Below are 71,513 nucleotides of genomic sequence, written 5' to 3'. Positions count from 1 at the left end.
TACAGGGACACAGTCCAGGTGTTGTCAGGGCTGGCTCCTTCCAGACGCTCTGGGGAGAATCCATTTCTTTGCCTCTTCCAGCTTCTTGGGCCTCCCGTTCTGTGGCCGGCAGCCCCTTCCCTCAACTGTAAAGTGCGTCCCTCCTCCTGCACTCCATCGTCACAGCTCCTTTTTCTGGTTTTGTCCTTTTTGCCTCCCTTGGAGGGACCCTGTGATGACATTGAGCCCACCTGGATCAGCCGGGATGGCCTCCCCATCGAGATCCTCAGCTTGGTCCCATCCACAAAGGCCCTTTTGCCATGAAAGGTCACATTCACAGGTTTCCAGGATTAGAACGGGGACTTCTCTGGGGAACTCTTATTCTGCCGACCACAGGCGGTCATGTGGCTACCCTGGCCTCGTGAAATCAGAGTTAGATGTCAGATTTCCTGACTTTTTCTGGGGTTCCATACTTATATACCTCTTCTGGAAAATACATAAAATCAGTGCATCTATCCAGATAGGCCAGGGTATCTGCAGTCACAAAGAACCCAAAACCATCAGTGACATGACCCTACTGAAGTTCATTGCTCACTCATGCCAGGTCAGCTGTGCTCCACCAGGGCCACTGTCCTCTCAACTGGCTGAGCAATGCGGTGCCACCCAGATCAACACATCCTCCAAGATCCCCACAGTGGGGAAAGGAGGGCGGGAGCTTTGAGAGCCAGCACTTAAACACTTCACATTTTGGCCAGGCGTGGTGGCTCACACCTGTAATCCCAGCACTTTGGGAGGCTGAGGCGGGTGGATCACGAGGTCAGGAGTTCAAGGCCAGCCTGGCCAAGATGGTGAAACCCCATCTCTACTAAAAATACAAAACTTAGCCAGGCATGGTGGCGGGCACCTGTAATCCCAGCTGCTAGGGAGGCTGAGGCAGAGAATTGCTTGAATTTAGGAGATGGAGGTTGCAGTGAACTGAGATCGCACCACTGTACTCCAGCCTGGGTAACAGAACAAGTCTCCATCTCAAAAGAAAAAAAATAAAACACTTCACATTTCATTGCCAAAGCAAGTCACGCGGCCAATTCTAAATTAAACAGGCCCAGAAGTGAACTCTCGCCTGTGAGCAGAAGTGGGAGACATGCAGGTGGAAGACATTTTGGCGAATGATACAAATGCCTCACAGGCTTAGTGCTGACAGCCTGACTTGGACAATGGGCTCAGATCACAGGTCAGGCACCGCGCAGGCAACAGCAACAACAAAGAACTTGGGAAGTCAAATCAAAGCTCATAATGGAAATAAAATGGAAGCTTGAGTTTCTTTTGCTAGCAGATGTGACTGCTTTAAAAAAATCAAACCAAAGCTCATAATGGAAATAAAATGGAAGCTTGAGTTTCTTTCGCTAGCAAATGTGGCTACTATAAAAAGTCAGCAGCCTGTTTGTGTTCTGTTATCTCCCAAATGAGCAAATACACAGGCGCCCTTGGGCGTAGTTCACAAGGCACCTGGACTTACCCTGTTCTCGGTGACATCTGAGAGCTGGATGGGCCCAATTCCTCCTGGAAATGGCTAAAAACTGGAGGTCAAGGCCAGCCACCAGCCCTGGAGCTCCTTGGGGAGAGCTGCCTGTGTCCCTTCCAGGTATTTTTAGAATTATTTGATTTTTTAATGAGGCAGGGAGATTCAGAGGTAGGAGCCTGAACCTTTCAACCAGCCAGGAGCTTCTCATTCTTTATTCTCTTCCATTGAGTCCCGGTATTGAAAGATAATCCACCAAAAAATCGCATGTATTTAAAAGATTAGCACATTGCCCCATGTTCTCCTCATCAAAGGGACATGATGGGTAAGCAGTGCCTTTAATCAGTGTAGGGTCACAGGGCTGTCTTCCTGCATCCATGTGGCCACTTTGAAGTTCTGTGAAGCCACTGGAACGGTAACTTTCCAGTCCCAGAACTCCAGATTGCAGAACGGGTAACAGCGACCTTACGTAGCATCACTAAGGAAGATGCACATCCGTTTACTCTTTTAATTCTCAAGACAACTCTCTGGGGTGGGCACCATGACTGTCTCCATTTCACAGAGGATGAAATCGAGGCCAGGAAAGGTTCCCTTACCCCAAATGACTGTCATGGTAGAACTGTCCCTCCAAAAAAGATATGTTGAAGTCCCAACTCCCAGTGCCTGAGAATGAGACCGCATTTGAAAATAGGGTCATTGCAGGTGTAATTAGTAAAGAGATGAGGTCATCCTGGAGTAGGTGGGCCCTACCTGCACTGTGACGGGCGTCCGTTTAAGAAGACAGCCATGGGAAGACAGACACACACAAGGGAGACGCCAAGGGACGATGATGAGGATGGAGATGGGAGTGACGGAGCTGTGAGCCCAGGAAGGACACACTCTCCCGGCAAAGCACCGGAGCTGGGGAGGCAGGAAGGATCCCCCTTGAAAATAAATCCTTGAATTTTTCTACTCTAAAGCTCAGGCCTGTATCCCCTCACTCCTCCCATCTTCTAATGTTGACATGTTTCCTTATGAAGAATAAAATCATTTCAGGGTTTTTATCAAAAGAATATCGAATTGACTTAGGGTTCTAGGGAAACCAAAGTCTCACCTTATTGACTGATCCCTACTAAAAAGGGGGCAGAGCCCTGCCAACACCTTGATTTTAGACATCTGGCCTCCAGAACTGTGACAGAATGAATTCCTGTTGCTCTAAGGCACCTAGATTGTGGTCATTTGTTATGAAAGTTCCAAGAGATTGACGACCTGCCAGTAAAGGGCAGAGTCCGGGTTGGACCCAGCCCCCACCAATGCACTGTCCGTCCAACAGAAGACCTGCCTAGAGAGAAAGCGAGCTGGCCACAGTCAGGACCTAGGCTGGGACAGAGCCAAGACTCCAGCCTGGGTGTGCAGCTATCCCTCCGGCTCTTGCCACCATGCTGTGACCTCCAGAGCAATCTTCATCCCTCCCCAAGAGCTGCTCCCACAAACAGTAAAGGAGATAAGGTCTGTAAATGAGACAGATGTAAAACAGAGAATTATCAATTATTCCTGGACCTGACATCGATGGTACTGCACTTAGAGTCACGTCACCATACCTTGCTTATTTTATGTAGAATAAAACCCAGTGATTGTTCCTAAGCCCTCTGTTCTTTTTTTGGTACAGAGTCTCGCTCTGTCGCCCAGGCTGGAGTGCAGTGGCTCGATCTCGGCTCACTGCAACCTCCGCCTCCCGGGTTCAAGCAATTATCCTGCCTCACCTCCCAAGTAGCTGGGATTACAGGCACCTACCACCACGCCCAGCTAATTTTTGTATTTTTAGTAGAGACAGGGTTTCACCATATTGGCCAGGCTGGTCTCAAACTCCTGACCTTGTGATCCACCCACCTCAGGCTCCCAAAGTGCTGGGATTATAGGCCTGAGCCAGTGCGCCCAGCCGCCCTCAGTTCTTAACTGCTCTGAAGGTCACAGGCCATCTTGGGGAAGAGGCTCATACCTACACAGGAAGGCACGATCCACCCTGCCTCCCACCGGAGCCCGTTGGCTGGAGATATCCTTCACAAATGAACCAAGACAGAAGCAGCCCCCGGAGCTCCTGCGTGAGAGAGGAGGACAGAGAGGGGAGGTGAAGCTCCAAGAAAATATTCATCCTGAGCTCTCAGCGCAAAGGATGCTCTGTGCCCCGGGCTGGTGTTATGGAAAACGAGGCTTCTGTGTCTCTTGCAGCCGCCCTGCAAACCTAACCTACGGTTTTCTAGAATCCAGAGTATCTCGCAGTCTCATGGGAGGAACCAGATTCTCAGGGAGACAAAACACCTGGAAAAATGAGGCTGCAAACCTCAGCCCTGCCACCTCTTCCCCAGGAACACAGCCGATCCCCAAGCTGCTGTAGAAATGGAGATCCAAACGCTTTCTGTGCACGGTTTCATGAAAAAGCAAATGGGAAAATGGATCTGGAAGCATAGGGCAGGCATGGGACTCTCAGACCACAAACTGGAATTCAGTGGCTAGAGCAGAGCTGAGCCAAGGAGCCCCAGAAAGCTGAGAGGAGGGGGAAGGACGGGAAGGAGAAAATTAAGTCATCGGGCCTGGGGAACCGGTGCTCTATGGTGGGCGGAATCATCAAGGACCACCATGTAATGAGCACCCAGCCCGCCTCTCGTTCTTTCTCAGCTTGGCCAAGCCCAGAGGTGACAGACCACCTCTAGACTGGCCCATCCAGAGCAGGGCTGCGTCCCGTGGGCTCAGGGAGGGTGGCGCCACAGGTGGGCAGATGGCGCTGGTGTTGCTCTGCTTGCGGGGTGACCGCACGCTCAGTGTTTTCCCTCCATTCTTTTCCTGAGCTTTCACTACAGGCTTGAGAGGCTCTCTATGGATTGTATTGTGTCCCCCCAAACAATAAAAAAAAGACTGTGCTTTATTCGGAAATAGGGTCTTTGCAAATGCAGGCCAGTTGATATTATGAGGGTGGGCCTTAATCCAACAGGACTGGTGTCCTTGTCAGAAGAGAATGTAGAGACAAAGGGAAGACAGCCACGTGGAGACAGAGGCCGATACTGGAGCGATGCAGCCATGAGCCAAGGACTGCCAGGAAGTGCCAGCAGACGGCAGACGCTGGAGAGAGGCGTGAAATGGCCACTCCCTCACAGTCTGCAGGGGGAACCACCCTGCAAATGACACCTTGATCTTGGGCATCCAGGCTCCCTGACTGTGAGACGGTCAGTTGCTGTTGGAGCCACCCAGCCTGCAGTGCTGTTACGGTGACCCAGGCTGACCAGTGCAGGTGTCCATCATCATCCACCATCCATCATCATCTGCCCTGCAGCCACAGGCGGAACCAGGAGAGGGGGATTGCAGCACACAAAGGTTAATACGCTCCAACATGCATGGCTCTCGGCGGCAGAGCCAGTGAACCCCAAGCCTTAACTGCTCCGCCCGCCCTCCCTCACTCTTGGTCTGCAGGAAACATCCTGGATTCATTTCCTGTCATGACATCCCCACAAACCGTTTGGCTTAAACCACAGAAATTTATTCTGTGGGAGCTCTGCAGACCAGAAGTGTGTGGGCAAGGTGTGGGCAAAGCTGTGCTCTCTCCGGAGGCTCTAGGGGAGGATGCTTGCTGCCTCTTCCGGCTTCTGGTGGCTCCTGGGATACCCTGGCTTATGGCCACATCACCTCAATCTCTGCTTCCGTCTTCCTTGGCCGGCTTCTCCATGTTCTGTGATCTCATGAGGACACTTGAGCCACTTTCTTAGGGCTGCAGTGACAATGTGCCAAAAAGCAGAGTGACTTAAAACAAGTTACTCTCCCATAGTCTAGAGACCAGAAGTCTGAGATTGAGGAGTGGGCAGGGCTGGTTCCTTCTGGGGCTGTGAGTGTCTGGGCCTCTCTCACAGCCCCTGGCAGCCTCACGTGATCTCTGGCTTGAAGATGCCATCTTCTTCCTGCACCCCACGTCATCTTCCCTCTGTGTATGTCTCTATATCCAAAATTCCCCTTTGTGTAAGGACATCGGTCCTATTGGATTAGGGCCCACCAAACAATCTTGTTTTAACTTGATTACCTCTGTAAAGATCTCACTTACAAGATCTCACTTACACATAAGCTTCCATTGTGAGGTGCTGGGGGTTAGTACTGCAACACATCTTTTTTGGAGAATGGAGGTTCTACCCATAACACTCGTGATTGGATTTAAGATCCCTGCTGATAATCTAGAATTATTATGTAGATAAGAATTTCATCTCAACATTCTTAATTACATCTGCAAAGACGCTGTTTCCAAATCAGTTCTCATTCACACGTTCTAGGGGTTAGGAGGGAGACATATCTTTCTGGGGGTCACCATTCATCCCCTTCAGGTCCCTGGGGACAGGGCTTTATTCTCCAGGGCACCTTCTCTCCAACAGCCCCTCCCTACCCCAGGCCTTTTGCAGATGACACCTTCCTGCCAGCTGGAGGGTATTGGACAATCTCCTTGTGTCTGTCTGTGGCTTTGGGGTTTGCAGCCATAATTCTCAGTCTCAGATGCTCACTGGAATTACCGGGGGTTCTTTCAAACAATGCTGCAGGCAGATTCGGGTTTAATGGGTCTGGGCGTGGCCTGAGCATGGGGACATTCCAAAACCCCTGGGCGATTCTAATGTCCATCCACATGGTTTACGGGATCACTGGGGGATCCACCATGATACCTGAGGGTTTGCAGAGCAACCCTGAGAGGCTGGACAAAGAAGGTCACAGGAACCTGTTCCCCAAGTAAGGAAACTAAGGCTCAGGATGAAGGTTCCCTAGAACCACATGCTGGCAAGTGGCAGACACAGAATTAGGACCCTAGCCTCCTGAGTCTCCCCACTGGGAAAGAGCCAGCACTATCCCACCACCCATCACCTCCTCTTCTCCAAGCCCCAGGTCCCCAGCCCTCTACACTCATGCAAAACTGGGTGGGAAGCATGAAAGACTTTCACTGTGAAAAGGAGAGATGAGAGAAGGGGAGGTGGGGGTCAAGGGAGGCCCAAGCAGGGGGAGGTGAGGTGGAAGTGAAGAGGCAGGTGGAGGTGGAAAGGCAGGTGGAGGTGGAGAGGCAGGTAGAGGTGGAGAGGCAGGTAGAGGTGGAGAGGCAGGTGGAGAAGGAGAAAGAGGTAGAGGTGGAAAGGCATGTGGAGGTGAAGAGGCAGGTCGAGATAGAGAGGCAGGTGGAGGTGGAGAGAGAGGCAGGGGGAGGTGCAAAGAGAGGAGGGTAGAGGTGGAGAGAGGCAGATGGAGGTGGAGAGGCAGGTGGAGGTGTGGAGAGGCAGGTGGAGGTGGAGAGGCAGATGGAGGTGGAGAGGCAGGTAGAGGTAGAGAGGCAATGGGAGGTGGAGAGAGAGGCAGGGGGTGGTGGAGAGGCAGGTCGAGATAGAGAGGCAGGTGGAGGTAGAGAGGCAGGTGGAGGTGGAGAGAGAGGTGGAGGTAGAGAGGCAGGGGGAGGTGGAGAGAGAGGCAGGGGGAGGTGGTGAGGCAGGTGAAGGTGAGGCAGGCGATGGATGAGAGCAAGGTCCAAACAGATCAGAGCCCTGCATCTGGTTGGAGGTGTCACCAGCATCATGTTCTGGGAAGTTGGACACTTCTTCTGGGCCAGGTGTCGGGTATGAAGGAGCATGTGAGCCCTGGGTCCATCTCCAGCCCAAAACCAGCTAGTGGGCAGGGGCTGCCTCGCTCCAGCGAGATCACCTTCACGGGGGTCATTGCATCCAGGTCCCTTGTGAACACAATGTGTCTTTCACAACACACGATGACAACAGCTCCCACCATATCTCACACTCGCAGGTGAGCTGTTGCTGCCTCTCCTGTTTGCATCAGGAGGGGAGGTGTTTCTGGATCCGTGGTTAAGACATTAGGCGGCGGCTGCACAGGAGGTCTGTTCATTCTAGCACCGCCACTGTGTTCTCAAACAAACTTCCCTCTGACAGCCATGTGCTGGAGGCGTTAAGTGGTGGTGTGGGTTAAGTCGTGTTCCCCGAAAAGAGCTATGGAAGTTCCAACCCCAGCCCCTGAGAATGTGACCTTATATGGAAGGAGGGTTTTGCAGATGTAATCTCATTAAAATGAGGTCATACTAGATTAGGATGGGCTCTGGATCCACTGACCGGTGAAAACACAGACACACACAGGGAGGAGACGGTCACATCACAACCGAGGCAGAGATGGGAGCGATGCCGCTGGAAGCCAAGGAACAAGAACTGCTGGAAGCCACCAGCCACTGAAAGAGGCCAGGAAGAATTCTTCCCCGGAGCCACGAGCGAGAACATCATCCTGCCAACGCCGTGATTTCAGACTCGTATCCACCAGAGCTGTGAGAAAGTAAGTTTCTGCTGTTTGAAGCCACCCAGTCCATGGCAATTTTTGACAGCCGCCGCAGGAGACAGACACAGACCCAGAAGCAAATCCATATGTCATCACTTTGAAGCTGTGTGACCTTGGATGAGCTCCTCCCTCCTTGGCCTCCCAAAGTGCTGAGATTTCAGGCATGAGCCAGCACACCTGGCTCCAACTGCTATTTTTTCTGACTCTTGATTCTTCAAAGGCTGATTTTCCAGTGTCAATCATCTGTGTCTTGAGATTCTCCTTCCCCTCATTTAAAAAAGTAAAACTAGTTTTCCATGGGAGTGAAGCCACCAAGTGAACTATCTGTGGTTGCCTCGGGGTCCAGAGGCCCAGGAGCCTTGGCGTGTCTGGGTAGCCTTGACTCCTTCCCAGTCATGCTTGTCCACCTACTCATCAGTCTGACTGTCTCCAAGACTGACTTGGAGAAAAAAATTGGAACTTGCAAGATATCCAAACCTAACGTGGTAGCTCATACTGTAATGCCAGCACTTTGGGAGGCCAAAGTGGGGGGGGATCGATCACTTGAGCCCAGGAGTTCAAGACCAGCCTAGGCAACATAGTGAGACCTTGTCTCAACAAAAAAAGAATCAAAACTTAGGTGGGAGTGGTGGTGCATGCCTGTAGTCCCAGCTACTCAGGAGGCTGAGGTGGGAAGATTGCTTGAGCCCAGGAGGTTGAGGCTGCAGTGAGCTGTTATGGCACTGCTGCACTCCAGCCTGGGGGAGTGAGTCTGAGCGATCATGGAGGAGGAGGAGGAGGAGGAGGAGGAGGAGGAGGAGGAGGAGGAAGGAGGAGGAGGAAGGGAAGGAGGGAAGGAAGGGAGGGAAGGAGGGAAGGGAGGGAGGGAAGTAGGTAAGGGAGGGAGGGAGGGAGGGAAGGAAGGAAGGAAGAAAGGAAGGAAGGAAGGATGGAAGGAAGGAAGGTGAAGGGGAAGGAAGGAAAGGAAGAAAGAAGAAAGAAATCCAAAGATCACCTTCCCTAAGCGGCACAGAAAGGACAACCTTAACACAAAATAGCCCCTGGTGGTCATCAGGTCATCACGGAAGGAAACCATCAAGTGCAGTTTAACCAGATCCGGAGAAATGTCCCACATGGATGCAAATGGAAGGAATGTGCGATGCGAGGGGCAGGGCCAGGGCTGCATGTCTTGATAAATGGCAGGACACTCCCACCCTAGGGTCCAGGAGGTCTGCTCGGCATTTCTGAGCTCCATTCACTGGAGTTGATCAGAGCACAAAGTCGTTTCCGTGGACACTGAATTCCATCCCCAACCCCCGGCCCGAAGTGTCTCCTCTCCAATTTCAATTTCAAGTTAGCACAGAGTGACAAAAACAGGCATGAACTTTAAGTGGCATTCATCAGCAACTGGGCGTTCCGAATTACATTATCACAGCCGAGAAGAATGCAAATGCTGCTATTTCCACTGCTGAGCCTTCTCATTATGCCTTCTGAGCCCCGCTAGCCCAGCGATGAGGGGAGGAAATTCTCCCTAACGCAGCTTTCTGTAAACACGCTGGCTAGTAATTAGCATGAGATGCAGCCCCCTCTGCGTGTACCTTGCCTTTGATTTGGCATTTCCGAACAATCACTGGGAGAAAAACATCCAGCAACTGGCTGAGAAGATCAAACTGCTCGCCTCTGAGGAATAAACCAGCCAAGCATGAGGTGTGGACCAAACCAGGACAGCTTCAGGGGGTTGTGAGGCCTGGTCTCCAACCAGCCAGGGCTGCCTCACCCCACTCCAGGTCACACATCAGGGGAACATCTCCCGCTGAGAGGATAGCCATCAAAGACAACACCATGAAAGACATGAATTACGGTACAATCAGAACAGTCAACAAAATTGCACAGCCACATGAGAAGCCCACTAGAAGCAGAGACACCACAGCGGAAACTGCCTGGTGATCAACACGGAGATGCTTCTGGATCAATGTGTTGTGTCACTTTGCTAAGCCTGTCATAACAAACCAGGGGCTTAACCAATGTGACTTTATAGTCTCGTGGTCCTGAAGTGCAGAAGTCTGAGATCAAGCCCTGGGCAGGGCCATGCTCCCTGATATGCTGTCGCTGTGTCCCCACCCAAATCTCATCTTGAATTGTAGCTCTCATAATTCCCCCATGTTGTGGGAGGGACCTGGTGGGGAATGATTGAATCATGGGGGGGGTTTCCCCCATACTGTTCCCCTGGTGGTGAATAAGTCTCACGAGATCTGGTGGTTTTAAAAGAGGAAACCCCTTTCACTCGGTTCTCATTCTCTCTCTGGTCTGCCACCATGTAAGATGTGCCTTTTGGCTGGGCACAGTGGCTCACGCCTGTAATCCCAGCACTTTGGGAGGCCGAGGTGGGTGGATCATCTGAGGTCACGAGTTCAAGACCAGCCTGACCTACACGGAGAAACCCCATCTCTACTAAAAATACAAAATTAGCCAGGCATGGTGGTGCATGCCTATAATCCCAGCTACTCAGGAGGATGAGGCAGGAGAATTGCTTGAACCCAGGAGGCAGAGGTTTTGGTGAGCCAAGATCACACCATTGCACTCCAGCCTGGGCAACAGGAGTAAAACTCCGTTTCAAAAAAAAAAAAGATGAGCCTTTCACCTTCTGCCAAGATTGTGAGGCCTCCCAGCCACGAGGAACTGTGAGTCCATTAAACCTCTTTTTCTTTATAAATCACACAGTCTCAGGTAGGTCTTTATCATCAGTATGAAAACAGACAAATACACTCCCTCGATTTCTGAAAGCTTCTTGGCCTGTGGCAGCATCACTCTGATCTTTGCATGCTGTTCTCCCTGTGTGTGCAACTGTCCAAATTTCCTCTTTTTTATCAGAACACCAGTCCTTAGGGATGAAGGCTTCCTTTCTCCAGCAGGACCTCATCCTAACTGATGACACCTGCAGCAGCTCTACTTCCAGATAAGGTCATGTCTGAGGCTCTGAGGCTTAGAACTTCAGCACAGGAATCTGAGGCAAGGAGGCCCAATTCAACCCGAACATAGGTAGAGGAATTGTTATGTTTTTTTTTAATTTCACCCCACAATCTACACAATGCCCTAGGAGAAAGGCCCTTCTCTCTACCCACTCCCAGTAATTTGCACATCCCAAGGGTCAATGGTTGGTCTATGCAAAACCAGACTAGATTGAATTAACCAGTCAATCAAACTCCCATGAATCCCTTCCAAAACTCAGACTGAGGAGGAACAGGACAGGGGCAAGGGAGGTGAGGAGGCTCCTCACTTTTAAGGAGGCTCCAGTCTCAGAGGAGTGCAGGGTCACTGATCGCTCAGCCCCAAGAGTGAGCGCCTCCTTAAATTTAGCACCGAGGAGCCACCTGCTTCACCTTAGTACTTGATCTGATGCAAGCAGCTAAGGGACTGGAAGCAGCCCAGCCTCTTCCTAAGGTCCGCACTGAACTCAAACCTGAATCTCAGTCAAAAGTAAACAAACCAAACCCGGGGTTCATTTCTGGAAGATGGCTCCCACAGCCCTGCACTATGAGAAATCAAGTAACATAATTGCTAATGCGTAAGGCCAAATAAAGCCGTTTGAATATTACGGGAATATTCCATTTCTTTTTTTTTTTTTTTTTTTTTTTTTTTTGAGACGGAGTCTCGCTCTGTCGCCCAGGTGGGACTGCGGACTGCAGTGGCGCAATCTCGGCTCACTGCAAGCTCCGCTTCCCGGGTTCACGCCATTCTCCTGCCTCAGCCTCCCGAGTAGCTGGGACTACAGGCGCCCGCCACCGCGCCCGGCTAATTTTTTTTGTATTTTTAGTAGAGATGGGGTTTCACCTTGTTAGCCAGGATGGTCTCGATCTCCTGACCTCGTGATCCACCCGCCTCGGCCTCCATTTCTTTCTAATTTGTTGTAAGCCACCCTCAGCAAAGAGATCATGAAGCTTTTCTTCTCTCCTGTACAGGCTTTGATTTAAACCAGCCCTAAAAAGACCCGAGGCAAAGAGGAAAACTATGGAGTGAGCAAAAGTTACTCTCCAGGTATAATTGGAGAAAATTGAATGGGTCTTGTTTGTTGGGTGCTTTTATTAAACAGTTTTCTCCAGAAACTTCTGGCAAACAAGTGTCAATGAGAGTTGGCTTCTAAGTGCTAGAATGCCTGTGTCCCTGGAGGTCAGCTTAACTTGGCAAATAAAAATGTTTGCAAGACTGTTATTTTTTTCTCCTTTATTTTATATAAAGCAACAGCATTGATTTAGGGAAAGAACAATAAAGCTTCCTTTAGTTTCCAGCAACTCTTCTTTTCAGTCATAGGAAAAACAAGAAGGAAAACCCTGCATTACCCATAACAGAGAGTAATCAATAGAATATTTGTGGTTTAGATGCTTTATCTGCAGCCAGACCTAATGGCAACTTAACTGTGTTTACAAGGCAGCTCCAGGACAATTACTACCCAGCCGGGGTGCTCATGGAAAGCCACCTCCGCCAAAAAGGCAGGCTGAAATCGGGGGCAAGCCGGAAAACATCAAGCTCAGCAAGCTCCACATCATGCCAGTTCCTAGATGCAAATGCTCCCATCCTAGCCCTGGCAGGATCTTGTCGTAAAAACAGTCAAAGTGACACAAAAACCCATATAAAGGGTCATGCAGCAACTGAATAAGGGCCCAAAACACCTTCCTGCAGCAGGGACAGAGTCTCAAAATCACAAAGCTGGGAGGGGTCCAGAAACTTCTGAGTCTACACCAGTTGCTTGACAAGCAGAGAAAAGAGAGTGAGGCTCACAGGGCAGGCCCCCAGGTGGGCACTGGCTCAGCCATCCTGCCTGGCACAAGGCTGCAGGTTGTTGGGACCTAAGGAAGTATAAGGCCTTGTCCCACCTTGTGATGGTTAATACTGAGTGTCAACTTGATTGGATTGAAGGATGCAAAGTATTGTTCCTGGGTGTGAGGGCCTTGTCAAAGGAGATTAACATTTGAGTCAGTGGACTGGGAGAGGCAGACCCACCGAGAGTGAGGGTGCCTAATCTAATCAGCGCCAGCACAGCTAGAATAAAGCAGGCAGAAGAATGTGGAAGGACTTGACTTGCTGAGTCTTCCGGCCTCCATCTTTCTCCCGTGCTGGATGCTTCCTGCCCTCAAACATCGGACCCCAGATTCTTTAGCTTTTGGACTCACTTACACCAGTGGTTTGCCAGGGCTCTTGGACCTTCAGCCACAGACTGAAGGCTGCACTGCTGGCTTCCCTACTTTTGAGGTTTTGGGACTCTGACTGGCTTCCTTGCTCCTCAGCTTGCAGATGGTCTATTGTGGGACTTCACCTTGTGATCGTGTGATCAATTCTCCTAATAAACTCTGCTTCATGTATACATCTATCCTATTTGTTTTGTTCCTTTAGGAAACCCTGGCTAATACGCTACCCATGAGGAAGTTGGAGTTCAGTAAGGAGAAATCATGTACACAATTACGTACTATGAAAGACAGTACAGTGGCATTTGCAAATGCCCAGTGAAAACAAGGTTGGCAGAAGGATTTTGTGGTGGGCTTCAGAAGAGAGTGAGATGTTCAAATGGTTCTCCAGGCAGAAAGGAAGAGAAGGCAGAGAAGTCTGGGGCAGCACAGCCAAGGTTTGCAGAAGACAGAGCATTTGTTCACTCAGTTAGAATTTGTTGAGCAACTACTACAGCAAGGAGAGAAAAACATGCCCCAGTCAGTCCCTGACTTCCAGCACCTCATGGCCTATCCACTGGAGGAGAGTGTCAAATAAACAGTCAGCCACAACACTCTGTGGTCCCAGCATCTAAGACAAGACTTGACACCCCGTGGGTCTCTGTATTTATGCAGTAACAGACAATCCAGTCATGAGGCCTCTGATTCAGAGGCTCTGTCTCAAGGAGTAGGTGAAATTTCGTTAACCATGAATTCTGTGGCGAGAAGGGCAATGGACAATGTGAATTCAAGGGAGAAGGGCTTAGCGTACAGTTGGTGGGTCACCAGGAGCTCGGTGAACGGTGGAAGCAGGAGAGGGGGAGATGGATTAGAGGGGTTCACAGGAGCAGGGGTCTGAAACTGGAAAAACTGTAATGAGTTTAGGACCATGAATAGCCCCATCAGGTGAGGCCAGGGACTCACGCAACTGACATGGTGGATGAAGTGGCGAAGGTGATGGTGCAGAGGCTCCTGGGAGCCACCATAAAGAAGTTTTACATCATCCTCATGGAAGCAGCAAGCCCCCAAAAGCATCCTATGGGTATGACCACCTAGCTGCAAGTGCTGACTCCAGAATATGGTCAACCTGGACCACTGGTTCTCAACCAAATCATATTTGGCCCCCACCTCTCCTGGAGACATTTTTTGTTGTCATAATGGGGGGTGGGTACTCGAATCTTGGGGGAAGGGGCTGGAGATGCTGCTAACCTCCCTACAGTGATAAACCCCCTGTAGTGTGAAGCCTGAAAGTTCATGTACATCCTCAGCAGCTTTGCACCTCAGGGGCCTAACTGAATTCCCAGCTCTTACCAGCTGTGCCCTGACCCCCGCAGGAAAGGCCCCCACCTGGCCAGTTCCTTTATCAGCGAGACCAGCAGCCTCCCACCTGATCCTCAAGCTACGCCTCCCTGTCAGCCCACAAAATTACTCAAACAAGACCTGGTGCAGTGGCTCACACCTGTAATCCCAATACTTTGGGATGCCAAGGCGGGAGGATTGCTTGAGCCCAGGAGTTCAAGACCAGCCTAGGCAACATAGCATGACTCCATCTCTACAAAAAATTTAAAAAGTAGCCAGGGGTGTTGGTGCATGCCTGTAGTCCCAGCTAGTCAGGAGGTAGAGATGGGAGGATCTCTTGAGCCCAGGAGTTCAAAGCTGAAGGGAACCGTGATCACACCACTGCTCTCCAGCCTAGGTGATAGAGTGAGACTCTGTCTCAAAAAATGAAAACAAAAAACAAATTATTCAAACAAGCCAATCCCATCCTCCCAAGGGACCAGAAGCCACCCACCAGCCTCTTGTCCCTGCAAAGCTTGCCCCTCCCATAGCCCCCGCCAGCTCCCTCTGCTCCCGAGTACATGGTCCCTGCACGGCCCTGGGTGATGAGTACATGTGGCTAATAAATGCTGTGGATCCGTGAAGCTTCATAAAAGAGATGAGCCCCTGATCACCTCTCAGTGACAGGGATTGAAGGTCCAACCACCTGGCACAACTTAGGGTGGGGGATACCTCCTGCACCAACAGGGTAAGTAGGGTGAACAGAGCGTGCTCCCTCCAACACAGACTGTCCATAGCCAGTATGGACAATGTGAGCCAGGTACAGGATGAGCTGTCAGAGGGCTCCTTGGCTTAATATCTCCCTACCAGCCATGTTCTCTGGATCTGGCACCTCTTCACCAAACACTCACTTATTACGGTTGTTCTTCTTTTGGCCTCTTGAAAAATATTTAAATTTCCAGGATGTATAAAATGTTAAGCAGAAACCTGTCTCCCAAGAGGAGGGACTGTGGCACTGAGGACCCTGGACACATGCTAGTGTTGAGGAAATGTGTCAGAAATCCAAAGGCATGGGTGGCATAGAAGCCTGGGGGTCCTGACTACTGACTACAAAAAAGACAGCTCATTTGCTGAAAGACTTGCATAATCATGTCAACTGCTTGGCGGCAGATCAGCCTCTCCTGCTGCTGCTGAGGCTGAATGACACAACTGGAAGGGGCAAGAGAGACAGGAAAGGATGTGTTCCAAAGCCCCCCAACACAGAGCGGGTCATGTGCCACCTGCTGAGAGGAGCCTCGCCTATCACTCCACTGGAGGCTCTGCCCCTGCCTGTCGATCTGTACCACATCACTCTGCTTATTTCCTTCACACATCATCTCTAGCTGAAATGATCTCTATGTATTGATCTAGTTGTTTATCATATGTCTCCTCCAGGAGCATGCCAGCTTCCTGGGGACCTGGACTGCCAATGGTCTGGTTTCAGTGCCTACAGGAGATGCTTGGCTGATTTCAACCCCAAAAATGTCCATGAAAACCCCTCCTCTGAATTCAGAGTAGCAGAGATTTCCCTCCTTCCAACATAACATGGAGATGAGCACAGGAAACCATGAACCTTCCTGAAAGAGATGATCCCCTCAATGACCCCAGACAACTGGCAGAAGTTATGCTCCCTAGCAGGGTCCCAGCTCCTGGTGTCTACATCTTTGTGGGGTCCCCTCCACTGGAGTGTGGAAGGGACCTGTGACTTGCTTTTAACTAGTAGAATGCAGGAAAGGTGATGGGAAGTCACTCCTATGATTCGGTTATAAAATACTTTGAAATTGATGAGGACACAGAGAAAAGGGAATGCTTATCACTGTTGAAGGGAATGTAAATTAGTACAACTTCTGTGGAAAATACTATGGCGATGTCTCAAAGAAATAAAAATAGAATTTTCATTCAAATCAGCAATCCCACCACTGGGTATCTTACGCAAAGGAAAAGAAATCATTATATCAAAAACATACATACCTGCACTCATATGTTTAGTCACGATAGCAAAGATGTGGAATCAACCTAAATGTCCATCGATGGATGAAGAGATAAAGAAAATGTGGTGTATGTACACAATGGATTACCATCCAGTTATAAAAAGAATGAAATCACGTCTTTCACAGCAGCATGTTTGGAACTGGAGACCATTATCTTAAGAGAAACAACTCAGAAACAAACAAATATCACATGTTGTCACTTACAAATGGAAGCTAAATAATGTGCTCCCATTTATAAGTGAGAACATGGACATAGAGTGTGGAATGATAGGTAATAGAGACTCAGAAGTGTGAGGGGGTGGGAAGGGGATAGATGATGAGAAATTACTTAATGGGCACAATATACGTTATTAGGATGACAGATACTCTAGAAGCCCTGACTTCACCACTACACAATCTATTCATGTAAGAAAATTACACCTATACCCCATACATTTATATAAATTTAAAAAAATTAAAAATAAAACACTCTGTCTTAGTAGATTGGTGCCAGAGATTCTCCTGGCTAGCTTGATACCTTAAGCAGCCCTGTGGAGGGTGCCCACCTGGCAAGGAACTGTGGGCATCTTCTAGAACCTGAAAGCAGCCTCCAGCCAACAGCCAACAAACTGCTGTGCCCTCAGTCCCAACTGCCCACAACCTGAGAGAGCTTGGAAACAGATCTCTCCCCAGTCGAACCTCCAGATGAGAACACACCCCAGCCAATAACTCAACTGCAGCCTTGTGTGAGATCTGAACAAAAGACAAAGTCATGCTGTGCCCAAACTTTCCATCATCAGCTGTGATGGAAACTTAAAATCTTCTGAGCAAAGTATGGGTTCTGTGAACACTGAAAAGGAGGGATAGCTTGAGGAAACAGTTTCTATGGGTGGCTCTTCAAATTCCCATGCTTTCATTTACCCCACAGATATTCAGCACTGAGGTTGGCAATGGAGATACAATGATAGATGAGGCAGACATGCCCTGCTCTTGTGGAGATTACAATCCAGGGATCCTTGTTTAAGGAACTGAAGGGGGCTGGCATCTTCCAATTTCCAAGGCTGGGCTTCATCCAGGCCTGGTATCTGGTTCCTTGATGTTGTGTAGAGAAACACAATGGTGTGGCTGAACTTCTCACCTTGTGCACAGAGCCTAACGCCATGCTCCCTGTACTTTCCACAATCTGACATATCTCTAGAAAACATATATGCATGCACACACCACTCCCAAACAAAACATTGTTGAGCAGCAAAGCCAGTTTAAAATGAATATCAAGTGCTGCTTGAAAGAATAAAAGAAGCAAAGAAAAATATTTTATGCAAGTTGTGACAGGGAGAGGGTCTCACACAAGATAACAATCAACTTGCTGGCTGGACTGGGCTGTGTTTCCATCTGGAGGTTCGACTGGGGAAGGATCTGCTTCTGCACACCCTCAGGTTGTTGGCAGAATTTATTTTCTTGCTGCTGTAGAACTGAGGGCCTGGATTTTTCCTGGCTGGAGGCTGGGAGCTGCCCTCAGTTCAGCCTTGGATAGTTCTCAGGAGTTCTCTGCCTGGATTTAAAATCTCACCCCAACAGTGGCTACCTTTAAGAATTTCAGCTAACTTATGTAACCTCTTTACACTTCAGTTTCCTCACCTGTAAAAAGAAGGACAAACAAGAACACCCACTACATAGGATGGTTGCACAAATTGAATGAGTTGATAAAGGTAAAGAAATTAATGCAGTGTCTGGCACATGGGATTCATTCAATAAATGTCAGCAGTTATGATTAATGCTCTCATCCACTCCCATGCCTTTTATTTCCATCTGTCAATGGCTCCCAAATTAATATCTCCAGCCCTGACCTTGCCCCTTAATTCCAGATACAAACCTCCCATGGTCTACATGACATCTCCATGTAGGATTTCTAAGAAATGCCTCAAATCTGTAATAGTCCCCAAATAGCTCATTCTATGCTCCTTATTATCTCAGTAAATCACCTCTCTGTTCTTCCAAGTGCTGAAACCAAAAGTTGTCCTTGGCTCCTACCTTTTGCTTCTACCCCTCATCCAACCCATCAGCAGATTATTTGACTCTACAAATATATCCAGCATCCACTCTCTGCTTACCACCTGCACTAAAACCCTATGACCCACATCTCCATCTGCTCTCACCTGGATCACTGCAACAGCTTCCTAATGGACATCCCTCTTTCCCAGGCCCTCTGTGGTCTATCAGGGCAACCAGGGAGAGCCTTATAAGATGTAAGTTCTATCACATCACCCCATGCACACATCCTCTCCTATCTCACTCAGGGACCCACATGGACAGCTCTATGTGACCTGCTCCATGACCTTCCTGTCCCCATCTCCTGCTACTCCAGTGACCACTGCCCCTCCCTATCATTCTGGCCTCCTCTGTATCTTTAGGGCACTGCCCTTACAGCCCCCAATGCCTGGACATCCTCTCCTAGACATCCACATAGCTCACTTCCCCAAATATTATGTCTTTGTTCAAATACCACCTTCTTAGGTAACACCTTCTGAAATTGCATCCCCCCATCCACACTTTCTGTCCCTCTTCCCTGATCCATTATTCTTCGGACTTATCAACATTAAATTATAATGCATTTTATCTATTTGACCTGTTCGTTGTCTGTCTTCTCCAGTAGAAAGTTAACTCCATGTGGAGAAAGATTCTTCTCTGTTTGGTGGGTCTCCAGGGCCTGGCACAAAGCAGGTGCTCAATATGTATTTGCTAGAGGAATAAGTGGGGTTCATGGCAACCTGCCCATAGATTGGCCTTGGGGTGTGATTTTCACTGCATTTGCTACCTGGAGCCATCTCTTCCTCTGCCATCTTCTGCTTTCCTTGGTCTGCTCTCTGCTACCAAGTTAGTATAGGAGAAGCAAGGTGGGGATGCAAAGGGAGAGAGTGTCACAGTCCTGGTGTGGCTCCTGCCTCCTGTGAAATTTCACCAATAAGTTGCAAGTTTTCCTTTACAAAAAAATTCTTTCTGATTATCTGTAACATCTCAGAGATTTCTTGGGAACATTAGGTCAAGACTACTCTGCACTTTCATATAAATCCACTGATTAGGAGAATACACCCAAGATCTAGTATGTGATGGTGATTATGATTAACTCATAGATGTGACCAGAGATGACCTCAAGGACAGAGAAGAAACATAGATCTTTACAGCTTAAAGTGAGTAAGTTTCAGCAGAGGAACAAGAACACCAAGAAGGGACAAAGAGGCTTTAAGGAAAAGGGTGACAGGTGCAGTCATAGCAGTGGAAACAACCCAGATCCTCAAGATGTCTTCAGAAGGCTCCTTTTGGTGGGCACAGAGAGGCAGGCAGACCCTGGTGATGCTGACATGGATGGTGAATAGGACCTGAGCAGATGGCAGCAGCTCAGATGGCCACCTAAGGCTGCATCTACACCCACCCAGGCCAGTGTGCCTCTTCTGTCCCAGGAGGCCTGTTAATACAATGGAGATAGACAAATCTTCAAAATCCATCAAAAGAGTCAACCCAGAATCCATGTGTCCTCACCAGCACGTGTCTCCAACAGAAAAACTCCTGGGCATGTCCCCTAAAGGGAAATTGCTATGATTTGAATGTGTTCCCCACAGTTCATATGTTGGAAACCTGATCCCAATGCAACAGTGTTGAAAGGCAAGACATTTAAGAGGTAGTTAAGTCCTGAGGGCTTTGCCCTCATTAATGGATTAATGCCATTATAATGTGATATTGTTAGGCTTTGTGTCTCCACCCAAATCTCATCTTGAATTATAATCTCCATAATCTCTATAATCCCTACATGTCAAGAAAGAGACCAGGTGGAGGCAAATGGATAATGGGGGCGGTTTCCCCCATGCTGTTCTCATGATAGTGAGTGAGTTTTCACAAGATCTGATTGTTTCATAAGTGTTTGGTAGTGTATCCTGTGTTCGTTCTCCTTCCTGCCACCTTGTGAAGGTGCCTTGCTTCCACTTATCTTCTGCCATGATTGCAAGTTTCCTGAGGCCTCCCCAGCCATGCTAAACTGTGAGTCAATTAAACCTATCTCCTTTATAAATTACCCAGTTTCAGTTCTTTGTAGCAGTGTGAAAAGGACTAATACCTAATTATGGGAATAGGTTAGTTATCAAAAGAATGGATTAGTTATCATGGGAGTGGACTCCCGATAAAATGATGAGTTTGGGCCTCTTCTCCTCTGACTCTCCCCTGTGCTTTCTTGACCATCCACCTTCCACCATGGGATGATGCAGCAAGAAGGCCCTGGCCAGATGCTGAGCAGATGCTGGTGCCATGCTCTTGGACTTCCCAGTCTCCAAAGCTGTAAGAAATAAAGTTCTTTTCTTTATAAATTGCCCAGTCTGTGGTATTCTGTTATAGCAACACAAAATGGACTAAGATAAATATGTCTGTTCAGTGACTCCAAGACTTCAAAGCCCCTTCTAGAGACATTCTGTAGGATTATGTCTCTTCTGAGCTCACTTAGCTCCCCACAGACCCTGGCCCCAGAAGTGTTATTCAATGTTGCTTCTATCTGGTGCTGAGATGAATGGCTTGAAGGAAATCCAGGAAGGGGCTCAGCTCCCTGAACTGGTGACAATGGAGAGCAAGTTCCCTGGAAACTTCTATTCAAACCCACCAGAGCAGAAAGCCTTTTCCTCCAAGGCACCAAGATGGAGACCCTTGGCCACCTCACTGCATGAAGCCAAGGAGTATTCCCCTGCTTCAAGAATGTTGTTGCAGTCAGACAGCTAAGTGGTGTTTTGAAGTTGTTTAAAGGAGAAGTTATGAGTAGAAATAGTTTGAGCCTAGACAGGAAGACAGAATATGTTGGAGGTCCATGTGCTATTCTGGACATTTTCAAAGGTAGAGCTTCTCTCTCAAGGTGGAAACTGGGAAGGAAAGAGGAATGATGGCAGTGGTGAGTCTTTCACCCATGTTATGTTTCCCAAACTTCTGAGCAGAGGGTTTTGTCGTATGGTAGGGACTGATGCTAGATTCCAAGTCCACATGCATGTAGATAACATAGTCTACCCTCCTTTGCATTGATGTGGGGTTGGGTGACTGAGTTCTAGCCAATGGCATGGAGCACAGATGATGGGTTTTAACAAAATGTGTGTTGTGCAATTGTCCTTATGTCACAGTATAGCATTAAAGGGTGAAAAAACAGCACTCTTGTACAAGTGGAGAATGAACATGTTTGAAAGATCTATCTACTCATGAATGAGGAGCCATATGGGGGTAGTAGAAGCACTGGTGGGTGGAGAGTTGGAATAAACTAGCTAGCTTAGGGACAAAAGTAGTTAGCATCCTGCAGGATACCCCTCTACTACACAAAAACCTATAACCACCATAAACTTCACAGTGTCTAGACCTTCAATCCGCAGTTAGTAGCAAATCAAATAAAAGTACAAACAAGACAAGAGGTCCACTCTCAGCATTTCTATTCATCATTGTACTGGTGTCCTGAGCATAATTAAGCAAAAAAAGAATAACAAAAAGCATCCATACTGGAAGGGAAGAAGTAAAACTATTTGTATTTGTAAATGACATAATTTTGTATATTGAAAATCCTAAGGAACACACACACAAACACACACACACACACACACACTATCAGAACTAATAAGTTGAGCAAGGTGCAGGATACAAGATTAATATACAAAAAATAATTAGATTTCTACACACCAGCAATGAAAAATCCAAAATGAAAATAAGAAATCCATTCAATTTACAACAGCATCAAAAGAATAAAATACTTGGGAATAAATTTAACAAAAGAAGTGTAAGATTTATACACTGAAAACTACCAAGCATTATTGAAAGAAATTAAAGAACTAACTAAATAATAAGACATCTCAAGTACAGAGATTAGAAGACAATATTATTAAGATGCCAATAATCCCCAATTTGATCTATAGATTTGATATGATTTCTATCAAAACCCCAGCTGCTTTTTTCTTTTGCAGAAACTGACAAGGTGACCCTAAAACTAATATAGAAAGGAATTCATATAGAAAGATAGCCAAAACGATCTTGAGAAAAAAAAAAAGTTGTAGGACTCACACTTCCCAATTTCAAAATTTACTACAAAGTGACATTGATCAAGATGGTGTGATACTGGCATAAGGATAGACACAGAGATAAATGGAACAGAGTTGAGAATCCGGAAATAATTATTTATATGTCCGCTCATTTTGTAAGTTTCAGTAGGTTTTTGGGGAACAGGTGGTGTTTGGTTACATGGATAAGTGTTTTTAGTGGTGATTTATGAGATTTTGGTGCACCCATCACCCAAGCAGTTTACACTGTAACAAATATGTGGTCTTTTATCCTTCAGCCCCATCCCGTCATTCCCCCTGATTCCTCAATGTCCATTGTATCATTCTTATGCCTTTGCACCCTCATAGCTTAGCTCCCACTTATAAGTGAGGACATATGATATTTTGTTTTCCATTCCTGAGTTACTTCACCCCGAATAATGGTCTCCAACTCCATCCAGCTTTCATTCCTTTTTATGGCTGAGTAGTATTCCATGGTGTGTACACTCATTGACTGATGGATATTTGGGCTGGTTCCATATTTTTGCAATTGAGAATTGGACTCCTACAAATATGCATGTGTAAGTGTCTTTTTCCTATAATGACTTCTTTTCCTCCAGGTGGATACTCAATAGTGGTATTGCTGGATCAAATGGTAGATCTACTTTTAGTTCTTTAAGGAATCTCTACACTGTTTTCCATAGTGATTGTACTAGTTTACATTCCCACCAGCATTGTAAAAGTGTTCCCCTTTCACCACATCCACACCAACATCCATTATTTTTTGATTTTTTAAGTTATGGCCATTATCGCAGGAGTAAGTTGGTATTACATTATGGTTTTGATTTACATTTCCCTGATGACTAGTGATGTTGAGCATTTTTCCATATGTTTGTTGGCCATTTGTATGTCTTCTTTTGAGAATTGTGTATTGATGTCCTTAGCCCACTTTTTGATGGAATTATTTGTTTTTGTTATTTTTCCTATGGATTTGTTTGAGTTCCTTGTAGATTCTGGATATTAGCCCTTTGTCAGATGCATAGTTTGCAAAGATTTTCTCCCACTCTGTGGGTTGTCTGTTTACTCTGCCAATTATTTCTTTTGCTGTGCAGAAGCTTTTTAGTTTAATTAAGTTCCATCTATTTATCTTTGTTTTTGTTGCATTTGCTTCTGGGTTCTTGCTCATGAACTCTTTGCCTAAGCCAATGTCTAGAAGGGTTTTTCCAATGTTTTCTTTTAGAATGTTTATGATTCCTGGCCTTAGATTTAGGTCTTTGATTCATCTTGAGTTGATTTTTTTATAAGGTGAGAGATAAAGATCCAGTTTCATTCTTCTACATGTGGTTTGAAAATTATCCCAGCACCATTTGTTGAACAGAGTATCCTTTTCTCACTTTATGCTTTTATTTGCTTTGTTGAAGACCATGTGGCTGTAAGTATTTGGCTTCATTTCTGGGTTCTGTATTCTGTTGCACTGGTGTATCCACCTATGTTTATACCAGTACCATGCTGTTTTGGGGACTATGGCCTTATATTCAATAGTATAGTTTGAAGTCAGGTAATGCCATGCCTCCAGATTTGTTCTTTTTGCTTAGTCTTGCTTTGGCTATGAGGGCTGTTTTTTGGTTCCATGTGAATTTTAGGATTGTTTTTCTAGTTCTGTGAAGAGTGATGTTGGTATTTTGATGGGAATTGCATTGAATTTGTAGATTGCTTTTGGCAGTATGGTCATTTTCACAATATTGATTCTACCCTTCATGAGCATGGGATGTGTTTCCATTTGTTTGTGTTGTCTATGATTTCTTTCAGCAATGTTCTGTAGATTTTCTTGTAGAAGTCTTTCACCTCCTTGTTTAGTAATGTGGTTTGGCTCTGTGTCCCCACCCAAATCTCATCTTGTAGCTCACATGATTCTCACGTGTTGTGGGAGGGACCCAGTGGGAGATAACGGAATCATGAGGGTGGATCTTTCCTGTGCTGTTCTTATGATAGTGAATAAGTCTCAGGATATCTGATGGTTTTAAAAATGGGAGTTTCCCGGCACAAGCTCTTTTCTTGTCTGCTGCCATGTGAGATTTGCCTTTCACCTTACACCATGATAGTGAGGCCTTCCTAGTCATAAGGAACTATAAGTCCATTAAATCTCTTTCTTTTGTAAATTGCCCAGTCTTGGGTATGTCTTTATCAGCAGTGTGAAACTGGACTAATACTGTTAGGTATGTTCCCAAGTATTTTATTTTATTTTTTTTTGGAGCTATTGTAAAAGGGGTCGAGTTCTTGATTTGATTCTCAGCTTGGTCGTTTTGGTGTATAGCAGTGCTCCTAATTTGTGTACATTGATTTTGTATCCTGAAAATTTACTGAATTCGTTTGTCAGATCTAGGAAGTTTTTTTGATGAGTCTTTAGGGTTTTCTAGGTATATGAGTATATCATTGGTGAAAAGTAACAGTTTTACTTCCTCTTTACTGACTTGGATGTCCTTTATTTCTGTCTCTTGCCTGATTGTTCTGGCTAGAACTTGTGTACTATGTTGAATAGAAGTGTGAGAGTGGGCATCTTTGTCTTTTTCCAGTTCTCAGGGGAATGCTTTCAACTTTTCCCTATTCAGTATAATGTTGGCTGTGGCTTTATCATAGATGGTTTTTATTACCTTAGAGTATGTCCCTTTTATGCCAATTTTGCTAAGGGTTCTAATCATAAAGAGATGCTGAATTTTGTCAAATGCTTTTTCTGTGTCTTTTGAGGTAGTCATGCGGTTTTTTTTATGCCGTTTATGTGGTATATCACATTTATTGACTTGTGTATGTTAAACCATCCCTACATCCCTTGTATAAAACCCAATTGATTGTGATAGATTATCTTTTGATATGCTGTTGGACTCAGTTAGCTAGTATTTTGTTGAGGATTTTTGCATCTATGTTCATCAGGGATATTGGTCTGTAGTTTTCTTTTTTTGTTATGTCCTTTTCTGGTTTTGGTATTAGGGTGATACTGGCTTTGTAGAATGATTTAGGGAGGATTCTCTATTTCTCTATCTTTTGAAATTGTGTCAGTAGGATTGGTACCAGTTCTTCTTTGAATGTCTTATAGAATTCAGCTTTGAAACCATCTGGTTCTGGATATTTTTTATTGGCAATTTTTTTATTAACATGTCAATCTCACTGCTTGTTATTGGTCTTTTCAGAGTTTCTATTGCAGGGTTGAAGATTTTCTAGTTTGTTCACATAAAGGTGTTCATAGTAACCTTGAATTATATTTTGTATTTCTGAAGTATTGATTGTAATATCTCCCACTTCATTTTTAATTGAGCTTATTTGGACCTTCTTTCTTTTATTGGTTAATCTCGCTAATGGTCTATCAATTTTGTCTATCTTTTCAAAGAACCAGCTTTTTGTTTCATTTATCTTTTGTATGATTTTTTGTTATTGTTTCAATTTCATTTAATTCTGCTCTGATCTTTGTTATTTCTTTTCTTCTGCTGGGTTTGGGTTTGGTTTGTTCTTTTTTCTCTAGTTCCTTGTGGTGTGACCTTAGACTGTCTATTTGTGCTGTTTCAGGCTTTTTGATGTAGACATTTAACGCTATGAACTTTCCTCTCAGCACCACTTTTGCTGTATCCCAGAGGTTTACTAGGTTGTATCACAATTGTTGTTCAGTTCAAAATTTTTTAAAATTTCTGTCTCAATTTCATTGTTGACCCAGTGTTCATTCAGGAGCAGATTATTTAATTTCCATAATTTTGCATTATTTTGAGGGTTTATCTGGAGTTGATTTTCAATTTTATTCCACTGTTGTCTAAGAGAGTAGTTGATATAATTTTGATTTTCTTAAATGTATTGAGACTTGTTTTGTGGTCTGTCATATGGTCTATCTTGGAGAACGTTCCATGTGCTGATGAATAGAGTGTATATTCTGCAGTTGTTGGGTAGAATGTTCTGTAAACATCTGTTAAGTTCATTTGTTCTAAGTTATAGTTTAGGTCCGTTGTTTCTTTGCTGACTTTCTATCTTGATAACCTGTCTAGTACTGACAGTGCAGTATTGAGGTTCCCCTATTATTGTGTTGCCAACCATCTCATTTCTTAGGTCTAGTAGTAATTGTTTTATAAATTTGGGAGCTCTAGTGTTAGGTGTACATATATTTAGGATTGTGATATTTTCCTGTTGGACTAGTCCTTTTATCATTATATGTCCTTTTTTGTCTTTTTAAACTGTTGTTGCTTTAAAGTCTGTTTTATCTGATTTAAGAATAGCTACTCCTGCTTCCTTTCGGTGTCCATTTGCATGGAATATCTTTTTACATCCTTTTAACTTAAGTTTATGTGAGTCTTTATGTGTTAGGTGAGTCTCTTAAGGCTGCAGAAACATGGTTGGTGAATTCTTTTTTTTTTTTTTTTTTTTTTTTTTGAGATGGAATCTCACTCTGTTGCCAGGCTGGAGTGCAGTGCTGCAATCTCAGCTCACTGCAACCTCTGCCTCCCGGGTTCAAGCGATTCTTCTGCCTCAGCCTCCCCGAGTAGCTGGAACTACAGGCACGTGCCACCACACCCAGCTATTTTTGGTATTTTTAGTAGAGACGGGGTTTCACCATGTTGACCAGGATGGTCTGGATCTCTTGACTTCGTGATTGGCCCACCTCACCCTCTCAAAGTGGGTGAATTCTTATTCATTCTGCCGTTCTGCATCTTTTAAGTGGAGTATTTAGGCCATTTACATTCAACATTAGCATTGAGATGTGAGGTACTATTCTATACATTGTGCTTGTTGTTGTCTTTATACCTCATTTTTTCTTTGTGTTATTGTTTTATAGGCCCCTGAGATTTATGCTTTAAAGAGGTTCTATTTTGCTGTATTTCAAGGTTTTGTTTCAAGACTTAGAACTCCGTTTAGCAGTTCTTGTAGTGCTGGCTTGGTAGTGGTAAATTCTCTAAGCATTTGTTTGTCTGATAAAGGCTTTATCTTTCCTTCGTTTATGAAGCTTAGTTTCTCTAGATACAAAATTCCTGGCTGATAGTTGTTTTGTTTAAGGAGGCTAAAGATAGGACCCCACATTTATGTTCATTTAATTTTGGCAAGAGTATCAAGGCCATTTTATGGTTAAAGACTAATCTTTTCAACAAATGGTGCTAGAAAAACTGTATATTCCCATGCAAGAGAATAAAATTGGACCCCTACCTCATATCATATGCAAAATTAACTTGAATAGATCAAAGACATAAATGTAAGAACTAAAGTTATGATTCTTCTAGGAGAAAACATAGCAGTAAAGTTCATGCTTATGCTGTGTGTTAAGAATTTTTTTTGACGCAACACCAAAAGCACTAGCAATAAAAGAAGAGATAGATAAATTGGGCTTCATCAAAATTAATAACTTTTGTGTTTCAAAGAATCCCATCAAGAAAGTTAAAAGAAAACCTACAAAATAGCAGAAAATATTTGCAAATCCTACATCTATATAAGGGATATTTTTATCCAGAACATATAAAGAATACTTACAACTCAACAATGAAAAGATAGGTACACCAATTTTAAAATGGGCAAAGAAGATAGACTTCTGATTTCCCATTGGCATATAAGGAGTTTGGAAGTTACTACCCCTTCCTAACAACAAGTGAAAACTTGACCAAACTGAAAAATCAACAACTCTTCTTAGATCCATCAGAGAAGTGAGATCACAAGGCAAACTACTGTCCCCCAAATTGGAGAGAGACAGCAGGCCAACACAGAAAACCAGAACTTACTAGAGCAGAAACCCCTGCAGGAACTGGTGCCAGGAAAGGAAACCCTAAACTGCAAAGGATGAATTGCTGGAGGCTCAGTGTGGACGAGTCTGAGAATTACACCTCGGGCAGCCTCCACACTATTGAGCATTTTACCTCCAGGAACTCTATTAGGTTCTTATAGTGAAGATTAAAGAAAAATTCTATTTTACTTTCTGAAGGAAGGAGGGGGAAAGTAACCAATCTGTAATATATCAGAGTTTTCTGGGTTTTTTTTTTTAACAACCCTCAAGAGAAATTGTTTTGTCATAGCCTAAGTTATATAGGTTTCATCAAAACCTAATCAGCCTGGGGAAAAGGAAATGCCCAACTCCAGTACTCCCCACCCCACCCCCCATCCTCTTCCACCTAAGGGAAGAATGATATTATATAAAATGCTCCATTAGAAGCACTGATGAAGTTCATAGCCCAGGGTCACAGGCCCACCAAAAGGCTGAGACTGGCTCACAGGATTATAGAATCCTTCCCCTCCCCTGACCTCACCATCTCATCACTAAAACCCACTTAGCTCAGTGCCTTTTCTTCAGCACATCATGTCTGCCTTTCAGCAAAAAAATTGCAAGTCTTATTTAAAGGCAGAAAAAACAGTTTAAAGACAGAGAGCAGGCATCAGAACTAGACTCAATATGGCAGGAATGTTGAAATTAAGAGACTGAAAATATAAAACAACTATGAGAAACAGGATAAGGCTCCACTGGAAAAAGTAGAAAACACGCATGTATTAATCTGTTCTCATGCTGCTAATAAAGACATATCCAAGGCTGGGTAGTTTATTAAGGATAGAGGTTTAATTGACTCACAGTTCAGGATGACTGGGGAGGCCTCAGGAAACTACAATCATGGCAGAAGAGAAAGCAACATGTTCTTCTTCACATGGTGGCAGCAAAGAAAAGTGCCAAGTAAAAGGGAGAAAAGCCCCTTATAAAACCACCAGATCTCATGAGAACTCACTCACTGCTGTTCCCTTTTATCACAAAAAAGCAGCATGGGGGTAGCTGCCCCCATAATTTAATTATCTCCCACCAAGTCCCTCCCACACACGTTGGGATTATGGGAACTACAAGATGAGATTTGGGTGGGGACACAGCCAAACCATATTAGTGCAAAAACAGATGGGTAATGTAAGCAGAGAGGTTACACTCTACGGGGAAAAAAACTAGAAGAAAAGCTAACAATCAAAGACACTGTAACATAAATTAAGAAGTCTTTGATAAGCTCATTCATATCCTGGACATGGCTGAGGAAAGAATCCTCAGGTTGAGAACATGTCAATAGAAAGTTCCAAACCTGAAAACCAAAGATAAAAGACTGAAAAAAAAAAAAAAAACCAACAACAACAACAACAACAGAAAACCAAGACCTGTGGGACAACTATGAAAGGTATAACATATATGTAATGGGAATCCCAGAGGAAAATAAAAAGAGAAATAAAGATTTGAAGCAACAATGACTGAGAATTTCCCCAAAATTTACATCAGACACAAAACCGCAAATCCTAGAAGCTTAGAGACCACCAAACAAGATAAATGCCCAAAAAAGACACAAAGACATATCAAATTCAAACTTCAGAAAACCAGAGATGAAGAACGAATCTTGAAAAAAGCCAGAAGGGGAAATAAAAAACCTTAACTGTAGAAGAGCAAAGACAAGAATTACATCTGACTTCTCAGAAACCATGCAAGCGAGAAAAGACTAGACTGAAGTATTTTAAAGTATTGAGAGAAAAAATGACCAGGCTAGAATTCTGTATCCTGCAAAATTATCCTTCAAAAATGAAAGATAAATAAAGACATCCTCAAACAAACAAAAATTGAGTTTGTTGCTGCTAGATCTGCCTTGTAAGACAGGGCAAAAAGAAGTTCTTTAGAGAGAAAGAAAATAATATAGATCAAAAACTCAGATCTACTTAAAGAAAGGAAGAGTATTATAGAGGAAGTAAGTGAAAGTAAAATAAAAACTTTTATTTTTCTTATTTTTAATTGATCTCACAGATAGCAGTTTGTTCAAAATAATAGCAACAATGTATTCAGTGATTATAGCTTATGTATAAGTGAAATAAACAACTGTTATAATATAAAGAATGAGAGGAAGGAATTAGGAATATTTTGTACTTGCACTACCCATGAAGTGGTATAGTGTTATTTGAAAGCGGACTTGGATTGCTTTTAAATATAAATTGCAAATTCTAGGGCAACTATTAAAAAAAGTTTTAAAATGTATAATTTATATGCTGGGAGATTAAAATGATATTATGTAAAATGCTCAATTAAAATCATGAAAGGCAGGAAAAAAGTGAAAGACAAAAATAAAACAAAGAACAAGAGTGATAAATAGAAAACGGTAACAAATATGATAGATATTAGTCCAATTGTATCCATAATCACTTAAACATCAATGATCTAAATACAGCAATTAAAAGACAGATTGTCAGAGTAGATTTTTTAAAAACAACTATATATTGTCTACAAGAAACCCACTTTAAATATGAAGACACACATATATTAAAAGTAAAGGGATAGAAAAAATATACCATGCAAACAATAATCAAAAGAAAGCTGGAGGAGCTATATCAATTTCAGACAGAGTAGATTTCAGAGTAAGGAAACTTATCAAAAATAAAGAGGGGCATTGCATGATGATAAAAGAGTCAATTCTCCAAGAAGATGTAACAATCTTTAACATGTATGTGCCTAAAAACGGAAAGTTAAAATATGCAAGGCAAAAAACTGACAGAACTACAAGAAATAGATTAATCTATTGTTAGAGTTGGAGACTGCAACACTCTGCCATCAGAAGTGTACAAATCTAGCAGGCAGAAAATCAGTAAGGACACAACTGATCTCAATAGCACCATCAATCAACTGATGTAACTGACATTTATAGACTACTTCATTCAACAGCAATAGAATACACTTTCCTCTCAAGCTCACATAGAAAACTTCCAAAGTCATTATCAGCATTACCCTAGTACCCAAACCCGACAAAGTCATTGCAGGAAAAGAAGAAAACTACAGATCAATATCTCTCATGAACATATATGTAAAAATCCTTAACAAAATATTAACAAATCAAATCCAAAAATGTATAAAAATAATTATACACATGACCCAGTGAGACTTATCCCATGTATGCAAAGCTGGTTTAACATTTGAAAATTGATTAATGTAATCCATCAAATAAGCAGGCTAAAGGAAAATCACATAATCATTTCAATAGACGCAGAAGTAGCATTTGTCAAATCTAACACCGTTTTATGATAAACTCTCAGCAAACTAGGAATAGAGGGGAAATTACTCAACTTGATAAAGAACATCTGCAAAAACCTGAAGCTAACATGGTACTTAATGGTGAGAAAATAGAAGCCTTCCTGCTAAGATCAAAAAGGTATGATGTGCTCGCTCACCACTCCCTTTCAACATTATGCTGCAATTTCTACCTAATGCAATAAGACAAGAAAAGGAAATAAAAGGTATACTGATTGGGAAGGAAGAAATAAAACTGTCATTGTTTGCAGGCAGAATGACTATCTACCTAGAAATTCTTTTCAAAAATCAACAAATAAGCAATTATAACAAGGTTGTAGGATGCAAGGTTAGTATACAAGAGTCAATCACTTCCCTTTTTGCCAGCAATAAACAAGTAGAATTTGAAATTAAAAACACAATGCCATTTACATTAGCAACACACACACACACACACAAATAAAATACAGAAATATACATCTAACAAAATATGTGTCATCTACATGGGGAAAACTACAAAACTCTGATGAAAGAAATCAAAGAACTAAGTAAATGGGAAGTTACTCCATGTTCATGAACAGGAAGGCTCTATATTGTCAAGGTGTCAATACTAATGACTATGTTCTATCATAGCCTAACCTGTATAGTTTCTATCAGAACCTAATCAACCTGGGGGAAAGGAAATACCTAATACCCTATAGATAAAAAACTTTATCTATAGATCCCAACTTTATCTCTAGATCAATGCAATCCCAATCAAAATGCCAGCAAGTTATTTTGTGGTTATCAAAAAATTAATTCTAAAGTTTATACAGAGAGGCAAGAGATCCAGATTAGCCAACACAATATTGAAGGAAAACACTGTTTTATGATAAACTCATAAACAAAGAGAACAAAAGAACAAAAAGTCAGAAGACTGACAGTATCTAACTTCAAGATATACTATTAATACAAAGCTACAGTCATTAAGACAGTACAGTATCAAAAGAACAAGCAAACAGATCAATGGAACAGAGTGGAAAGCCCAGACTATATAAATATAGTCAATTGAACTTTGACAAATAAGCAAAGACAATACAACAGAGCAAAGATAGTCTTTTCATCAAACGTTGCAACTGGACATCCACACACAAAGAAAAAAATGAATCTAGACACTGGCCTTACACCCTTCACAAAAAATTAACTCAAAATGGATCATAGATGTAAATGTGAAATTCAAAGCTATTAAACTTCTAGAAGGTAACATAGGAAAGAATCTAGATGACTTTGCCTATGTTACTATTTTGACAAAACATTAAAAGCAAGATTCATGAAAGAAATAATCGATAAGCTAGACTTGATTAAAATTTAAAACTTCTCTGCAAAAGAGACTGCCAAGTCAGTGAGAAGACAAACCGTAGACTGGGAGAAAATATTTGCAGAAGGCCTGTCTGATAAAGGAGTATTATTCAAAATATACAAAGACTTCTTAAAACTCAACAATAATAAAAAAAAACCAACCTGATTTTAAAAATGAACAAAATATCTGAATGGACACCTCATCAAAGAAGATATGCAGATAACAAATAAGTATATGAAGAGATGTTCAGCATCGTATGTCGTTTGGGAATTGCAAATTAAAACAATAAGATACCACCACAGGCCTACTAGAATGACCAAAATCCAGAAGACTGACAATACAAAATGCTGGCAAAGATGTGAGGCCACAGGAACTTTTGTTCATTGCTGGTGGCATTGCAAAATGGTATAGCCTCTTTGGAAGACAGTTTGGTACTTTCTTTCAAAATGAAACATATTCCTACCATATGATTCAGCAATTGTTCTTTTTGATATTTATCCAAAGGCATTGAAAACCTATGTCCACAAAAAAACCTACACACATATGCTTATAGCGGCTTTATTCATGATTGCCAAAACGTGGAAGCAACCAAAATGTCCTTCAGCATTAGGGCAGGGGTCTCCCACCCCCTGGGGCCACAGACCAGTACCAGTCCATGGCCTGTTTGGAACCAGGCCGCACATCAGGTGAGCTGTGGGCAAGTGAGCGATGCTTCTTCCACATTTACAGATGCTCCCCATCGCTCACATCACCTCCTGAGCTCCTACACCTGTCAGATGAACAGCGGCATTAGATTCTCATAAGAGCGTGAACCCTATTGTGAACTGCACATGCAAGGGATCTAGGTTTTGCATTCCTTATGAGAATCTAATGCCTGATGATCTGTTACTGTCTGCCATCACCCCCAGATGGGACCGTCTGATTGCAGGAAAACAATCTCAGGGCTGTCACTGATTCTACGTTATGGTGAGTTGTATCATGATTTCATTATATATTACAATCTAAAAATAATAAAGTGTACAATAAATGTAACACACTGAAATTATCCCAAAACTATCCCCCGCCCCCACCCACCCCAGTCCTTGGAAAAATTGTCTTCTAAGAAACTTGTCCCTGGTGCCAAAAAGGCTGGGGGTCGCTGGGTTAGGGGAAAGGAAGAGATAAATAGGCAGAACACAGAGAATTTTCAGGGCAGTGAATCTTTTCTGTGTGATACTATAACAGTGGCACACATCATTGTATATTTGTTCAAAACCATAGAATGTATAATATCAAGACTGAACCCTATGTCTTCTTTGGAGAAATGTCTATTCAGGAATTGATAAAGAAATTGTAGTGGCTGGGCACAGTGGCTCATGCCTGTAATCCCAGCACTTTGGGAGGCCCAGGTGTGTGGATCACCTGAGGTTAGCAGTTGGAGACCAGCCTGGCCAACATGGCAAAACCCTGTCTCTACTAAAAATACAAAAATTAGCCAGGCATGGTGGTGGGTGCCTGTAATCCCAGCCATTCAGGAGGCTGAGGCAGGAGAATCACTTGAATCTGGGAGGCAGAGGTTGTAGTGAGCTGAGATAGTGCCATTGCACACTCCAGCTGGGTAGTAAGAGTGAAAACACTCAAAAAAAAAAAAAAGAAAGAAATTGTGATATAGCAGATTCTCACCAATAAGTGGGAGCTAAACAATGGGTAAGATGGACATAAAGATGGAAATAATTGAAACTGAGAACTCCAAAGGTGGGGGGGAACATGAGGGTTGAAATATTACCTATCAGGTACCATGTTCACGATTTGGGTAATGGGTACAATAGAAATCCAAGCCCCCCACCCACCCCCCAGCATGAAATATATTCATGAAATAAATATGCACATGTACTCCTGAATCTAAAATAAATTTAGTTATAAAAAATAAATGGTAGTGTATGTATACAAGGAAATATTATTTTATAAAGAAGATACTACCGTTTGCAACAACATGGAAGACATTATGCTAAGCGAAATAAGCCAGACACGGAAAGAAACACACTCTTTTATCTCAATTATATATAGAATCTTTAAGAACATCAAAAAAATAGAAACCATGTAGAATAGTGGTTATAGGGGACAGGGAAAGGAAGAAGGAGATCCAAGGGTACAAATTTGCAGTTAGAATAAATAAGTGTAGGAGATGTACAGTGGGAGGGCTATAGTGATGTGGTTTGGCTGTGTCCCCACCAAATCTCATCTCGAATTGTAGCTCCCATAATTCCCATGTGTTGAGGGAGGGGCTCAGTGGGAGATAATTGAATCATAGGTGTGGTTTCTCCACCCTGTTCTCATGGTAGTGAATAAGTCTCATGAGATCTGATGGTTTTCTAAAGAGGAGTCCCCCTGCACACACTCTCTTGCCTGCCGCCATGTAAGAAGTCTCTTTGCTCCTCCTTTGTCTTCTGCCATGATTGTGAGGCCTCCCCAGCCATGTGGGACTGGGAGTCCATTAAACCTCTTTTTTTTTTTTTTATAAATTACCCAGTCTCAGGTATGTCTTTATTAGCAGTGTGAGAACAACTAATACCTATAGTTAGTAATAATATACTGAAAAGTTGCTAAGAGAGTAGATTTTAGGTACCCTCACCACACCAAAAAAGAGGTAACTGTCAGGCCTCTGAACCCAAGCCAAGCCATCACGTCCAGGCATTCTTTTACACATCGGTCCCTCCGTAGTCTCTGTGCCCAATGCAACTCATCCCAAATCTTCCTTCTTTCCCTCCCGCCTGTCCCCTCAGTCCCAACCCCAAGTGTCGCTGAGTCTTTCTAATCTTCCTTTTCTACAGACCCATCTGACCTCTCCCCTCCTCCCCAGGCCAAGCTAGGTCCCAATTCCTCCTCAGCCTCTGCTCCTCCACCCTATGATCTTTTTATCACCTCCCCTCCTCACACCTGGTCCAGCTTACAATTTCGTTCCGGGATCAGCCCTCCCCCACCTGCCCAGCAATTTCCTCTTAAAAAGATGGCTGGAGCTAAAGGCATAGTCAAGGTTAATGCTCTCTTTTCTTTATCTGACCTCTCCCAAATCAGTTAGCATTTAGGCTCTTTCATCAAGTATGAAAAACCCAGCCCAGTTCATGGCTCATTCAGCAGCAACCCTGAGACGCTTTACAGCCCTAGACCCTAAAAGGGCAATAGGCCGTCTTATTTTCAATATACATTTTATTACCCAATCCGCTCCTGACATTAAATAAAACTCCAAAAATTAAATTCTGGCCCTCAAACCCCACAACAGGACTTAATTAACCTTGCCTTCAAGGTGTACAATAATACAGTAGAGGCAGCCAAGTAGCAACATTTCTGAGCTGCAATTCCTTGCCTCCACTGTGAGACAAACCCCAGCCACATCTCCAGCACACAAGAACTTCCAAATGCCTAAACCACAGTGGCCAGGCATTTCTCCAGGCCTGCCTCCCCCAGGAGCTGGCTGCAAGTGCCAGAAACCTAGCCACTGGGTCAAGGAATGCCCACAGCCCAGGATTCCTCCTAAACCGTGTCCCATCTGTGCAGGACCCCACTGAAAATCGGACTGTTCAACTCACCTGGCAGCCACTTCCAGAGCCCCTGGAACTCTGGCCCAAGGCTGTCTGACTCCTTCCCAGATCTTCTTGGCTTAGCAGCTGAAGACTGACACTGCTCGATCGCCTCGGAAGCCTACAAGACCATCACAGATGCTCTGGGTAACTCTCAGAGTGGAAAGTAAGTCTGTCACCTTCTTAATCAATACGGAGGCTACCCACTCCACATTACCTTCTTTTCAAGGTCCTGTTTCCCTTGCCTCCATAACTGTTGTAGGTATTGACAGCCAGGCTTCTAAACCTCTTAAAACTCCCCAGCTCTGGTGCCAACTTAGACAATACTCCTTTAAGCACTCCTTTTAGTTATCCCCACCTGCCCAGTTCCCTTATTAGGCTGAGATATTTTAACTAAATTATCTGCTTCCCTGACTATTCCTGGGCTACAGCCACACCTCATTGCCACCTTTTCCCCCAGTTCAAAGCCTCCTTCACCTCCTCCCCTTATATCTCCCCACCTTAACCCACAAGTATAAGATACCTCTACTCCCTCCTTAGCGACTGATAATCCACCCCTTACCATTTCATTAAAACCTAATCACCCTTATCCCACTCAATGCCAATATCCCATCCCACAGCACGCTTTAAAAAGATCAAAGCCTGTTATAACTTGCCTGCTACAGCATGGCCTTTTAAAGCCTATACACTCCCCTTACAATTCCCCCATTTCACCTGTCCTAAAACCAGACCAGGCTTACAGGTTAGTTCAAGATCTGTGCCTTATCAACCAAATTGTTTTGCCTACCCACCCCGTGGTGCCAAACCCATATACTCTCCTATCCTCAATACCTCCCTCCACAACCCATTATTCTGTTCTGGATCTCAAACATGCTTTCTTTACTATTCCTTTGCACCCTTCATCCCAGCCTCTCTTTGCTTTCACTTGGACTGACCCTGACACCCATCAGCCTCAGCAAATTACCTGGGCTGTACTGCCACAAGGCTTCACAGACAGCCCCCATTACTTCAGTCAAGCCCAAATTTCTTCCTCATCTGTTACCTATCTCAGCATAATTCTCATAAAAATACACATGATCTCCCTGCCAATCATGTCCAGCTGATCTCTCAAACCCCAATACCTTCTACAAAACAACAACTTCTTTCCTTCCTAGGCATGGTTAGATACTTTTGACTTTAGATACCTGGTTTTGCCATCATAACAAAACCATTACATAAACTCACAAAAGGAAACCTAGCTGACTCCATAGATCCTAAATCCTTTCCCCACTCCTCTTTCTGTTCCTTGAAGACAGCTTTAGAGACTGCTCCCACCCCAGCTCTCCCTGACTCATCCCAACCCTTTTCATTACACACAGCCAAAGTGCAGGACTGTGCAGTCAGAATTCTTATACAAGGACCAGGATCACTTCCTGTAGCCTTTATGTCCAAACAACTTGACCTTACTGTTTTAGGCTGGCCATCATGTCTCCGCACAGTGGCTGCTGCCACCCTAATACTTTTAGAGGACCTCAAAATCACAAACTATGCTCAACTCACTCTCTACAGATCTCATAGTTTCCAAAATCTGTTTTCTTCCTCACACCTGACACATATACGTTCAGCTCCCTGGCTCCGTCAGCTGTACTCACTCTTTGTTGAGTCTCCCACAATTACCATTGTTCCTGGCCCGGACTTCAATCCGGCCTCCCACATTATTCCGGATACCACACCTGACCCTCATGACTGTATCTCTCTGATCCACCTGACATTCCCCCCATTTCCCCATATTTCCTTATTTCCTGTTCCTTACCCTGATCACATTTAGTTTATTGATGGCAGTTCCACCAGGCCTAATCACCACTCACCAGCAAACGCAGGCTATGCTATAGTATCTTCCACATCTATCATTGAGGCTACCGCTCTGCCCCCCTCCACTACCTCTCAGCAAGTTGAATTAGTTGCCTTAACTCAAGCCCTCACTCTTGCAAAAAGACTACGCGTCAATATTTATACTGACTCTAAATATGCCTTTCATATTTTGCACCACCATGCTGTTATATAGGCTGAAAGAGGTTTCCTCACTATGCAAAGGTCCTCCATCATTAATGCCTCTTTAATAAAAACTCTGCTCAAGGCCGCTTTACTTCCAAAGGAAGCTGGAGTCATTCACTACAAAGGTCATCAAAAGGCATCAGATCCCATTGCTCTAAGCAACGCTTATGCTGATAAGGTGGCTAGACAAGCAGCTAGCTTTCCAACTTCTGTCCCTCACGGCCAGTTTTTTTCCTTCACATCGGTCACTCTCACCTACTCCCCTGCTGAAACTTCCACTTATCAATCTCTTCCCACACAAGGCAAATAGTTCTTAGACCAAGGAAAATATCTCCTTCCAGCCTCACAGGCCCATTCTATTCTGTCGTCATTTCATAACCTCTTCCATGTAGGTTACAAGCCGCTAGCCCATCTCTTAGAACCTCTCATTTCCTTTCCATCCTAAAAATCTATCCTCAAAGAAATCACTTCTCAGTGTTCCATCTGCTATTCTACTACCCCTCCCTTTCCTACACATCAAGCTCGAGGATTTGTCCCTGCCCAGGACTGGTAAATTGACTTTACTCACATGCCCCGAGTCAGAAAACTAAAATATCTCTTAGTCTAGGTAGACACTTTCACTGGATGGGTAGAGGCCTTTCCCACAGGGTCTGAGAAGGCCACAGCAGTCATTTCTTCCCTTCTGTCAGACAATTCCTCAGTTTGGCCCTCCCACCTCTATACAGTCTGATAACGGACCAACCTTTACTAGTCAAATCACCTAGTTTCTCAGGCTCTTGGTATTCAGTGGAAACTTCATATCCCTTACCGTCCTCAATCTTCAGGAAAGGTAGAACGAACTAATAGTCTTTTAAAGACACACCTCACCAAGCTCAACCTCCAACTTAAAAAAGGATTGGACAGTACTTTTACCTCTTGCCCTTCTCAGAATTAGAGCCTGTCCTCGAGATGCTACAAGGTACAGTCCATTTAAACTTTTATATGGATGCTCTTTCTTGCTTGGCTCCAACCTCATCCCAGACACCAGCCCTCTAGGCGACTATCTTCCAGTCCTTCAACAGGCTAGATAGGAAATTCGCCAGGCTGCTAATCTTCTCTTGCCTACTCCAGATCCCCAGCCTTATGAAGACACCCTAGCTGGATGATCCGTTCTTGTTAAGAATCTGACCCCTCAAACTCTACAACCTCAATGGACCGGACCCTACTTAGTCATCTATAGTACCCCAACTGCCGTCCACCTGCAGGATTCTCCCCACTAGGTTCACCATTCCAGAATAAAGTTGTTTCCATCAGACAGCCAGCCTAATCCCTCCTCTTCCTCCTGGAAGTCACAAGTACTCTCCCCTACTTCCCTTAAACTCACTAGCATTTCTGAAGAACAGTAATAACCCTTATGAGCCTAATACATCCCTTCATTCTATTAGGTCTGTTCATCCTTACCCTACTTTTTGCAACAGGGCTTAATGAAGTCACCCCCACCACTTAGGCTGAGCCCCGAAAAACTAGTCATCCCTGCTATCTTCTGTCTAGTCATACTCCTATTCTCTATTCTCAACTACTTATAAATGCCCTACTCTTGTTTACACTGCCAGTTTACACTGTTTCTTCAAGCCATCACAGCTGATATCTCTTGGTGCTATCCCCAAACCACCACTCTTAACTCCCTCTTAGAGTGGATAGATGATCTTTGCTGGCAAGGCACCCTCCAGTATTTCCACCCTGATGAAGTTCTATTCCTTACTTTTATACTCACTCTTATTCTCATTCCCATTCTTATGCCACCCTTTACCTCTCCCCAGCTATCTCCACCACACTATCAACCTTACCCATTCTCTCCTAGCTGCTTCTAATCCCTCCTTAGCGAACAACTGCTGGTTTTGCATTTCCCTTTCTCCCAGCGCCTACACAGCTGTCCCCGCCTTACATGCAGACTAGGCTACATCTCCTGTCTCCTTACACCTCTGAACTTCCTTTAATAGCCCTCACCTTTACCCTCCTGAAGAACTCATTTACTTTCTAAACAGGTGCAGCAAGACTTCGCAAGACATTTCACATCAGCAAGCAGCCGCCCTCCTCCACACTTACTTAAAAAACCTTTCTCCTTATATTAACTCTACTCCCCCCATATTTAGACCTCTCACAACACAAACTACTATTCCTGTGGCCGCTCCTTTATGTTTCTCTCAGCAAAGACCCACTAGAATTCCCCTAGGTAATCTTTCACCTTCTCAATGTTCCTTTACTCTTCATCTCCAAAGCCCAACTACACACATCACTGAAACAATTGGAGCATTCCAGCTCCATATTACAGACAAGTCCTCTATCAATATTGACAAACTTAAAAACGTTAGCGTAATTATTGCTCAGGAAGACACTTACCCTGTATTTCACTCCTTCCTTGTCTACCTTGCTTATCAGACTCTCCTCCCAGGCCCTCTTCTTGTTTACTTACACCCAGCCCTGAAAATAACAGTGAAAAGTTGCTCATAAATACTCAACGTTTTCTTATACACCATGAAAATTGAACCTCCCCCTCTACATAGTTACCCCATCAGTCCCCATTACAACCTCTGACGGCTGCCACCCTAGCTAGATCCCTAGGAGTCTGGGTACAAGACACCGCTTTCAGCACTCCTTCTCACCTTTTTACTTTGAATCTCCAGTTTTGCCTCGCACAAGGTCTCTTCTTCCTCTGTGGATCCTCTACCTACATAGGTCTACCTGCTAATTGGACAGGCACATGCACACTAGTTTTCCTTACCCCCAAAATTCAATTTGCAAATAGGACCGAAGACCTCCCTGTTCCCCTCATGACACCGACACGACAAAAAAAAGCTATTCCACTAATTCCCTTGCTGGTCAGTTTAGGACTTTCTGCCTCCACTATTGCTCTCGGTACTGGAATAGCAGGCATTTCAACCTCTGTCATGACCTTCTGTATCCTCTCTAATGACTTCGCTGCTAGCATCACAGACATATCACAAACTTTATCAGTCCTCCAGGCCCAAGTTGACTCTTTAGCTGCAGTTGTCCTCCAAAACCACGGAGGCCTTGACTTACTCATTGCTGAAAAAGGAGGACTCTGTATATTCTTAAATGAAGAGTGTTGTTTTTACCTAAATCAGTCCAGCCTGGTGTATGACAACATAAAAAAACTCAAAGATAGAGCCCAAAAACTTGCCAACCAAGCAAGTAATTATGCTGAACCCCCTTAGGCACTCTCTAATTAGATGTCCTAGGTCCTCCCAATTCTTAGTCAAAACCCATTTTTCTCCTTCTTTTATTCAGACCTTGTATCTTCCGTTTAGTTTCTCAATTCATCCAAAACTGTATCCAGGTCATCACCAATCATTCTATACGACAAACATTTCTTCTAACATCCCCACAATATCACTCCTTACCACAAGATCTCCCTTCAGCTTAATCTCTCCCACTCTAGGTTCCCACGCTGCCCCTAATCCCGCTTGAAGCAGCCCTGAGAAACATCGCCCATTCTCTCTCTCCATACCACCCCCCAAAAATTTTCGCCGCCCCAACACTTCAACACTATTTTGTTTTATTTTTCTTATTAATATAAGAAGGCAGTAACTATGGAAGGTGATGGATAAGTTCACTTGTTTGTAATAATCATTTCACTATGTATAGCAAAATAATGTGCTTTATACCTTAAATACATACAATGAGAATAAATTTTTAAAAAGATAAATGTTTAAAAAAGAAGAATGAACTCGACTGTGGGTTCACTGATTGTAACAAGTGCACCCCTGGTGGGGGATGTTCACTGTGGAGGAGGCTGTGCCATGTCGGGGCAGGGGGTGGATGGGAACTATCTGTCCCTTCCACTTAATTTTGCTGTGAACCACAAACTGCTCTAAAAAATAAAGTATATTCTTTCTAATGGGCAAAGGATTGAACAGGCATTTCTCCAAAGATATACAAATGGCCAATAAGCTCATGACAAGATACTGCACACCATTAGTCATCAGGGAAATGCAAATCAAAACCACACTTCACACCCACACTCAGGAGCCTCACAAAGGTGTGTGGGCTCAGGTGACACAGTCTCTGAATTCCAATTCCTTGGCTGGTCCAGCGAGAGAGAGTGGGGTGCCGGGGGTGGGGATGAAGGCAATGTTGGCCTCTGTGGTCAGTGCTCCTGGTGCTCATCCTCCGTGGGCCCTAGAGAATGTGTGGAATGATCCGTGCATGGGCCCCTGTGTTCCTGAGGACAGGGAACTGATGTTCCAGGACGCAGAGCCCAACACAGTGGATGCAGCTCAGGACAGATTCAGGAGCCTGTTTTGTTTCTGCTGTTAGCTATTTGTGACTTGGCCAGTCCTGTTCCTCCCTGGGCTGGGGCTGATGATCACTGGATGAGGTGACCCAGGGCCCCTTCCAGCTCTAACACCAGTAACTACTTTTTGCTCCTGCTTTTAATGACTCAAAGTGGTAATTTGTAGCCTGCAAAGTGGCAGTGACAAAGTCCCCAATAGCACAGCACAGCTAATTAAAGCCTGGTGATGTCAATACATTTTGCAAACCAGAGCCACACACACACATGCACAGGTTATTTCTAAAAGACTCCATCCGTGACTCAAGAAAGCTTCCTGCAAGGATGTCACAACCACACACCCCGACCAAGTCTCCCTGCTTGGCCCAAGCCACCCTCCCAGCCACATCCCAGGACTATGCTGTGTCTGAAGCCAGCAAGCTTTCAGACAAGGCGGAGACAGAGGCAGCAGCCCAGCCCAGGGAATCAAGCCATCATCACTGTGATAGTTAATATTGAGTGTCAACTTGATTAGATTGAAGAATGCAAAGTAATGATCTTGGGCGTGTCTGTGAGGGTGTTGACAAAGGAGATTAACATTTGAGTCAGTGGACTGGGAGAGGCAGGCCCACCCTCAATCTGGGTGGGCACCATCTAATCAGCTGCCAGCGCGGCCAGAAGAAAAGCAGGCAGAAGAACATGGAAAGACTAGACTGGCTGAATCTTCTGGCCTCCATCTTTCTCCCATGCTGGATGCTTCGTGCCCTCTAACATCAGATTCCAAGTTCTTCAGCTTTGGGAATCGGACTGGCTTCCTTGTCCCTCAGCTTGCAGACAGCCTATTGTGGGACCTCAGCTTGTGGTCATGTGAGTCAATACTCCTTAATAACTCTGCTTTATATATACATCTGTCCTATTAGTTCTGTCTTTCTAGAAAATCCCAACTAATACAATCATCATCAGACATTTCACACTCAGAGACTCATCTGTACATCCACCACATTGCAAGTCAAGAACCCTTCCCAGCACAGCCACACTTGCTATTGACTAGATTGGCCACTCCGAGAGCTGTGAGACATAAGAGCACTGTGGAGGAGGGGCAGGGAGACTGAGGCAGGGCACGCCCAACTGCCCACCTGCCTGACGGATGCTCCCTATCAAGGTTTCAATCGTCGAGAATGAGAACATCAAAACCATTTTCATGTCATCCCGGTCCTTGGAAAAGGGACTCTCTCAGCCACATCTGCCCGTTTGAGTGAATTCATATTCTGCGGGTGTCACCAATGGAAGAATTATACAGGTCAGACGAGTCACTTCGGAGCAGTGCAGGGTTGACCTTGCTCTCAGCCTGTCAGCAAGATGGATTCTGCCTTTGGGATTGCTTGCTGCCTCCAGGAGACCACACTCTGAGTCATAGCAGCACCTTCTAACCATTTCACCTTCTTCTGCTCCACTCTTCCACCAGAGGGTACCGTCAGCTCGCAGCTCCTCCTGCAAGGGACCACCAACTCCAGAAGGGCCCAAGGCTCCCCAGGAGGTGAGGACCATGGCCAACTGGAAAGGAAAACCAGTTTCTTATGGATGTCAGTGACTCCTGAATCTGTCAGTAGATGACCCTTTAAGAGGACTGCTGGCCACTGTCCTCCTCTGCAGCCGTCAGTGTGCGGGCCCTGCTATGTGCAGACAGATGTGCCACACCTGCTCAGCTCTGAAAAGGACTCAGAGTGATGGAAATTGTTTCTTTGGGAATGGACACAGGAAAGCGTTGGTTGTGAAGAGGTTTGTGTCAGGCCTCTGAGCCCAAGCTAAGCCATCATATCCCCTGTGAGCTGCACGTATACATCCAGATGGCCTGAAGCAACTGAAGATCCACGAAACAAGTGAAAATAGCCTTAACTGATGACATTCCACCATTGTGATTTGTTTCTGCCCCACCCTAACTGATCAATGTACTTTGCAATCTCCCCCACCCTTAAGAAGGTTCTTTGTAAATCTCCCCACCCTTAAGAAGGTTCTTTGTAATTCTCCCCACCCTTGAGAATGTACTTTGTGAGATCCACCCCCTGCCCACAAAACATTGTTCCTAACTCCACCGCCTATCTCAAAACCTGTAAGAACTAATGATAATCCCACCACCCTTTGCTGACTCTCTTTTCAGACTCAGCCCGCCTGCACCCAGGTGAAATAAACAGCCTTGTTGCTCACACAAAGCCTGTTTGGTGGTCTCTTCACACGGACGTACGTGAAAGGTTGCTCATCACATCCCAGGGTGAGGTCCTCGGCTTGACAAAAGTCTGGTGGTAACCGTCCACGAGGGAGGAGCACCACCTCGTCCCAGGCAAAGGAGGAGAAACCTCCCCCTCAAATCTGGAAGCTGCAGAGAGCAGAGCCACCTGGCTCAGCAAAGGGCTCAGCAGAGGAGAAGACTGTAAGGTTCTTGTATCAGTTCGAACCCCAAGAGCAAGCGAGCCAACAGACAACACAAGGCGGTGTGGAGCCACATGTTGTTTTAATGAGCGCCTGGGTGCAGGTGGGCTGAGGCCTAACATGGCGTCAGCACCAAGTGAGGATGGGGCAAAAGTTTTATAGTTTCCTGTAAACAGGAAGTGTCCTAGTCTGATGTAACTGCTGCATTGTACCCGGATGGCCTCTTTCTCGATCTCCAGGGGTATGCGTCTTCCGGCCAGCTCTCTTCCTGCTTCTGCTATCTTGCGGGCGCACGCTGATGACACAAGTGACCTTGGAGCTGGGCCTGAGAATGGAGGGGCTACTCATCCCCTTAAGCTTTCAGGCCCGGGGAGAATCTTACAGAGGTGGATGCAGGAGATGTTCAGGTCCATCCTGGTGGCCCCAGTTTCCAGCTTTAGGAAGAGGGCAAGCGGCTGGGTGGAGCTGCAGGTTCAATCATCTACATAACTAATTTCATTTTCCCAGCAGCCCTGAGAAAGGGGTAGCATGACCTATTCTATTTTTTTTATTGATTCAAAATCGTTGTGCATAGTTTTTGGGTGCATGTGTACCATGCATAGTAATCAAATCAGGGTGATTGGGGTACCCAGTTTTGGAAGTGAGGCAGCTGAAATTCAGGAAGGCAAAGTCACAGCCACAAGCTCACACAGCAGAGAGGTGACACCATGGAAACAACCCTGGTGCGATTCTAGCCCAACCTTCCCTTGAGTGTTCCCTGCGGATGCAGCTGGGCCAGCCCCTGGAGAGTCAGCAGGTTTGCCAACCACAACCCTGGGGTCTGAGAGCCACACCTGGGCAAATATCCTCCCCTCAGGCTATGGGGTACTCTGGGATGACAGAGAGAGTCCCCACCCTGTCCTCACAGAGGAAAGACAAGAGACAATGCAATCAGGGATAATGAGGACCAGGAGAAAATGAACCCCGAGCACCTGATCCCAGCTCAGGATCAAGGAAGGCTGCTTGCAGGAAGTGGCCTTTCTGCTGAGATAAGAGGATGTCCAGGAGTTTGTTGATGAAGAGTCAAATTCCGTAAAATATTTGCAGAGGTTTGTTCTGAGCCAAATATGAGTGACCATGGCCCGTGACACAGCCCTCAGGAGATCCTGAGAACAGGTGCCCAAGGTGGTCCGGGTGCAGCTTGGTTGTATACATTTTAAGGAGACATGAGACTTCAGTCAAATACATTTAAGAAATACATCATTTCAGTCCAGAAGGGTGGGACAACTCGAAGGGTGGGGGAGGGCAGGTGGTTCCAGGTTATAAGTAGATTTAAAATTGGTCTAATTGGCAATTAGTTGAAAGAGTTATCCATAGAAAGGAATGTCTGGATTGTGATAAGGGGTTGTGGAGACCAGTGTTTTATTATGCAGGTGAGGCCTCCAGGCAGCAGACTTCAGGGACAATAGACTGTAAATGCTTCTTAACAGACTTAAGGTCTGTGTTGATGTTAATGCCGGAGGGAGGGGTAGAATGAGGCATGTCTGACCCCCACTTCCCATCATGGCCTGAACCAGTCTTTCAGGTTACATTTTAGGGTGCCCTTGCCGAGGAGGAAGTCCATTCAGATGGTTGAGGGGCCTTAAAATTTTATTTATGGCTTACAAGTTGGTCAGGAGAAGAATAGAGAGGGAGGAAGGTGGGGTATTCCTGGCAGAGGGTCAGGGTGGGGAGTGGCCAAGAAGTGAGAGAGGGCATTTGCAGCCATTGAGGAATGACAAGAAGTCAGGCTGCCTGGGGTAGAGTTGGGGACAGGAGAGTAGACAGGGTTCAGAGGGGTCGGAGGTCAGAGGGCACCATGTCAGGTCAGGGTTCAGAGGGGTCGGAGGTCAGAGGGCACACATGCTGGAGGAACTGCAGGTTCTCAGCTTGAAGGTTCTCTGATTTGGGGGAGAGTGGCATGACTAGATTTCAGTCATGTGGAGCCCCCAGCCAAGAAGCCAGCCACACCAGCAGAGGATGATGAGGACGATAACATGGACCTGTTTGGCAGTGACGGTGAGGAGGACAAGGAGGCAGCACTGGTGGTCAAGTCCTCCATCCTCCTGGATGTCAAGCCTTGGGACAATGAGACGGACATGGCCCAGTTGGAGGCCTGTGCACGCTCCATCCAGCTGGACAGGCTGGTCTGGGGGGCCTCCAAGCTGGTGCCCATGGGCTACGGTATCCAGAAGCTGCAGATTCAGTGTGTGATGGAGGACGACAAGTTGGGGACAGACTTGCTGGAAGAGGAGATCACCAAGTTTGAGGAGCATGTGCAGCCTGTCAACATCACAGCTTTCAACAAGATCAGAAGCCTCAGTGTGTGTGTGCACATGCACGTGAGGCCCTGCCATGATTAAAAACTGAGACGGGCAAAAAAAAAAAAAAAAACTCCCTGGCTCTGCTGACGGCACCATATCTCAGTTCACTTAGGCAGCCATAACACAAATACCACAGGCTGGGTGGCTTCAACAACAAACTTGTATTTCTCCCCGTTCAGGAGGCCAGGAAGTCCAAGATTGAGGCACTGGCAGGTTTGGTGTCTGGTGAGGCCGGCTTCTGAGCTCATTGTGTCCTCACATGGTGGAAGGGGCGAGAAAGCTCTCTGGGGTCCCTTTTATAGGGTGCTCATCTCATTCATTGGGGCTCATCCTATTTGTTGGGGCTCCACCTTCATGACCCTCACGCTGGCGTTAGGATTTTCACATATGAATTTTGGAGGGACACAACATTCCATCTGTAGTACCCACCATCACTCAGCAGCAGGCCAAGAACCTAGAAGCCTCCCCGGCCCTTCACCATCACGATGGCCTCGGTGAAGGGCAGGGCCTCTGGAGCCAGCCTGCCTGGGCCTGAATTCTGGCCTCACGGCTCGCGCAGACAATGCTCATCTGTAGAGTGAGGATGATAACAGTACCCAGCTCTTAGATCAGAGCCTGGAAGGTCATCAGACCTACGGGGCAGCTCTGAGTGTGGACAAGTCTGGGGGACTCCACCCCCAGAGGTACCCCTGAATCCAGCCTCTCCACACACCCACACAGCACCCTGCATGCCAGCCACCACCATGACACTCTGGATGTTGGGGAGAGCCTCCCCCAGGCCTCCATATTCTCGCTATTGCCCTCCTCAACCCAGTCCTCCCAACCACAGCCTCGGGCTCTCTTTCAAAATAAGCAAGCCAGAGAATCCTATCCCGGCTGCAGCACCCCTCATCCAGACTGGAATAAACTCCACACTCTTCCCAGGCCCCTGGGCTCAGGACCAGAACACACCTCCTCTGTCCGCCTCCTGCCTCTCCCAGGTGCCCACTGTGCCCCAAGTTCATGGAGTCCATTCCCAAGTCAAGACAGTTCCACTGCCGGGGACATTCTTCTTCACTCCCAGGAAGAACTTTCCTGACACCCAAACCTGCGCCAACTGCGATTCTCCCTCCCTGTGCCCCACCGTGTTTCGTCCCGGCTCTTGCCACCCCTCGGTCCTGAATTTCCCATCACTTCCTAATCAGCATGTTCATCCCCCGACATGGGTGACATCAGGAACACAGATTCTGTCAGTCTTGTTCTCTGTCCCACCCCCAGCTTTGAGAGGCCACAGCGCTGGGAGCACAGAGAGCCTCTAAATGGTTTCTGAGAGAAATAGCACCCATCAAGGGACAGTGGTGATAATTTGGGTGTAAGATAGTGATGATGACTTGGGTGAAGTTTGTGTCCTTCACAAAGACATGTTGAATTCCCCGTACCTGGAAATGGGACTTTATTGGAAATAGGCTCTTTGCAGATTTATTAAATTAAGATGAGTTCATACCCAATTAGCGTGGGCCCTGATCCAACAGCACTGGCGTCCCTCTAAGAAGCGGAAACAGACACAGAGGCGGGCAGAACACCAGTGACAACAGAGGCAGAGGCTTGAAGTGATGCGTCTACATGCCAAAGAGTGCCAGGGATGCTGGCAAGCCCCAGACGCTGGAAGACAAAAGGAAGGACCCTCCTGCGGAGCCTCAGGGAGAGCCAGTGCCTGGTGACACCTGGATTTTGGACGTCTGGCCTCTAGAACTGCCAGAGAACACATTTTTGTTGTTCAAGCCACAAGGTTTGTGATATTTTATTTCTGCAACCACAGGAAACTAGTCCAGGTCCACCCTTCACTGAGATCAGAAAGGAGGGGGACAAAGATGATTTGTAGGGATGGGAGGAGGGGAAGAGAGAGGATCCAGCTTAGACTGTTTGGGGAGCAGGAGACACCCTGCAAGGGCACTGGGAATGCTGCTGACCACACAGATCAGGGCTCAGGCTAAACGCTGGTGAGAGACAGGTCTGGAGATCAGCCCAGGGTGAAGTGGCTGAGCTCCTCAGCCGAGAGCCACGTGCAACACGGGGCCAAGCACAGAGGCTGCCTGCATGGGACTCTCGCCTCCACTGGGGCTGAGGATGTGGCATTGAGTGGAAGCCTCAGTAACCTCAGCAGTGAATCGAACGAGATGCCAGCACCCCCTGCAGGGCGACTATGAGGATCAAAGACTTCATCTGTGTCCATGCTGAGCATGCAGACTCACGCACAGCAAGTGCCCCGTACATAGGACTTGCCATTGCCCCTGTGATGATCACAATTTCCCAAACAGAGAGGCGCCAAGACAAAAGTGATCTGTGATCAAATATTTGCAGCATCCCCCTTTGGAAGTCCATAGCACATATTTGCACATTAAAGGCTCTGAGAAGTCCTGCAGGGAAGACACACACTCAAACCTGAAGTCTTCAAATACAATTTTCTTTAGTGCAGGCTGTACCTGAGTCTTTGAAGTGCTAATGCCTATTGGGATTCTTCAAGAAGAGGAGTCACAGACAGGTTAAGTGACTTGCCCAAGTCACACAGCTAGCCAGTCTCACTGGGGTGGGGAGCCGGAGACCTTACACTTTGCTGCCACTAGGATGCCGGTGCCTGGCATGGCACAGTGCTAATTTGGGATGGATTCCATTGCTCCATGAGTTGGGAGGGGGAGAGGTGTGCAAAGGGAGACAGAGAGGGCCTCCTACCCGATCCCATTTTTCTTGGCTTCATTCCCCAATGACTAGCAGGTGACTCCATCATCTGGTGCAGTGTACAAGATGCTATTCTGGGCACACTGGGACATTTGCCGCTAAGCAATCACTCTTGGACTGCAGGTGTCACAGTCTACTCCGCACCCCTTAGTGCTCCCCCTGAAACATGAGATATTCACTCGCTTATTCTCTGAGATTCTGTGGGCACCTGCACCTGCCAAGCACAGCACTGGATGCCGGGGGAGAGGCAGAGATACAAGGAGAGCTTAGCAACTCTCTCCTTGGGTCTCTCCTGCGTGGCTGAGCAACTCTTCAATACCATGGAGGCCCCTGTTTCAGAGGGGCCTCTTGCTGAGCACCTTCCTGAGGGTTTGATGGAAGAGAGAAGGGGCAGGACTTAGAGGGTGGTGGGTGACCGAGGCACCGGGGGAGGGGCTCTGCAGGGCAGTCAGTGACGCCTCCCCGGGGGGTCACAGATGAGTCAGTCGCATGAGGGTGGAGGAGGTGTGGGAGCTGCAGGCAAACAGGCGATCAGGAGAGGAGCCCAGCGACCTGAGAACCAGGTTTGCCAGGGAGGCTCAGGGAGACTCCTGAGGAGGGAGCTGCCCTGGTTGGGGGTAGGGGGTCGGAGGAAGCGAGGACGTTCGTGAGGCAGGTCCCACCCAGGCCAAATTTCCTGCTCAAGACTTTGACCTTCCAGTTGACAGTGCTTTGGAACTCAGGAGCCCCTGGGGGAGAAAGATTCCTTGGGATTTCTCAGGCAGGGAAGACCCAATGTCTGGGAGCCTGGGCTTTGGGGTGGGGATAGACCCTGACGAGCTGTGTGACCTGAAGCAAGTCCCTTCGCCCCTCGCGAGCTCAAGCTTCCTCTCTAAAATGGGCAGCACAAAACAATCGGCTTTAGCACGTTAGAGTTGGTGCTGGGATTTAAAAAGATCATGTGGGTGAAATGCCTCGCATGGCTCCTGGCCCAGGCAGGGCTCAGACAGCAGTGACCTACCAGCCGCAGAGGCAGTCGTGGCTACTGATGTGTTGGAAAGGGAAGGCAGCAAGCAGAGGGGGACACATGGCTTCACCATTCATTTATTCTCAGCCAACTGTTTAGCTAAGAGTGTGGGCCATGTGCCAGGCATGAGAGCTGTGCAGGGGCAATGGTAACAAACGCCAGCAATCCTAACTCCTCCCAGCACAGAACGCCGTCCAGGCTGGGTGAGAGACACTAACCTAGCTGTCACACCCACAGTCAGGAAAGGATCAACACCATCTAGGCAACAAATGCAGGCTTCTGCCATGATGGAGAGAGTAGAGTCAGAGAAAAGCACGTGGACCGGAAGGCGTTGGGAAGGCCCTGGAGATGGAGCTGATGGGGACACAGAGAAGAGAACACAGATGAGCGTGTGGCTGAGGGCCGACACGGGCAATGGTGACAGGTCAGCCCGGGAGGTGGGTTCAACAAGAGGATGAGCTACATTCCACACACGTTGAGTTTAAGGAGCTGCAGGACGTCCAGTGGGGGCTGCATAGAAAGACATAGCGGCATCTGCTAATGAGGAGAAGCACTCTCCACGCCACCCTGTCCCCCCTGCACCAAACCCCTCTCCGTGCTGGTGTGTGGTGTACCGCAAAGTGGCACGCAGCCCGTGGGAGTGTCGGATTGTCATTCTGAGTCTATTTCTCCTTGTGGGCTGCCGCACAGACAGTAAATGATGCAATTCTGCTGGGGCGCAGACGGGTGAGCTCTGTTTCCACAGCAATGCTGGGCTGTGCTTCCAACATCTCTCTCTGGGGATCTTCCCACAGCAGAAAAATGCGTGGTAAGTAGAAAAGCTTGCTGAGAGACCTCAAGGCCTCCACTTCAGTCTGCAACTTGGAAACTTCCAGCAGACCAAGAGATAGAAGAGACAGGAGAAGGGTGAGAAGAAGAGGGGGCCAGGAAGGGACAAGGAGGCAGGATTGGCCTCCTTGAGCAGCTCTCGTCTCTGAAATGGTGAAAGAACGGCCGTCGAAATGCAAAGCTCTGCTCTAGGAGTAGAAGCGAAGGCTGCTGAGGCATCATTCACCACTTACCTGAGGGACAACCGATGCGTGGAATAACCGAGCGATTCTCAGGAGCTCCTGCTCTCAAGCCACGGACTCTTAGGACTAAAGTCATGTTCCTGGGACTCGATGCCATTAGCACATCCTGCCCCAAATCAAACCCTTCTCCTGTACAGGTTTCCAGACAGCCTTCCTCGGTCTCACCCTCAGCTGTCTGTGAGTCACCCCTACCCACTGCAGCTCCCCGTTGGCAAATGACGAAAAATTGGGCCACATTATCACGGATACCACGTGCATCAAGAAAACAAATTAAGTCTAACATTTGTGCGGTGACAGCTGACCTTTGCATGATTAAAATGAATGGCTGCAAAAGGAGGCAGAATAAAGATGTTTAACTTAGTGAAGCAAGCTTGGAAGCCTGGGGATGTTTCTGGGCAAACCTGAAGGTGAGACAAAAACAGGGTCACACTGCCTGCTGGCACCTGTTGGCCAGAAGAGGGGCCACTGTTGGGGAGAAGGGCCGGGGCATGGGCTTCCAGACCAAGAGAGAGAGCATGGCCTCCCCTGGCCCTGACCTGGCCCAGCTCAGCTGGGAGCACCAGTCTCTTCCAGTGCCTGCATCGAGCTCTCTGCTGTTTCATCTCCCCCTGTTCTCATCGCTCCTGTTAGTTCAAGATTTGTCACTGTATGCCCCGGGACTGGCCTAAGTGGTGGCTTCATAAATATGGAAGGGGCCTGGTGCGGTGGTTCATGCCTATAATCCCAGCACTTCGGGAGGCCGAGGTGGGTGGATCACTTGAGGTCAGGAGTTCAAGACCCACCTAGCCAACATGGTGAAATCCCATTTCTACTAAAAAATACAAAAATTAGCCAGGCATGGTGGTACACACCTGTAATCCCAGCTACTCAGGAGGCTGAGGCAGGAGAATCACTTGAACCCGGGAGGCAGAGGTTGCAGTGAGTCAAAATCATGCCACTGCACTCCAGCCTGGGTGACAGAGTAAGACTCTATCTCAAAAAAGAAATAAATGAAAATAAATAAATGTGGAATGAATGAGTCAAAGCTCCTTAAGGATGGTGTGTATTTCTTTTGCCTTCTTCATGGGACCCAGCCTCCAGCTGGGCAGACGTGACCCCTCTGAGATCTGCAGAACCTGCTTCTCTCTCTAGCAGGCTCTCCTCACACGGCCATATGTCTTGTGGGAGGTAGACAGACCTGTGCTCCTTGAAGACAACGACTGTGTCTAAGTAATTATGTATTTTTCTCCACGTAACACTGCACTCATATAGCTGGTGATTCAATCATTGTGTTAAGTGAGCAGGGTATAAGCGATGTAGGGGTCTTGCTTCTCTGATTTTGGGTGGAGTTCATGTGACACTAGCAGGAATCATAAAGAAGGCACGGATCTGGTTCTGTGTGCAGAAGAAGCATGGAATGGTTGGTGTTGGACTGCAAAGAGCTCAGGTGACCCACTGTTCAGCAGCATTTCCCCATTCTTCGTCTTGGCAAAGTCTTCTTCATTTTCTGTATCTGCAGAACTTCCTTGACAATGTAGACAGGTAAGAAGAATGAATAATTGCTTCAATGGCTGAAATGTGTTGAGCAGTTCCTATGGCCACATATGAACAGTGTATGAGAGAATATGTATGAGAGAATACATTCCTGTGATTTTTAAGCTGCCCAGCTCAAGATACTTAATTATGACCACCTAGGAACCTAACAGGGGCCACATATGCTTAGCACACGCCACCTGACCAATCATCCCAGCAGCCCCAGGAGGTGGAGACCTGTTACAAGTTGAATTGTGTCCCTCCAGAAAGGTATGTTAAAGCCCTAACCCCCCCATACCTTTCAGTGTGACCTGATTTGGAGCTAGGGTCTTTGCAGATGCAACTGAGTTAGGAGAAGGTCTTCAGGTAGGTTCTTATCCAATATGACTAGTGTCCTTCTAAGAAGAGGAGACAGACACACAAGGGGGAGTTGGCCATGTGACCACAGAGCCAGTAATTGGAGTGATGCTACCACAAGCCGAGGGATTCCAGGAGCCACCAGAATCTGGAAGAAGCAAGGAAGGACCCTCCCCCAGAGGCTTCTTAGTGAGCATGGCCCTGCCCACACCTTGATTTCTGAGTTCTGGCCTCCTGGGCAGGTGAGATAATAAATTCCTGTGATTTTTAAGCCATCCAGCTTGTGGTACTTGACTATGACAACCTAAGAAAGTCATAGAGGGCTATTATCATCTCAATATTGCTGTTGAAGAAACAGACTCTGATGACTAATATTGAGTGTCTACTTGATTGATTTGAAGGATGCAAAGTATTGTTCCTGGGTGTGTCTGTGAGGGTATCGCCAAAGGAGCTTAACATTTGAGTCAGTGGACTGGCAGAGGCTGACCCACCCTCAGTCTGGGTTGGCACCATCTAATCACCTGCCAGCGAAGCTAGAATAAAAGCAGGCAGAAGAATGTGGAAGGAATAGACTGGCTGAGTTTTCTGGCCTCCCTCTTTCTCTTGTGCTGGATGCTTCCTGTCCTCGAATACTGAACTCCAAGTTCTTCAGCTTTTGGACTCTTGGACTTATACCAGTGGTTTGCCAGGGGCTCCTGGGCTTCCCTACTTTCAAGGTTTTGGGACTCAGACTGGTTTCCTGGCTCCTCAGCTTGCAGATGGCCTATTGTGGGACTTCACCTCGTGATCGTGTGAGTCAATTCTCCTAATAAACTCCCCTTCACATATACGTCTATCCTATTAGTCCTGTCCTTCCAGAGAACCCTGACTAATACAGGCTCAAAGAGGTTAAGCATGTTGCCCAGGGTCACAGAGCTAGTAGGTTAAAGTACACATGCAGAAGCCCATTGCAAAGGCAACGGGCGTGCACCTGCCACGTGAGAGAATCACCCACCGTGCCCTCCAGTCGCCAGACTGTATCTGACCCATGTGGATGGAAACCATTCTCATATAGATGGTCCGCTTCCATGCCTCCCTAATCCTGGAAAGTAATTGACTTCTTCTTAGATGAGTAAAGAACTTTGTGCACATGCACTTGTGTGGTTACAGAGAGCACCGTTGGGAGCTGCCGTGAAGCCGTTTTGTTTTCTTCTGCAGTGGCAGGCTGTCGTCTGCCATGTCTCCTGGCATCTGCCACTAGCAGGCTCTTTGATGTCAGATTTTCTTAGGACCGAAAATGAGCTCACAGAGCCTTTGGGTAATTGTGTATTTATAAAAACATCATAATAAGAAGAATAACAACAGCTAACATTCATGTGACAGTTACTGCCTCAGTTAATCCTCTGAAGCCTGCACAGTAAATGGCACTGCCCATGGTTTGACAAGGGTGAGACAATGAGGTTCCAGAACGCGACGTGCTCACATCCACACAGCCAGCAGGCAGCGGGACTGGATCCCAAACCGAGAGGCCTCAAACTTTTCTGACCTCAAGGGCAGAGCCGGGGTGGCCGGGGCACTCAACAATCCTGGCAGGTCTCTGGTTTGCAGAATTGGGGTGTTGCGCACTGAGAAAATGATGGACAAGGAGATCTTCAGAAGAGCGATCACAAAGCCGCTGGCGGGAGACTGAGGACGCAGCAGAGTGCTTCTTCCAAATGAGTACGGGACACAGACCACCATCCAGCAGACAACTCCAGGCCCTGAGCCCTGCCAAGGATGGCTCCTGCATCTCAGGGTGGGAAACACTGTCATCTCCAGTCTCCACCCTCTTGTCCACCCCTCTTTATGAATCACGACCTCAAGCCCCACAGAGAGCATCTTAACACCAGCAGCTCCTTGAATGCCACCAGGCTCAGCATACTCGGTGCGGTTGCATCAGCTCACAGGCTGTCAGCCTAGCACTGCTCGGCTTAATTTTAAGGCTGTGATTTATGTGCAAAAAGCAGTGGTTTCGGAAGGCTTGGAGGAGTTGGGGGAGGAGCAGGATGGGGCAGAAGCCAACAAACAGCCTTCCACTGGGGGATCTGGAATGGAACCAAAGGAAGAGTCCAGGGAAGCTGGACCCTCAGGAAAGGGAAGGTGCCTGGAGGAAATGCCAGGCTAGGGCAGGGAGGAAAAGTCTGAGAGAGGAAGGGGAACCCAAGTGGGAGGCAAGAAATGTGGTCAGGCCCAGGCCAGGGGGGCAGAGGACAGTCACCAAGACAGCAGCAAAGACAGACAGACACCTGGAGAAGGAGCAGAGTGGAGGTGGTGACTCCACACCTTTCCCCACCAAGCTAGGCACTCGGAGCAGCTTGGGCGTGAGTTGCGACACTGCTGGTCCATCGGGTGCTTTTTTACCACTTAGAAAACAGTGTCCCCCTCTGGGCAGATAGCCCCTTCCAGGGCCTAAAGCTGAGCAAGGTGGGTAAGGGGTAGAATCAGCCAGGCGACCTGGTGCAGTGTACAACCTGAGCAACTGCCCTAGGCTGGGACCCCTCACCAGGCACAGGCAGGGTCTTTAAAGGGTTGGCCCGAGAGAGGAGGAACATTAGCCCCGAACTTGAGGAAAGCCTCAGAAAGGGCAAAGAGCACCAGCTGGGCCTCCCAGTGCAGAGCTCCAGATGTGAAACCTTTGCTAACCTCCAGTGTGGATGTGAGTGACATGTTTTCAGAAAGAGTTCTTTGCCATGAATAATTCAACCGAGAATTCCAGGGTAAAGACAGGCTTTTCTGACTCTTCCCTGACTAGTGTTAATCTGTCTGGAAACATTAAAGATAAAATGTTGGCACCTGCAGAAACGTGGCGGGTTCTTGACGTTCTAAACAAGGATGTGCTGGCGAGGCGTGTGTCCGCTCAAGGCAGCGCCTCCGCCATCAAAAGACTTCACATCTGGAGCAACGTGATAGAGAAGAGAGAAGACAGTTAACGGCACTAAAAAGTCGGTTTGCCAAGAACACAGGACTAAATTACAGATCATCTCCCAGGAAGGCTCCATACTCAAGGCCTGAGAAGCAGGAAGGGGGCTGGGTCTGGAAGCGTTTGTTTATTTTTTTGTTTGTTTGTTTCAAGGAAACGGATTGGCAGAATAATCAGTCCCGATGACAAGATTTCATCTGATGCACAAACTTTCAAAGAAAGTTTCTAGGCTTGGGAGGTTTGTGTAAATTAATAGCTACTCAAGGGAAGTACAAGGAGGGGCAGTCTTGGGCTCGACCACAGGTCTTAGGTACATTTTCCAGCAGGGTGGGCTGCATTTGCAGGGCTCGGTGCTCCTTCTGAAGGCAAGTGACCCTGGGAGGCCTGCTGGGGTCAGACCCTCACGGAAGAACAGGCATGGCTGGAGGACCTCAGAAGCCGTCTGGGAGGAACGGGAGCCCAAAGGAGCAGTCAGGGGCAGGAAAGCATCTCTGTCCTACAGAGCTGGCAGGACGGTATCTCCCAGGACTTGGGGCTCAGGGACACGGTCCAGTGGAGTTACAAACAGGTGCAGGGAGGAGAAGGGTGCAAAGGGCATCCTAGGTGCAGAACCTGATGTGAGAGGGAACAAGGATATTTGCAGAATTGAGCTTGGTGTGTCTGAAGCTGCAGAAGCCAGAGCTCCAGAGCTGAGACCAAAGAGGCAGAGCTGAGAGGCCATGAGGGCAGGGCCTGGGTGGGGCCCTGCAGAGGGGCTGTGCAGGGGTGGAGCTGTGCAGGGATCCTGCAGGGGTGAGAGGTGCTGGATCCTGCGGGTCATGCTAAAGGTTTGGACTGCGACCAGCAGTCAATGGAGTTGCTGAAAGGGAATAAAGCGGGCAGCACGTGATGAAATGTGTATTTCTGAAAGGTCACTATAGCTTCAGGGTAAAGGATGGTTTGGAGCAAGAGACAGACAGAGGTGGCTGGGCTAGAAGATTGTTTCAAAAGTGCAGACAAGGTGGAGGGGGGCTAAGTGAGCCAGTGCCATGGGGGCAGGGGTGACAAAAGGTGAATGCATTTGGAACATATTGAAGACACAGACTCCACCATGGCAGAGAAAGTTTGGAATCCAGGATGCCCCAAGGTGAAGCTTAATCAAGCAGATTGACGCCATGGCCTGGTCCTGAGCTGGGGAGCCCCAAGGGAGGCATAGGTGCAGGAGAAAAAAAATAACAGTCACTGAGCCAGGTCACCCCTGAGGTTCCTAGAGAATGCCAGGTAGAGGTGGCCGACAGGTAGGTGTGTGGCTTCCACATGTTAGCCATGGACAAAGAAAGCAAGCAAGAGAAGACACCTGTGGGAGGAGGAAGATGGTTTGAGTTGAAATATTTGTGGCAGGAGCCTGTTGGTTTTGTGATGCTTCTGAGAGAAACAACCAACTGATGAAGGCTGCTCCACCCTGGGGTCAACCCTCTTAGAAACGCAGGGAACAGCCGGAAAACAAGGCATGAAGAGAAGTGCGAAAGCGCTCATGGGGAGGGCAGGAAAAGCCGGGGGCCACCAGGAGGCTGAAATCCATTTATTTTCCTTTAGAAACTAGTGACAGCTTTTCATGTTCTAGCATTCTCTGCAGAAATTCAGGAGCGTGTCCACATTCCCCATGCATGCACTCTGCCTGTCGGAAGACGCTGAGGGAAAAATAGTGAAAATGGAAACAGAAGCCACAGTCCTCTGTTTCTCCTACTTCAAGACAAGTGACAGAAGGAGCCCTGCTCAGTCACACAGCAGCTCCCATTTCCACCTGCAGCACCTCCAGACACCAGCCCCAAAGGAGATGCTATTGTGTTTTGTTTTGTTTTGTTTTGCTTTTTTCAGTGCAATGCCTTTTCTTCGTAGTTTAACCTCTCTCCACCCAACAAGGAGGACCAGAGAACAGGTGTCACTGCTCTTGAGGGAAACTCACAGGACACCCTTGAGAGCAAGTCATCCTCACAGCCTGCCAAGAAGTCATCTCGCTCCATAGGTTAAGGTGCCCACGTCTCCGGGGTCCCCTGAGGCCTTCGGGAGGAGCGACATTTTCAGCCTTAGACATCATCAGGTACGCTTCAAAATGTGGTTGAAAATGAAAAGCCCAAATCTGAGTTGGTTTATCCCATCAGCAGTGGAAGACCAGGATTCCAGGATGGATCAGAAAATAGGAAAATCGAGTTGGGACTGGGGGCACTGCCTGGGGAGCCTGGGTGGAGGGCAGCACCTGGGGACGACCCTAAAGGGGCAGCGTTGACACTCAGCCACTCTGTGATTTTCCTCCAACCCTGTCTGCCCCAAAACGGTGCCCCTGGAAGAACGTGAAAAGTGGGCTGCCTCAGTACCTTGATGCTCCCAACCACTGGTCACCCTGGACATTCAGCCACAGAGACCTCAGCCCGCCCTGAGGTACTTGTTCATGTTTAATCGTGCTGAGGGATAGAAAGTTCATCCTCATGTTGCACTGAATAGATCATTAAAGCTATTCATTGCCAGGCATAGTGACTCATGCCTGTAATCCCAGCACTTTGGGATGCCAAAGCAGGAGGATTGCTTGAGCCTAGGAGTTTGAGACCAGCCTGAGCAACAAAGTGAGACTCCTTCTCTACAAAACAAATTTAAAAACCCAGCTGGGTGTGGAGGTGTGTACCTATAGTCCCAGCTACTCGGGAGGCTGAGGCAAGAGGATTGCTTCAGCCTGGAGGTCAAGGCTGCAGTGAACCAAGATTGCACCACAGCACTCCAGACTGGGTGATGGAGTGAGATTGTGTCAAGAAAGAAAAAAGGGCCAGATGTGGTGGCTCACACCTGTAATCCCAGCACTTTGGGAAATCGAGGCAGGTGGATTGCCTGAGGTCAGGAGTTCGAGGCCAGTCTGGCTAACATGGTGAAACCCTGTCTCTACTAAAAATACAAAAAAATTAGCTGGGCATGGTGGCGTGCACCTATAATCCCAGCTCCTTGGGAGGCTGAGGCAAGGGAATTGCCTGAACTAGGAAGGTGGAGGTTGCAGTGAGCCAAGATTGCACCACTGCACTCCAGCCCAGGCGACAGAGCAAGACTCCATCAGAAAGAAAGGAAAGAGAGAAAGAGAGGAAGGAAGGAAGGAAGGAAGGAAGGAAGGAAGGAAGGAAGGAAGGAAGGAAGGAGAGAGAGAGAAAGAAAGAAGGAAAGAAAGAAAGAGAGAGGAGGGGAGAGGAGGGGAGGGAAAAAGAGACCTTTTCATCATCAGTGTGCTTCAGGAGGCACGTTAAATAATCCCCCTCCTCACAACAGCCCTTCCCGTAGATATGATCCCCATTTAATAGAAGAGAAAGGTAAGACTGAGAAATAATGACAGTCCTTATCTCTGACCTTGTCCCTGGCACTGTCTCCTTCAAAACTCACAACTCAGAGTCATCATCCCCATGTTGCAGTTGAGGAAATGGAGGTGTAAGAGACAGCAGGGCTCCACAGCCCATCCCAGCACACAGCCGAGATTCTGGTTCAGATCACTTGGTCCTGGGGATGCCTTGCAGTCAATCTCGGCATTCCCAGCCTCAGGCATTACTTCTGTCTTATGGCTCCGTCCGTCTTCCACACACCCCACAAGCATTTGGATCACAGTTGCGTCCTTCTATCTCTGCTGTCCCTGCGTTTTGCTGGGTGAATGTCCCCGGGTAACCCTGATCCTTGTTTGAAAGGTAGGTTCCAGGGCTCAAGGGCACAGGGGCAGGGACAGAAAGAGCGAGAGAAATAGAGAAAGAGAAAGAGAGACAGAGAGATCCGGGCTGAGGACCACCGGTGTCTGCCTTATCTAATCTTTGCGGGATCACCCTGAAAGCTGGGCGGCAGCCCCTGGTCCAAAACTGAGAAGCTAATACAGATGTCCCTTCTCCCTCCAAGCGGCCCTTTGGAATCTCCTGACCTGCATGAGTGACTTGAGGCAGAGACAGAACCGAGATAATGAGCCAAGCTGCTGTCTGGGTAAAGTTTACTGTCATTAAGCACTATCTCAAGAGTGTCTGCAATGTACACACACACACATAGTGTGTTCTCTCCATTCTCTTACGCAGTGTGCCCTGACCCATCTACTTACAGCAGACTGTCTGTCACTCACCACGGAGCCTCCTGGGGGCCCATGGAGAGCGTCCCCTCCCGCATGGCTCATGCCCCGCCCCCATGAGGTTTGGTGGTGGTGGGTGGGACTCGGGTCGCCGGACACCCAGGGGCCTCTCAAGTTGGTGAACCCCCATCCCCACCCCCAGCACCCCCCATATGCACCTCTGCTCCAGCTGTGTGGTTCTGTGTTGCAGACGGAAAGAAACACGTGCAGCCTCATCCCAGACGGCTCCGGGCAGAATTCCAATTCCGGTTTCTTGTCAGTAACGAGCGAGAGAAACCCGCGCAGATCCCGGCTCCTGCAGCCGAAACGTCCAGGGGCAGGCGGGGCGCCCCCCAGGTCCCCGGGCTTGCTCTACTTCCTCTGGGGTGCTCCCCACCCGGAACCCGGACAACAGCACCCAGGGCAGCACAGCAGCGAGGGCCGTTTCCGCAGGAGAGGCTCCCCCGAGGTCTGGACTGTTGCGAGGGAGGCACCCGTGCAGTTGCCCTCCTGGGAGGGCTGTGATCGTTCATTTTATCATCAGCTTGGCTGCGCCACGGTGCCCATTGCTCGGGTGTTTTTTAGATGAGATGAGCATTTAAATCTGTGGACTCGAGCCGGGCGCGGTGGCTCACGCCTGTAATCCCAGCACTTTGGGAGGCCGAGGCGGGCAGATCACGAGGTCAGGAGATCGAGACCATCCTGTCTAACACGGTGAAACCCCGTCTCTACCAAAAATACAAAAAAAAATTAGCCTGGCATGGTGTCGGGTGCCTGTAGTCCCAGCTACTCGGGAGGCTGAGGCAGGAGAATGGCATGAACCCGGGAGGCGGAGCTTGCAGTGAGCCGAGATCGCGCCACTGCACTCCAGCCTGGGCGACAGAGTGAGACTCTGTCTCAAAAAAAAAAAAAAAAAATTCTGTGGACTCTGAGTGAGGCAGATACCCCTCCGTAATATAGGTGGGCCCCGTCCCATCCGGCAAAGGCCTTAAGAAAGAAGACTGGAGTCCTCTGAGGAGAAGGGACTTCCGCTTCCAGCCTGCAGATTTCAGACTCAAGACTGAAGCATCAACTCCTCCCTGGATCTCCAGCCTGCCGACTTACCCAGCAGATTCCAGATGTGCAAACGTCATGGTCGAGTGAATCATATGACAATTCCTTAAAATCGATCAAACGATCTCTGTCTCTGTCTGTCTCTGTCTCTCTCTCTCTGTTGAGAAATAAGAGCCTGGACTCACTCTCTGGAGATCAGCTGCCCCCTGCCCCTACCCGTCTCCAGTCCCCCCAGAGGCTTCTGTGTGGACCCAGAGGGCACCAGCAAGACCCTGCAGAGGGTAGACATGACCCTTGGCCTGCGTGGCCACTGCCCCCAGAACTCAAACCCAGCTGGACCCAAGGCCATGGTCCCTGTGCCAGCCCTGCACACCCAACCCGTGCCCACCACAAAGCCCAGGCTGTCAGCGTACACTGTCCACTCTGCACAAGGGGACCCCTGCCCCTCCTCAGAACTGCTCTGAGGTCAGCGTCAGAGCCCTGCCTGCGCCATGGGGAAAGGCACCTCTTCCCCCAGGAGGCCAGACTCGCTCCATCTCCTTTTTTTTTTTTTTTTTTTTTTTGAGACAGAATCTCACTCTGTTGCCCAGGCTGGAATGCAATGGCGAGATCTTGGCTCACTGCAACCTCCGCCTCCCAGGTTCAAGCAGTTCTCTGCCTCAGCCTCCCTAGTAGTGGGGATTATAGGCGCCCACCACCATGCCATGCTATTTTTTTGTATTTTAAGTAGAGATGGGGTTTCACCATCTTGGCCAGGCTGCTCTTGAACTCCTGATCTCATGATACACCCTCCTCGGCCTCCCAAAGTGCTGGATTACAGGCGTGAGCCACCACGCCCAGCCTGCTGAGTCCCGGCAGGGCTCTCCAGGGCTCACACCCTGGTCCTTCTCCATCATTATTATTGCAGGCATTGCTCCTGCAATCAAAATTTAAATTCTCATTATCGGGCCCACCCCTTGGTCACTGCCCTCCACTCTCTTCCCATTCCTTGGGGGATACTCTTGCTCCTGGGGCCAGATATCGAGGGTCCCAGTGTGGGTGGCTTTGAAAAGACATGGAATGAGTATAAGAACAGCAAACTGTTTCCTCTCATGATTAGCAAAGGGTTTCAAAGCCCTGTGGAGAAAAAAAAATAGCCCACCTTTTCCTTGGGTATTTTCTTTCCCTAATCCCCAGTTCTCAATGGCAAACCCCTCCAACCCTCTCCCTGAGTTATACAACAATTTGGAAATACTTTAAATGGTTAGAAAGGAGGGATCCAAAAGGTGCAGCTACTGGCTGAATAAGATGAAGATGATTCTCTAGGGCTAAAGACAGGAAGACAAGAGCGTGAACAAAATGAACAGCCCTGGCTGATTTTCAGGGAACCTCCTGGAGGGGCAGAGCCAGTCTGCAGCCGGAGCTGGGAGCTGGCCGGGGAAGCACCGCCAGAAGTGCGGGTCCTCCTGAGATCAGTGCAGGGGAGGGCAGTTTGTTTGCTGTTGGAGGAGAGCCCCTTTGTCCCTTAGACTCACCCGTGAGTCCAGCGGCTTCAGCAAAGGCAGAGTGAGAACAAGAGGGAGGGCACAGAAAGAGTCAGAACCTTGAGCCTTTCTGATGTCTTCTTGGTTGTGGGGCACAGGTTGGGGAGATCTTGGAATCTGATTGCCCTCAGCTCAGAGCCAAGGATGCAGACTAGAGCGAGGGATGGTTTGCCTCTCACTTTTCTCATCTCCGCCGACGTGTGATCCAGGCCCTCATGCCCACCTCGCAGAGCAGCCGTGCTCAGCAGCACATGGAGGGAAAGGTCTGTGTTCCGTATCTCCAGGTGTAAATATCCGGGGGTTCCTACCTGGGATCTTCCAGCCAGGAAGCAGCACAGAGCATCTTCTACAGCCTGAAGAAGAGGGGCCCTCCCTCTGGCCCCACTCTTGCTGACAGACCAGCGGCCCGCTTCTTAGTTAGTTACTTCCCGAGCACAGCCTGTCTGACCCTGACTTCCTAAAAAGAAAGCTCGGCTACTTCCAATTAGATTCCTGATAGGTAATGCAAAGCCGAGAGAGTTTTCATTTTTTGAGACAGAGTCTCCCTTTATAGCCCAGGCTGGAGTACAGTGGCAAGATCTCAGCTCACTGCAACCTCCCGGGTTTAAGCCATTCTCCTGCCTCAGCCTCCCGAGTAGCTAGGACTACAGGCATCCACCACCACACCTGGATAATTTTTCATTTTTAGTACAGATGGGGTTTTACCACATTGCCCAGGCAGGTCTCAAACTGCTGGCCTCAAGTGATCCACCCGCCCCTTCTCCCTAAGTGCTGGGATTACAGGTGTGAGCCACAGCCCCCGGCTCCAAGAGAGTTTTCAAACAAACTGTGGGACCTTCCAGAGTTCCCCTTAGCTGTGCTGACAGCAAACCCTAAATGCAGCAGGCAGAGACAGCCCCTCCCATGTTGGGGCATTGGTGGGGGAAGGGATGAGAAAAAAAGAGCCTCGGATCAATATCCCTGCTGGGAAACAGGTGGATAAAAGTCCCAGCCTTGATCAGGAGAGAAGAGAAGCAGAGGCCACAGCGGGTCCTCAGCTGCTGTCTTTGGAGGGTGTCGGTGATACTATCAGATGCAGGCTTCTGGTGTGAGCTGCATCACCAAGACATCACAATGAAACTTACAATTCCTGCACCGGTTCATGGTGCTATTGACGAGATGGACGGGGAATAACCCAGTTAGAATGGACCTCAGACAACTTCACATCCCGAGGATCTGTCCCCCGCTACTTGGAGAGGAGAAGGGAAGGGCATTTCCACTGGGCACATCCTTATGGGATGGGGGTCCCAGGCCATCCCTGCCCTCCTGGCTGTCGCCTCCCTCCCAGGTGTCCTTCCTTATCCAGGGGTCCCAGCTCTGGAGGAAAATGAGAAGGGACATCACCTGCACTAGCAAACCTGCAAGAAACAGGCCATGTTATAGGCTGAACTGTGTCTCCCCCCAGAAAAAAGAAAAGTGAAGTGTCCTAACCCCCGGTACCTCAGAATGGGACGACAGTTGCCCATCCCGCCTTCCAGCATTGTTGCCCGTGCTGTTTTTAATGCTGCGACCTCCACTGGGTGCTGGCTGTGCCAAGGCACCCTAGGCAGTAGCCCTCACCTGTCCCCAGCCACTGGGTCCTGATGGCGCTTCCCCTGAAGCCTCTTTTTTTTTTTAAGATGAAGTCTCACTCTGTCACCCAGGCTGGAGTGCAATGGCACAATCTCAGCTCACTGCAACCTCCACCTCCCAGGTTCAAGTGATTCTCCTGCTTCAGCCTCCCGAGCAGCTGGGATTACAGGCACCCACCACCATGCCCAGGTAATTTTTGTACTTTTAGTAGAGACAGGGTTTCACCATGTTGGTCAGGCTGGTCTCGAACTCCTGACCTCCAGTGATCCACCCGCCTTGGCCTCCCAAAATGCTGGGATTACAGGCGTGAGCCACCACGCCCAGCCCTGAAGTCTCTTTATGGAGTCTTTGCTGAGAGCAACAGCCCCGGATCCTAGGTCCACTCTGCAGAAGACCTGCCTCAAGGGGCACCCTTCTCTCCTGCAGGAAAAACGAGCACCCACAGCCAGCTGCCATTGTCACAGTTCCTCCTCTGACCCGCCTGCCCCTCTTCTGTGCCTTCCCAGGACTCTGTGATGACATCAGCCCCACCCGGATCATCCGGAGTCCTCTCCCCGTCTCAGCATCCTTTACATCATCACACCTGCAAAGTCCCTTTGGCCACGTAAGATCACGTATTCACAGGTGCCAGGGATTAGGATGGGGACATCTTTGGGGACCATTATTCTGCCAATCGCAGGATCAAATGAGGTCACTGGGGAGAAAGGGCTGGCAGAGGAGAGAGAGGCCTGGAGGCCTGGGCAGCACAGGTGAGCTTAGGGCAGGCGCCAGCCCCAGACAGAGCCCTTGGGTAGGGGCAGCCTCAAGAATGATGGGCCTTGGAGGCCACGAGGGAGGAGTGACATCATTAGCTGAGATGCAGACTGACCAGGGGACATGGCAGCCTGGTGACAGTGCTGGGGGAGCAGTCTTAGTGGAGGGTGGGAAGGCAGCAGGAGGGAGCACGTAGAAGATGAAATAGGAAGAGTGGCAGGTCCAGGCACCTCCTTAGAGAGCATTGTGGGGGTGCCACTGTGGAATGGGTGAAGCTGGGGGTCTCTGCTTTCATTAGACACTCCCACACTTGTCTTGGTTCCAAAGACACTGCCTGGTCTCTGGGCTCCGTGCAAGGACCTGAACAGCTCCCAGCACTCCCCTCTGCCCCCTCCTGCCTCCCAGCTAGAATTCGCGAGAGCAGGCTCACCATGAGGGAGGGGCCCGTGAGCACAGCCGTCTCACCCGGCCTCCTGCACTGGGACCACAGCGGACATTAGGCCTGGTCGGAGTCAGGAAACAGTCTCTGAGCTCTTCCCTGGCTCCAGAGGCCAGGACGCAGGTGGCCACCTCAAATGTACCTATGGCCCTGGGGGTCAAAACCCCTGGGGTCTCATCTGGCGGCATCACACTGGATGTGGCCCACGGGAAGCTCTCCCCAAACCCTCTTCCCCACTGGGCTGGTGCCTGCTCACAAAAAGCCCTTTCAGAATCTTCCTACTGCCCCAACACACTCAAGAGGCAGCTTCCAGGGTCCACAGTCCAAAGTGATTTGCATGCGATTTGTTCCAGCAAATGCCTGAGAAGCTATTTAATATCTGAGGAATAGATTAGGACCCAGGGTCATGGAATGTAAATATTCTAAATATAAATACTTTGGGCCAGGCACAGTGGCTCAGGCCTCTTATCCCAGCTCTTTGGGAGGCTGAGGGGAGCAGATCGCTTCAGCTCAGGAGTTAGAGACCAGCCTGGGCAACACAGCAAAACCATGTCTCTACAAAATTACAAAAATTAACTGGGTGTGGTGGTGGGTGCCTGTAGTCCCAGCTACTTGGGAGGCTGAGGTGGGAGGATCATCTGAGCCCAGGAGGTTGAGGCTGCAGGGAGCTGTGATCGTGTGACTGCACCCCAGCCTGGGTGACAAAGTGAGAGGTTTTCTAAATAAATAAATAATAAATAAATACTTTGATCATGGAAAATAGTTGCTATACGACAATCACAGACAACCGAAGTGATTTCGTAGAATCCAAGTCTTTTTTACCTAATCTAGTTTTTTTAAGTATGGAGTCTGACTCTCCTTGAGGGCTTCTGTAAAGTCCAACCTGTGACTCACAAGTGAGACAATTGCATCAAACGAAACATCAGGCTGGGTGCAGTGCCTCATGACTGTAATCCCAGCACTTTGGGAGGCCAAGGCAGAAGGATCACTTGAGGCCTGGAGTTTGAGACCAGCCTGGAATAACATGGCAAAACCCCAGCTCTACAAATAATTTTTTTAAAATGTGGGCAGGCCCAGTGGCTCACACCTGTAATCTCAGCACTTTGGGAGGCCAAGGCAAGCAGATCACTTGAGGTCAGGAGTTCGAGGCCACAGTGAAACCCCACCTCTACTAAAAATACAAAAAAATTAGCCGGGCATGGTGGTGCACACCTGTAATCCCAGCTACTCAGGAGGCTGAGGCAGGAGAATCGCTTGAACCTGGGAGGCGGAGGTTGCAGTGAGTCAGGATGGTACCGCTGCACTCCAGCCTGGACTACAGAGCCAGACTCCGTCTCAAAATAATAATAATAATAATAATAATAATAATTAACCCAGCATGGTGGTGGGCGCCTGTGATCCCAGCTATTCAGGAGACCGAGATGGGAGGATGGCTTAAGCCCAGGTGGTCAAGGCTGCAGTGAGTTGTGACTGTGCCACTGCACTCCAGCCTGGGCAATGGAGCCTGTTAAAAACTAAATAAATAAATAAATAAATCTTTTAAAAAAAAAATAAATAAAAGAAAGAAAGAAAAATTAGGTGACAAGACAATAGTGTCAGCCCTGAGTGCACAGGACTGATTTTTTCCCAAATGACTGTGGTTGAGAGTCTAGGCAGCAGCCACCTGGAGATGTGACTCAATAACAAGAGAAAATCTTCTAAGTGAACTTTTCCTTCTTATTGAGATAGAATCATTGAATTTAGCGCTTTCTTCTTAAAAGAGGAGGTGTTGTTTGTTTGTTTTTCCTTTTTTCCTATTGTGCCAAGGCTGGAAAAGTGGAATCCTAGCATCTTTTATATGGGAAAGGAAATGTTAGCCACTGGCCCTGGTGCCTGGTTGACTCCTAGGAACTGAACGCTTGTGTCCCTCCAAAACCCATATGTTGAAACGCTAATCCCCATGGTGACGGTGTGAGGCACTGAGGCCTTTGTGAGGTTAGTGTTAGATTAGGTCATGAAGGTGGAGCCCGCATGAATGGCGTGATGGAGAATTTTCTGTGTCAACTTGACTGGGCTAACAGGTATCTGTCCAGGTTGCTGGTAGAGCATGATTTCAGGGTGCGTCTGTGACTGTGTTTCCAAAAGCATTTGAGTCAGCAGACTGCATTAAGAAGATCCATTTCCACCAATGTGGATGAGCGTTACCCAGTCCATGCAGGATCACGAGGGCACAACAGGTGGAGAAAGGGCAATTTCATTCTCTCTTTCCTCTGGAGCTGGGACACACATCTTCTGCTCTCAGACATTGGAGCTCCTGGTTCTCAAGCCCCACACCCCCTGAGATGATGCCTCCAGCCCTTGGCCTCACGCTGGGGGTCACACCATCAGCTCCCCTCATTCTCAGGCCTTCAGACTCACACCGAATCACACTGCTGGCTTTCTTGCATCTCCAGCTTGTAGACGGCCTTCTATGGGACTTGTAAGCCACCATAGTCGTGTGTGCCAATTCCCCTCATAAATCCCCTCTCCTGTTTATCTGCATTTCTCCTATTGGTTCTGTTCCTCTGGAGATCCCTGACTAACACAAATGGGATCAGTGCCCTTATAAGAACAGGCATGAGAGCACTTGCTGCCCCTCTGTCTCCACTCTCGGCCACGTGAGGACACAGCAATTAGACAGCCCTCTGCCCTCACCAGAACCGGCCATGCCGGTACCCCAACCTTGGACTTCCAGCCTCCAGGACTGTGAGACATTCATGTCTGTTGTTTGAGTCCCCAGTGTACCACTCTGTCACAGCAGCCTGAGGCTGAAGCCATGGCCGACCACCAGCATCTGGTCATGCCTCATTGGTCCCCCAGAGCAGCTTCTGGCCCAGAGCTCTGTGAACAGCATCCTGCTTCATGGGGATGCTAGTGCCTTTTCTGTTCCATGCACTGGGCTGCTGGGTTAGGCTCTCCCACCTCCCTTGAGGACCCCATGAGCAGCTGTGCGATAACACACTGGGAGAACCGGAACCACCGTGAGAAGTGGGCCGGGGCAAGACGTGGGAATGTCGGGGTAGGGCAGGACATCCAGGTTGCACCACTGCCGATGTGGGGGGAGCAGCAGAAACAGCCCAGAGCAGCAAAACTGCATCAAGAGGGGGTATTGGCACTGTGAGGTGGCTTCCCTTTCCCTAGACCATCCCTGATGGTTCCTCTGCCTCCTGGTCCCCAAGCCTGATGCCCAGCCCTGGGGCAGGGACTCTGGTCCTCACCCTACCTTCGTCCTCATGTCTCCCTGGGAGCCAAGTGCAGAAGAAGCCCTGCCTCCCCTTTCCAGGGGGTCTTGGGAATGTGGACAGTTCTCTCTGGTCCCCAGAGTGCAGGTTCTGGGGCAGTTGTTTAAGAAGGGTGAGAAGCAAAGGCCGGAATGAACGCTCACCCTGCGCTGTAACATGGGGACTGCATGGTGGGGGCTGGCATTGAGTCCCCACTCCTCTTTCACAGGCACCTTGTTCCTCAGTCCCCCTCAGGCAAATCCCAGCCCTCCTTTCCCAACAAGACACTGCTCTAAAGGACAGTGACTCAGGGCCCCGCTGCCACGGGCTGTCGCATCCCCATCACCCCTCGTGTCTGCTATCGCTCCTGGATTGGGGAGGGGGCCTGTCACTGGAGCACTGGGCTCAGGCTTTCCTGGCATCCTGGGGGAATGACACCAAGCAGCTCAGAGGAGAGATTTTCTGTCTCTGGTTCTGCGTCCATTCTGAAACACGCTGCGAGTAACATGAGAGGCAGTGTGCAGGTGCTAGGGCCTATGGGTTACAGGGAGCTGTGACCAGCTGGGAATTTCTGAGGCATCCCTGGGCGTGAGCCCCACAGGGACATCACTGCCTCTGTAGAAAGGTGGAGAATCGTGTCGAGGGAGGTTGCTGGGAGCATGCAAAGGCCCCGCATCCCGTGGGGGGTAACCAGGACCAAGTAAGGGAAGCCCCACGCCCCCACGGGGAAAGGGAGGCTGATGTTTCAGATCCCCCACAGTGTGCTAAGCACGCGTAGGCTTTCTCACTGAATCCTCCAACACAGTGACTGCACCTTATCCATTGTCTCGTATGTTCCTGGCACTCAGCGGGGTGAGTCCCATTTTTCAATCTTCATGAAAATCACTGTGAAGAACCCACTGCTGTGCCCTATTTTCTGCTGAATGCACAGAACTCAACAGCCTTCCCTGAAGGAACACGTGGACCCAGGTGAGTGCACCTGTAGGCTCTGCCCCCACCCCACAAGTCCCCTACAGTCCCCTGAAGCTACAGGCTGGATAGTGTCTCCTGAGGAGTCACTACCTTGGAGCCCCAGCCAGACTCAGAAGAAAATCGAAGGCTGGGGGGCCGGGCGCAGTGGCTCATGCCTGTAATCCCAGCACTTTGGGAGACCAAAGCAGGAGGATCACGAGGTCACAAGATTGAGACCATCTTGGCTAACACGGTGAAACCCCGTCTCTACTAAAAATGCAAAAAATTAGCCGGGCGTGGTGGCGGGTGCCTGTAGTCGCAGCTACTCAGGAGGCTGAGGCAGGAGAATGGGGTGAACCCGGGAGGCGGAGCTTGCAGTGAGCCGAGATCACACCACTGCACTCCAGCCTGGGCGATAGAGTGAGACTCCGTCACAAAAAAAAAAAGAAAGAAAGAAAAGAAATTGGAGGCTGAGTGTGAGGTTCTAAGAAGGCACCACTGGAAAGCGGAGTGAGACCCTTCAGGTCATGTGCAAAGGCGTTTATGATGAAAATAATAAAGGAAATTGAAGACAACATTCATTCCCCTCAGCTTTTTCTTTTTTTTTTTTCTTGAGATGGAGTCTTGCTCTGTCACCCAGGCTGGAGTGCAGTGGCGAAATCTCGGCTCACTGCAATCTCCACCTCCCAGGTTCAAGCAATTATCCTGCCTCAGCCTCCCGAGTAGCTGGGACTACAGGCACGTGCCACCGTGCCCGGCTATTTTTTTGTATTTTTAGTAGAGATGGAGTTTCACCGTGTTAGCCAGGATGGTCTCGATCTCCCAACCTCATGATCCACCTACTTTGGCCTCCCAAAGTGCTGGAATTACAGGCATGAGCCACTGTGCCCGGCCTCACATCAGTTTTTAAAGGAAAGAATCCAGGCCTTAAAGAG

General features: G+C 47.6%; 1 pseudogene, besides 4 other annotated features; it reads left to right on the top strand.

Annotated features, from left to right (window-relative positions):
- Positions 46,158-46,735: an enhancer, noted in NCBI's record as "NANOG-H3K4me1 hESC enhancer chr1:4236159-4236736 (GRCh37/hg19 assembly coordinates)". NCBI's record gives its function as "activates a minimal SCP1, AML or CMV promoter by ChIP-STARR-seq in naive H9 embryonic stem cells {active_cell/tissue: H9 hESC(naive)}" and the evidence as "EXISTENCE:reporter gene assay evidence [ECO:0000049][PMID:30033119]".
- EEF1DP6 (eukaryotic translation elongation factor 1 delta pseudogene 6) lies at positions 46,935-47,371 on the top strand (annotated as a pseudogene).
- Positions 49,356-49,857: an enhancer, noted in NCBI's record as "NANOG-H3K4me1 hESC enhancer chr1:4233037-4233538 (GRCh37/hg19 assembly coordinates)". NCBI's record gives its function as "activates a minimal SCP1, AML or CMV promoter by ChIP-STARR-seq in naive H9 embryonic stem cells {active_cell/tissue: H9 hESC(naive)}" and the evidence as "EXISTENCE:reporter gene assay evidence [ECO:0000049][PMID:30033119]".
- Positions 69,752-70,251: an enhancer, noted in NCBI's record as "H3K4me1 hESC enhancer chr1:4212643-4213142 (GRCh37/hg19 assembly coordinates)". NCBI's record gives its function as "activates a minimal SCP1, AML or CMV promoter by ChIP-STARR-seq in primed H9 embryonic stem cells {active_cell/tissue: H9 hESC(primed)}" and the evidence as "EXISTENCE:reporter gene assay evidence [ECO:0000049][PMID:30033119]".
- Positions 70,252-70,753: an enhancer, noted in NCBI's record as "H3K4me1 hESC enhancer chr1:4212141-4212642 (GRCh37/hg19 assembly coordinates)". NCBI's record gives its function as "activates a minimal SCP1, AML or CMV promoter by ChIP-STARR-seq in primed H9 embryonic stem cells {active_cell/tissue: H9 hESC(primed)}" and the evidence as "EXISTENCE:reporter gene assay evidence [ECO:0000049][PMID:30033119]".

This window comes from Homo sapiens, chromosome 1, assembly GCF_000001405.40.
Source record: "Homo sapiens chromosome 1, GRCh38.p14 Primary Assembly".
Taxonomy (NCBI): Eukaryota; Metazoa; Chordata; class Mammalia; order Primates; family Hominidae; genus Homo; species Homo sapiens.
The sequence above is the reverse complement of the archived record's forward strand: the minus strand, read 5'-3'. Positions and strand labels throughout refer to the sequence as shown.